Source organism: Oncorhynchus clarkii, chromosome 12 (assembly GCF_045791955.1).
Source record: "Oncorhynchus clarkii lewisi isolate Uvic-CL-2024 chromosome 12, UVic_Ocla_1.0, whole genome shotgun sequence".
NCBI lineage: Eukaryota > Metazoa > Chordata > Actinopteri > Salmoniformes > Salmonidae > Oncorhynchus > Oncorhynchus clarkii.
The window spans coordinates 45368199-45440287 of record NC_092158.1 but is presented as its reverse complement, the minus strand read 5'-3'; the positions used below and the strand labels follow the sequence as shown (position 1 = coordinate 45440287).

Genomic DNA, 72089 nt, shown 5'->3' with positions numbered 1-72089 from the left:
ACTGTTTTGTCTCACCGGGGGTGATGGTTGGATTCGCGTTTATCGTCGACGCAATGAGCGTTACACCGAGGTCTGTACTCTGGAGTGGGATCAATTTGGTGGTGGAGGGTCCGTCATGGTCTGGGGCGGTGTATCACAGCATCATCGGACTGAGCTTATTGTCATTGTAGGCAATCTCAACGTTATGCATTATAGGGAAGACATCCTCCTCCCTCATGTGGTACCCTTCCTGCACGCTCATCCTGACATGACCCTCCAACATGACAATGCCACCAGCCGTACTACTCATTCTGTGCGTGATTTCCTGCAAGACAGGAATGTCAGTGTTCTGCCATGGCCAGTGAAGAGCCCGGATCTCAATCCCATTTGAGCACGTCTGGGACCTGTTGGATCGGAGAGTGAGAGCTGTTATGTTTGATTTTGTCCCCGCCCCTTTGTTCAGGGCAACATTCTTCCATTTCTGTTAGTCATATGTCTGTGGAACTTGTTCAGTTTGTCTCAGTTGTTGAATCTTATGTTCCAACCAGTATTTACACGTTAAGTTTGCTGACAAACACAGTGAGAGGACTTTTCTTTTTTTTGCTGAGTTTAAATGTAAAATGTTTTCCTTTTGTCACAAATTCAGAGATATATTTATGTGATCCTAAATAAACAACTTGTTCTACATCTTTGATTATTCTGTGTAATCTAAATACACCAGGAATATTCCGGGGAAATTATTTATGACCTGAAATCAATGAACATGTGACTTTGATACACGGATTATGAGTATTGCTGTTTCTGAAGAACAGCCAGTGTAAATTTATGTTCATGCCAAAGTTAGTTTGTCAGGCATTTGCTAAAAAATATATATATTTTACGTTTTTTTGTTGCTGTGAGTGTGTTGAATAAAAACTATAAAATCATCAGTTTTTGTCACCTATCGATTGAGTATCATCATAGAGCAAGTTGGCCCTATGATAGACAAAGGTATAAATGTCATTCAATTCAAATGTTTGAAAATAAGCCTATAATGAGGGGTTTATGTAAAACGATTGGTATATAATGTGAGAAGTAACCTGCCATTGCATAATGTACGCAAGGTAGGCCTACCCAATTAGCAAAATTATTCGAACGCTTGCTCAAACACATGTTTCTATAATATTTATTTTTCTCTTCCCAGAATCTGTCCCAATTTCTGTCTGTGTTGGTTTAACAACCTACAATCTTTCGGTCACTTTTTACTGTGCGCTTTTTTTCGGTGCGCTTCCGCAAGAAAGAGTTGAAACTAGAACCCGAAGACTGTTTTAGGTTTGCTACATAGAATGTTGTCGAATCCACAATTACATTCTCGCTTCAACCCACACAGTGTTTCAAGCTCCCATTTGCTTGGGAACCAGTCAGACCAGACATGGCAGCCGACAGGGTCGGACGGATGCGAGCAGAGGAAGTCCACTCATCAGATTTGGAAACGTCTCGAGAACACGGAGTCAAACTACAGAAGAGACAAGCTCGAGTGACTGTGAAATACAACAGAAAAGAGCTACAGAGACGACTAGACGTGGAGAAATGGATCGATGACTGCTTGGATGAGCTGTACTTGAGCAAAGTGAGTGCCGTCATAGCCTATGGATCATAATAATGGTCACCACACAAAGTGTCTTGTAAGTGCTCAGGCAATAGGTTTCAGACTGTTAAGAGATTTTGGGTATCATGGCAAGTTAACTTTCTAATCAGGCAATATATTATCTGAAAGTTTCCCATCCTTTAAGAATGAGAACTTTGCTCTTTCACCTTTGCCAAAATCAATAGAATTTGATTAAAAAAATAGTTCACTTTATGTTTAAAAACAAGGCTTTGAGTTGGATATTCATATAAAAAGGGCTGGGTTGTGCTCTGTATAGACACACTGTACATAACACATGGATCTCAACATTACATTTGTACTTTTCGCAGCACTGAGGGTATTACAGGGCTTTATAACCCATGTCTAACATGCAGACAAATGAACACTCCTCTGAGACACAAACAATATAGAATAACTACTGTAGTACATTCAAACACAATAACTGGTACTTGAAATTACAGAGGCATTTCTAAACCAGCTGTTCTGCGTCGTCCTTAACAGGACTAAGCAGACTTGCACATTGTTGTGGGCGTTGTATATGAGATGTATATACAAGGCGTATACAATATGTATGTTATGAGAGGGCACAGTGTCCATAAAAGGACCGGAGAAGATGCAAGGTGCACTGTGGACTAAGGCTCTGTCCAAAATGGCACCATATTTCCTATAGTTCACTACTTTTGACCAGGGATCTATGGGTAGTGCACTAGGGAATAATGTGCCATGTCAGATGTAGCCTAAGTCTTGAGCCACCACTGTAGCAGCCGCCTCCTGACAGAGACACATGTATACATGGTGGCTGGGGGATGCTAACTCGCTGCCTTACATGGCCACTTGGAAAAAAGGGAAAGGAACAGAAATGGAACTTCATGTCTCATTCCCTCCCTTACAGAGAGGGAATGAGGGATGAAGGATGAGAAACAGGAAGAGAACGTACAGAGGATGGGGTTAATACTCCTTGAGGTAGGGTAAACATACTGCAGCTGGCCATGTGACATCACTAGCCAGATGTTTTGCTCTGCTGTGATGGTTTGGGGATACAGGTGTCCTAGTGACAGGGAGCCTAGCGGTAAAGAGCGTTGGGCCAGTAACCGAAAAGTATCTGGTTCAAATTCCTAAGCCAACTAGGTGAAACATCTGTCAATGTGCCCTTGAGGAAGGCACTTAACCCTAATTGCTCCTGTAAGTCGCTCTGGGTAAAAGTGTCTGATAAATTATTAAAATGTCAAAATATAACATTCTGCTCCGTGTTCTTGTCTGCATCTGAAATGTCAGCCTATTCCTTATGTAGTGCACTACTTTTGACCAGAGGTCTATGGTCAAAGTTATGCACTATATAGGGAATAGGCTGCAATTTTGGACATAAAACTTGTAACAATACTGCACCTTGTAACCTTGTAGCAATACTGCAAGCTTCCTGCCATCCAGGAACTACAGTACCAGTCAAAAGTTTGGAATACACCTACTCATTCAAGGGTTTTGTAACGATGTGTGCTGAGAGTCGGGAAGCAAGTTCAGGGAGTGAGTTTTTTAATAAATAAACACACCATAATATCAAATAAGAACCACGAACAACGCACAGAAATTACACAGGAACAGAAACAATGACGCCTGAGGAAGAACCCAAAGGGAGTGACATATGTAGGGCAGGTAATCAAGGAGGTGATGGAGTCCAGGTGAGTCTGATGACGTGCAGGTACGTGTAATGATGGTGACAGGTGTGCGCCATAACGAGCAGCCTGGTGACCTAGAGGCCAGAGAGGGAGCACACGTGACAGGTTTTTCTTTATTTTTACTATTTTCTACATTGTAGAATAATAGTGAAGACATCAAAACTATGAAATAACACATATGGAATCATGTAGTATTAAACAAATCAAAATATATTTTATATTGTAGATTCTTCTAAGTAGCCAACTTTTGCATTGATGACAGTTTGATTTTATTTAGTTTTGTTTTTTCTTTAGTTTTAGTTTTAAATTTGTTTTTTTGTAAGTTATTTTTTCTTAACTGTATTGTTGGTTAAGGACTTGTAAGTAAGCATTTCACGGTAAGGTGCCAAATACCTGTTGTATTTGGCGCATTTGTCAAATAAACTTTGATTGAAACTTTTGATTTTAGTACACTACTAGTGTAAAGCAGGACATTCAACCCTATAGGGCCACAAGTGCACCTTGTTGGCTCATGCCTGATCTCAGCTAAGCATTAGATCAGATAAACAATAATGTCAGCAACTATCATTTTAGGATATGCCCTTAAGAGAGAATTTGTGTGGAGAGGAGGCTGATCTTCAACTGGTCTGGAACAACAGAGCTCAGTTCTGTCTGGCTAGGCCACTGATACAGTTTGGAGAGTTGGATACATGGACATTGCTACTATTACTTTTCTACTCTGATAATATACAGTATACATGTGTGTGCGTTTTTAATATACAGTTGAAGTCAGAAGTTTACATACACTTTAGCCAAATACATTAAAACTCAGATTTTCACAATTCCTGACATTTAATCCAAGTAAGAATTCCCTGTTTGAGGTCAGTTAGGATCACCACTTTATTTTAAGAATGTGAAATGTCAGAATAATAGTAGAGAGAATGATTTATTTAAGATTGTATTTCTTTCATCACATTCCCAGTGGGTCAGAAGTTTACATACACTAAATTATTTTTTGGTAGCATTGCCTTTAAATTGTTGAACTTGAGTCAAACGTTTTGGGTAGCCTTCCACAAGCTTCCAACAATAAGTTGGGTGAATTTTGGCCCATTCCTCCTGACAGAGCTGGTGTAACTGAGTCAGGTTGGTAGGCCTCCTTGCTCGCACACGCTTTTTCAGTTCTGCCCACAAATTTTTCTATAGGATTGAGGTCAGGGCTTTGTGATAGCCACTCCAATACCTTGACTTTGTTGTCCTTAAGCCATTTTGCCATAACTTTGGAAGTATGCTTGGGTCATTGTCCATTTGAAAGACCCATTTGTGACCAAGCTTAAACTTCCTGACTGATGTCTTGAGATGTTGCTTCAATATATCCACATCATTTTCCTGCCTCATGATGCCATCTATTTTGTGATGTGCACCAGTCCCTCCTTCAGCAAAGCACCCCCACAACATGATACTGCCACCCCCGTGCTTCACGGTTGGAATGGTGTTCTTCTGTCTTGCAAGCCTCCCCCTTTTTTCTCCAAACATAACGATGGTCGTTATTGCCAAACAGTTCTATTTTTGTTTCATCAGACCAGAGGACATTTCTCCAAAAAGTACAATCTTTGTCCCCATGTTCAGTTGCAAACCGTAGTCTGGCTTTGTTATGGCGGTTTTGGAGCAGTGACTTCTTCCTTGCTGACCGGCCTTTCAGGTTATGTCGATATAGGACTCGTTTTACTGTGGATATAGATACATTTGTACCTGTTTCCTCCAGCATCTTCACACGGTCCTTTGCTGTTGTTCTGGGATTGATTCGCACTTTTCGCACCAAAGTACGTTCATCTCTAGGAGAAAACGCGTCTCTTTCCTGAGCGGTATGATGGCTGCGTGGTCCCATGATGTTTATACTTGTGTACTATTGTTTGTACAGATGAACGTGGTACCTTCAGGCGTTTGTAAATTTCTTGCAAGGATGAACCAGACTTGTGGAGGTCTACAATTTTTTTTCTGAGGTCTTGGCTGATTTCTTTAGATTTTCCCATGATGTCAAGCAAAGAAACACTGACTTTGAAGGTAGGCCTTGAAATACATCCACAGGAACACCTCCAATTGACTCAAATGATGTCAATGAGCCTATCAGAAGCTTCTAAAGCCATGACATCTTTCTCTGGAATTTTCCAAGCTGTTTAAAGGCACAGCCAACTTAGTGTATGTAAACTTCTGACCCACTGGAATTGTGATACAGTGAATTATAAGTGAAATAATCTGTCTGTAAACAATGGTTGGAAAAATGACTTGTGTCATGCACAAAGTAGATGTCCTAACTGACTTGCCAAAACTATAGTTTGTTAACAATACATTTGTGGAGTGCTTGAAAAACGAGTTTTAATGACTCCAACCTAAGTGTATGTAAACTTCCGACTTGTGTTTTGCAGGAGGATGACATGCCAGATGAGGTAAACATTGATCATCTGTTAGACCTGGCTAGCAATGAAGAGCGAGTGAAAAAGTTAAAGGTAGGCCCCGCCCACCCAAAGTTGCTCTGATCATGGACTCAGACCAACCAGACTTTGACAGATAAGTTAACTGCTGGAATTTTGATACAAGGAATTTTCTCTTCTTTAAACTCTGTTCACCATCAGGAGATCCTTCAGACGTGCAGCAACAACACAGAGGTATGTTTTACCCTAATGTTTTATGATATGGAATAATCATGCATATTAAGTCATACCTTTTATTTAGTCTGTACACACACACACACACACACACACACACACACACACACACACACACACACACACACACACACACACACACACACACACACACACACACACACACACACACACACACACACACACACACACACACACACACACACTGTATAGGCCTCAGATAGGAGGCAGCAGTGTCTGACACCTCCTTCCACTGTCACTCCACATGCCTTACAATGACCGTCTGTCCTAGCCTTCTCTCTCTCCCTTCCCTATTTCTTCTCTTCTGTTTTGCTCCCTCTTCTCTGTTGTAACAAAGGACCTATTTTGACAAAGGACAGGGCCCACACTGGCCCGCTCAGGCCCAAACACGCATGCGTATTGAAACCAAACCATATGGATTTGAATGAAAAGTATTTGAATAAACATGAAAACTGAATGTAAGAAGCGAACATAGTTTCAAATAGGCTACATGTCATATTAAACAGCATGTAAACACGAAATAGGTCAGGAGCCAGACAGGGAGCCTAAGAAGGAACGAAGATGAATTATTTAGGTTATATTATTGAAATGTTTTCAAGGCTATAGCCTACAAAGAAATACATTGTGAAGCATTTGCAAGTGCGACACAATAGGCTGGTAAGGACATAAAACCCTCAGCATTTAAACAACGTTTTGTTGTATTAAATCATTACAGTCTATAAATGAGGTATATAAGCTGTGACTTAAATACAAATGAAATGAAAAATGCCTTATTAGTGCCTTAGAATTTTTTTTAAAATTAGTTTTTAGAAACAAGAGTTAGGCCAGTCTGTGGCTTCAGGCTCATGCGATGGTAACTGGAGAGCCGGCCAGTAGCGGAGAATATCCTCTCCACACTTGCAGAACCACTGGGGATGCTAACACTCCTTTGGCCACTCTTGCCAGTTTGGGCAGAGAGGCAGTGTTGTTTTTTTGTTGTTTTTCTATAGGTAGGCCTAAAAGTTTTTTAGGCAAAATATCCCAATCAAAACTGAAAGCTCCTTGAAAGTAGGGTAAGGGTTAGGGTATCAGGCCTAATGGGCCAAAATCAATTATGGCCTATTATATAGATAATAGAACAAAAATGAATTAAACGTTTAAGAGATCAGAGTTTTGTTTATAAATACTTTGCTACAATGACACACCTAGTTATCTATCCACCTCGTTCCTCTCTTTTAGCATGTAAGTTCATAGTAAGTACACAATCATGCTTTTGGGATAAGTGTCTTTTCAGATTCCACAATGATTCTTTAGCTGTGGACACTACATCACTGTACTCCCTCTCTTGCTCTTGGTCCTCCTTTTTGTAAGTCACCTTGATTTAGCACCTTGATTTAGCACATGCATTTGTAGTCTACGACAAGCAGACTACAAATACAAGCTGGGGCGGGCATGCCCTGAGTTCATGAAGTGAGTGCTAATGGAGCGAAATTGGAGCAGGCGAGAAGGCCGATGCTCCAGCCTTTGGGAATCTCGCTCCCCACCCCAGTCAAATTGGGAACGCTCCAACTTCGCTCCGCTCTCATACTCTGGCATGCACGCACACATGCTTCCACACACGCGCTTCCAAACACACACACACACACACACACACACACACACACACACACACACACACACACACACACACACACACACACACACACACACACACACACACACACACACACACACACACACACACACACACACACACACACACACACACACACACACACACACACACACACACACACACACACCAGGTGAATCCAGGTGTTCTGGAGACCAAACCTGGAGCGGCGGGGTTGAGACTTCTCTATTTTCCATCTCCCACTCTAATTCCTATCTATGTATTATCTATACTGAACAAAAATATAAATGCAACGTGCAACAATTTCATTGATTTTACTGAGTTACAGTTCATATGAGGAAATCAGTCAATTGAAATACATTTATTAGGCCCTAATCTATGGATTTCACATGACCTGGAATACAGATATCAGGAATACAGCATCTGGGCAAAAATACAGTCACAGTATTTCTGTCCAATCTGCCATCAATAAAATGCAATTGTGCTCATTGTCCGTAGCTTATGCCTGCCCATACCATAACACCAACGCCACCATGGGGCACTCTGTTCACAACGTTGACATCAGAAAACCACTTGCCCACACAACGCCATACACGTGATCTGCAGTTGTGAGGCCAGTTGGACATACTGCCAAATTCTCTAAAACAATGTTGGAGGTGGCTTATGGCAGAAAAATTAACATGGCTATTTCTGGCAACAGCTCTGGTGGACATTCCTGCAGTCAGCATGCCAATTGCGCACTTCATTAAAACTTGAGACATCTGTGGCATTTTAGAGTGGCCTTTTATTGTCCCCCAGCACAAGGTGCACCTGTGTAATGATCATGCTGTTTAATCAGCTGCTTGATATGCCACACCTGTCAGGTGGATGGATTATCTTGGCAAAGGAGAAATGCTCACTAACAGGGATGTAAACAAATTTGTGCACAATATTTGAGAGAAATAAGATTTTTGTGCATATGGATAATTTCTGGGATCTTTTATTTAATTTCATGAAAATGGGACGAACACTTTACAAGTTGCATTTGTATTTTTGTTCAGTGTATCAGAACTCAGGATAATACCCAGATGCAGACAGCTGGAGTCACAGATGTTTATTGACCCAAACAGGGGGCAGGCAAAAGACAGGTCAAAGGCAGGCAGAGGTCCGTAATCCAGGGCAGACTCAATAAGGTACAGAATAGCAAGCAGACTCGGGTTTTATGACAGGCAGAGGTTTGTAAACGGGTCAGAGTCAGGCAGGTACAGAACGGCATGAAGGCTCGGGATCAGGGCAGGCAGAATGGTCAGAACCGGGGAAACTAGGAAACAGAACTTGAGAAAGCAGGGAGATGGGAAACACGCTGGTAAGACCTGACAAGACGAACTGGCAACAGACAAACAGAGAACACGTACTGGGGATAATGAGGAAGATGGGCAACACCTGGAGGGAGGTGGAGACAAGCACAAAGACAGGTGAAACAGATCAAGGTGTGACACAGTGTATGTATCTAATGTGAAAGGTAAAAATACAAAACATTATTTATTACAGGAGGTTGGTGGCACCTTGATTGGGCAGGACTGGCTTGTGGTAATGGCTGGAGTGGAATAGGTGGAATGGTATCAAATACATCAAACACGTGTTTGATGCCATTCCATTAGCTCCTTTCCCAACATTATTATGAACCGTCCTCCCCTCAGCAGCCTCCACTGGTAGATACAGTACCAGTCAAAAGTTTGGACACACCTACTGATTCATTGTAGAATAATAGTGATGACATCAAAACTTTGAAATAACACATATGGAATCATGTAGTAACCAAGAAAGTGTTAAACAAATCAAAATATATTTTATATTCTTCAAAGTAGCCACCATTTGCCTTGATGACAGCTTTGCACACTCTTGGCATTCTTTCAACCAGCTTTATGAGGTAATCACCTGGAATGCATTTCAATTAACAGGTGTGCCTTGTTAAAAGTTAATTTGGGGAATTTCTTTCCTTCTTAATGCGTTTGAGCCAATCAGTTGTGTTGTGTCAAGGTAGGGGTGGTATACAGAAGATAGCCCTATTTGGTAAAAGTCCATATTATGGCAAGAACAGCTCAAATAAGCAAAGAGAAACAACAGTCCATCATTACTTTAAGACATGAAGGTCAGCCAACTTTAAAAGTTTCTCTTACTTCTACCCCTTCCTTTTTCGAAAATTCTGTTAAAAATCGCGCAACTTTTCAGCGTCCTGCTACTCATGCCAGGAATATAGTATATGCATATGATTAGTATGTGTGGATAGAAAACACTCTGAAGTTTATAAAACTGGTTAAATCACGGCTGTGACTATAACAGATCGTGTGTTTCATTGAAAAACGCAAGAAAAACTGCTCTCTGAAAGCTAAAAATAATTTCCATAAGTCACTTCCACCAGTTGTTAAAAGAGAACAGAATTTAATGGCGATCTGCCTGCAATTCATACAAATTCCGCACGATGGCGCCATTGTCCTAATTTTCAATTGAATTAATTGTTGGAAAATCCTTCTATCTGACCTCCATTTTCCCAGTCTTCACCCGGATGCAGTTGAGGGAGATATCAGATGCCATTGTTTTTGAAGTGAAGACCTATTGAAGAGACATCGCCCTGTAATCGTTTTGATAGATTATAAACGTTTACTAATACCTAAAGTTGGATTACAAAAGGATTTCGAAGTGTTTTGTGAAAGTTTATCGTCGACTTTTTTAATTTTAAAAAATTACGCAGCGTTTAAAAACGATGATTTTTTCTGAATGACACAGCTTCCATACAAAGCTATTTTGGGTATATATGGACCGATTTAAACGAAAAAAAGACCCAATAGTGATGTTTATGGGGCATATAGGAGTGCCAAGAAAGAAGCTCGTCAAAGGTAATGAATGTTTTATATTTTATTTCTGCGTTTTGGGTAGCGCCGGCTACCGCAAAATCTGTTGTTTACGTGTCGTGCTGGCATTTTGGGGGGTGCATGCTATCAGATAATAGCTTCTGATGCTTTCGCCGAAAAGCATTTTAAAAATCTGACTTGCTGGCTAGGTTCACAACGAGTGTAGCTTTAATTCAATACCCTGCTTGTGAATTTTGATCAAAGATTGAGTTGTAACGAGTACATTTAGCATTTAGCGTAGCGCATTTGCATTTCCAGGGGCATACTTGAGACGTCTGCGTCTCAAGTATGGTCAAGAAGTTAAGTGCAGTCACAAAAACCATCAAGTGCTGTGATGAAACTGGAACTCATGAGGAGCGCCACAGAAAAGGAAGACCCAGAGTTACCTCTGCTTTAGTTAATTCTAAGTTCATTAGAGTTAACTGCATCTCAGATTGCAGCGCAAATAAATGCTTCACAGAGTTCAAGTAACAGGCACATCTCAGGAACTTTTCAGCGGAGACTGTGAATTAGGCCTTTGTGGTCAAATTGCTGCAAAGAAACCACTACTAAAGGACACCAATAATAAGAAGAGACTTGCTTGTGCCAAGAAACACTTGCAATGGACATTACCACGGGGGAAATCTGTCCTTTTGTCCGGTGAGTCAAAATTTGAGAATTTTGGTTCCAACCGCTGTGTCTTTCTGAGATGCAGCGTAGGTTAACTTGTTATGGCTGCAATCCCCCTATCGGGATAAGTGTCATCAACAACCGCTGAATAGCATAGCGCTACATACAATAAATATTATTATAAATATTTATATTCATGAAATCACAAATGCAATATAGGAAAACACAGTTTAGCCTTTTGTTAATCCACCTGTCGTGTCAGATTTCGAAATTATGCTTTACAGCGAAAGCAGTCCAAGCGTTTGTGTAACTTTATCGATCGCACGATAAAACATTAAGTACACTTAGCATCAGGTAGCTCGGTCACGAAAATCAGAAAAGCAATCAAATTAATCGTTTACCTTTGATGATCTTCGGATGTTTTCACTCACGAGACTCCCAGTTACACAACAAATGTTCCTTTTGTTCCATAAAGATGATTTTTATATCCAAAATACCTCCATTTGTTTGTCACGTTAAGTTTCAGAAATCCACAGGAAAGAGCGGTCACGACAACGCAGACAAAAATTCCAAATAGTTTCCATAATGTCCACAAAAACATGTCAAACGTTTTTTATAATCAATCCTCAGGTTGTTTTTAAAATATATAATCGATAATATATCAACCGCAAATGTCTTTCACAGTAGGAAAGGGGAAAACAATGGCTGTCTAAATTTTGTTGCGCAAGCAAAACTCATGTGACCACTTGACGCGATGTTATCGTTCTGGCTCATTTTTCAAAATAAAAGCCTGAAACTATGTCTGAAGACTGTTGACACCTTGAGGAAGCAATAGGAAAATGAATCTGGTTGATATCCCTTTAAATCCAGCAAAGGGAGGCTATGGAACATGGAGCTTTCAAAATAAAAGCCACTTCCTGTTTTGATTTTCCTCAGGGTTTCGCCTGCAATATCAGTTCTGTTATACTCACAGACAATATTTTGACAGTTTTGGAAACTTTAGAGTGTTTTCTATCCAATACTAATAATAATATGCATATATTAGCAACTGAGACTGAGGAGCTGGCCGTTTACAATGGGCACCTTTTCATCCAAGCTACTCAATACTGCCCCTGCAGCCATATGAAGTTAACGGATGATCTCTGCATGTGTAGTTCTCACCGAGAAGCATGGAGGAGGAGGTGTAATGGTGTGGGGGTGCTTTGCTGGTGACACTATCTGTGATTAATTTAGAATTCAAGGCACACTTAACCAGCATGGCTAACACAGCATTCTGCAGCGATACGCCATCTCATCTGGTTTGCGCTTAGTGGGACAATCAATTGTTTTTAAACAGGACAATGACCCAAAACATATCTCCAGGCTGTGTAAGGGCTATCTGACCAAAATGGAGGGTGATGGTGGTGCATCAAATGACCTGGCCTCCACAATCACCCGACTTCAACCCAATTGATATGGTTTGGGATGAGTTAGACAGCAGAGTGAAGGAAAAGCTCCCAACAAGTGCACAGCATATGGAAAAGCATTTCTCATAAAGCTGGTTGAGAGAATGTCATGAGTGTATAAAGCTGTCATCAAGGCAAAAGGTGGCTACTATGAAGAATCTAAAATATATTTGGATTTGTTTAACACTTTTTTGGTTACAACACGATTCCATATGGATTCTTTCATAGTATGATGTCTTCCCTATTATTCTACAATGTAGAAAATCGTAAAAATAAAGAAAAACCCTTGCATGAGTAGGTGTGTCCAAACTTTTGACTAGTACTGTACATAATGCTACTATATGTCCCTCCATGCCAGGCCTTCATTGGAGAGCTGTTGGTCAAGCTGGAGGGCCTTCACAAGCAGGAGGAGCTGGCTACCGAGGGCATCGAACACCCCTCCCACTACAACCACGCCCAGCACCACCATCAGCCCTACCACTTTAACAGACCCCACTGGCCCCGAACCCACACCCACCAGACCCCCTGAGCTCACCAAACCCCTGACATATGACCTCTGACTGGGATCGTTAAACTCTGAAAATGTTCCCAAAATTCCCACGTTTTACATAAATTCTGGTTGGAGAATTTCTGGAATCAGGAGGGAATAAGCAGGTACCAAGTATTCCCGGGAATCCTACACTTGGGATTTCTAGAAAACCTGGGAATTTTGGGAATGTTTCTGTAAATTTGTTTCCCTGTCAAGCCATTTCATCCCAGTCATCTTGGCAGTGATGGCCCCCAGCCAGTTTGCCCTCTTGTTTGTACTGTCAACTTTATTTTTGAGTGAATTTAAATGAATTAAATGAATTCATCATATTAAAATGGAGGTAAATAAAACATATGTCAATCACTATAGGGCCTGTATTGTCGTTGTTGTTGTCATTCAAAAAGACGCTGTAGATAGGCTGCTTCGACAAGGTTTTAAAAGAACAGCATGTCTAGCCTGGTCCCAGGTCCTGAATTCAGTAGCATTGCTGATCTTGGATATCGTTTTGCCATTTAGATCATAATGAAGAAGATTAAATAGAGAGAGGGATTTAATCCTAGATCAACACTCTTTCTCTGGGACGCTTTATGAATATGGGCCTGGAGATCTGTATGTGCTTTAGGCAACTCCTCTTTCTATGGTTGTCATGCTTTACATGCACTGTTCTAGGCAGTTTATCTTTGGCTCTAGTTCAAATAGAGGCGACAGAGTTACTACTCTGGGCTCTTGCATGTGACGTAGCCTACAGTACGTCCTTCTTTTGTACAGGTTTGTCTGCATGACAGGCCAGGGCTGGGTCAGGCATGTCATCTTTTAGAAGGGGGTTCCTATGGAGACAGATAGCCGCCAAAAGGTTGAACGTACTTATTGTCAGGGTCGTAAGAAAAGTCATGTGTGAAACATTAAACGTAAACATGACATTTTTTTATCTTTGAACAGATAATCACCATGTTACGATTACGGACTAACATTTTAGGCTTGAGCAAATCTTGTGTTGCAGTTCTGACGTACTTTAACCTTTCAGAGTTTTATCAGTTTAATCTCACCAACAAAAAAAGAACGTACGCGAAACGGTCTGTGAGGAATGTTACTCAACAAGCATAACACAGTATTTAAAAAAGACGGAAGTCAGGGAAACCGGGAAGAGGTATCCTGCACGTATTCAAGTTAAAAGTCTCCATTCTCTATTACTCCTCAGTTGAGTTTACTTCACATTTAGGTCGCTAATGCAATGGATTTGTTTGCCAGCGCAGGTCTAGATAGCACTAACTGTATTATGCCTACAACAGTGAAGTTTCAGTCTGTTAGGTGTATCTCTACAGCATGGGCATATCTTTGAGTGACGTGGACATCCCCATGCATGCGCTTAATCAAAATATGACTAATTCAATATTGCACCATCCATTCTCTGGGCTCTGTCTGCAATCATAACCAGTAGTATATACCAGGAATAATGAAACATAGAATAATATTTGGTAAATCTATGAATTATGTATGACCACTGGAGTCTTTGACAGTCAAAATCTTTTACAGAATATCAATAATAATAATATATTATAATATAGAAAATCGAGTCAAAACGTATTCTGTGGGAAACATAATTAAATTATATGAATCGAGTCATGAACATATGAACTTAATGTAGGGAGAGGTTAATCGTAGGCTAAGTCTGGCATGAGCTTATTCCCACACTTTAATAATGAATAATAATTATGTTGCAGTGGTCTTGGGTAGTCTCCGTATAGGCTATTCCCACCATCGCGACACTGCTGCCCAGTTGAAGAGCTTGTGATCTCCATGCAGCACCATGCGCCTTTGGAAAAGCACCCCTCAGCCTCAGAAGATGCTCTTCTGGAGGCATGCATCCATGGAGTCATTATACCTAATGTAACCTAATGAAGCACACTTTTTTCCAGTATTTGGGAGCATGGACTGTAGGCCTTATATTAGGTATTTTTGACTGTTGTGTTTGTGAATTCCACTCTGTATGTAGGCTTGTTATAGTAATTTGTGTTGCACAATCCCATCACACAGAGGCTAAATTAATTTCAATTAATGAGACAAAACTAAATATTTAAGTGTTGGCTATAACCTGTCCTGAGCGAAATAGCCAATGGGTCCCAAATGGTCAAGAATATCTATAGCCTATTCTTATTGCCAGTACTGTTTTCCCTATCAGCCACTGCACATGCTTCTTCAACTATTTTGTTTAACATTTATTTAGAGACTATATTTACAGGCCTGTGAGTTAGGGTCTCTTTTTAACTGGAGCCTTATAATAGAAACAGTTATAAAACACAAATAGAGTTCTAAAATTATTCCACAAGGCACCAGTAGCTAAAATGATTGCAATGCCTACAAGTTGAAGGCCTATTTCGTTTTGGATAGACCTAAATTAAACATTGAATTATTAAATTTTAGATCATTTTGAATACACATGAATTTCAATAAACAAATGGATAAGACTGTCCTACCCTGCACTGTTGGAGATGGAAACACAAACATTTCGCTACACCTGCAATAACATCTGGGCGGCAGGTGGCCTAGTGCTTAGACAATTGGGCCAGGAACCGAAAGGTCCCTAGTTCAAATCCCTGAGCTGACAAGGTAAAAATCTGTTGTTCTGCCCCTGAACAAGGCAGTTAACCCACTGTTCATAGGCTGTCATTGTAAATAAGAATTTGATCTTGACTGACTTGCCTAGTAAAGAAAAATGTGTGTGTGACCAATAAGATTTGAACTCAGACAAACAACTGAATGGATGACATACTGAATGAAGGATTAATTAAATTTTCAAATATGTTGGAATGACAAGTTGCACACATCAAGCATGCGCTGCACTTTATTTGGCAAATAGGCCTACATTAGGGTATATAACTCTATGACTGCATGCCCCCAGAAGGACATCTTCTGAGGCTGAGGGGTGCTTTTCTAAAGACGCATGGTGCTGCATGGAGATCACAAGCTCTTCAACTGGGCAGCAGTGTCATGATGGAGGGAATAGCCTATACGGAGACTTCCTAAGACCACTGCAACAGAGTTATTGTAAATTGTGGGAATAAGCTTATGCCAGACTTAGCCTACATTTAACCTTTTTATTTTAAACCTTTATTTAACTGGGCAAGTCAGTTAAGAACAAATTGTTATTTACAATGACGGCCTACCCCGGCCAAACCCTGACCCGGTCGACACTGGGCCAATTGTGCGCTGACCTATGGGACTCCCAATCACGGCCGGTTGTGATACAGCCTGGAATCTAACCAGGGTCTGTAGTTACACCTCTAGCAGTGAAATGCAGTGCCTTAGACCCCTGCGCCACTCAGGAGACCTCTCCCGTGTTCTTTTCAAGTCCATATGTTCATGACCCGATTCATGCAAATCATGTCAAATTGTTTAAAATTCATATTAACCCCTCCTCAGTGGTGGAAAAAGTACCCAATTAACATACTTGAGTAAAAGTAAATATACCTTAATAGAAAATGACTGATGTAAAAGTGAGTCACCCAGTAAAATACTACTTGAGTAAAAGTCAAAAGTATTTGGTTTAAAATATACTTAAGTATCAAAAGTAAAAGTATAAATAATTTTAAAAAATCATTATATTAAGCAAACCATATTGCACCATTTTCTTGTTTTTTATTTACAGCTAGCAAGGGGCATGCTCCAACACTCAGAAATCAAACGTAGCATGTGTTTTCCAGTCCACCAGATCAGAGGCAGTAGGGATGACCAGGTATGTTCCCTTGATAAGTGTGTGAATTAGACAATTTCCCTGTCCTGCTAAACATTCAAAATGTAACGAGTACTTTTGAGTATCAGGGAAAATGTATGGAGTAATGCATAGATTCATACATAATTCATAGATTCACCAAACATCTATTATTATTATTCAATGTTTCATTATTCCTGGTATGTACTACTGACAGAGCCCAGAGAATGGGATGTGTAATATTGAATTAGTCATATGAATTAGTCATATGCTCAACCTTTTGGCAGGTATCTGGCTCCATAGACCAACTCCATATTAATGCCCGTGATTTTGAAATGAGATCTTCGAAGAGCTGGTGTCCACATACTTTTGTTAATGTAGTGTATCAATATCCTGAACTAACAGACGTCACCTTCCTCAAGACATCCCCCTTGTGTTGGATATAAGCAATTATCCAGATGGTCCACAATTCCACCACTAGTGGGTGCAGGAGGACAAAATTGATCACTGGAGGTGCAAGAGTTTGACGCTTACTGCTGTTCAAGTTGCCATGGAATCAACCTAATAGTCTTGTCATGCTAAATTGTAAGTACAAACTAAAGTTAACTTATTTCCACTGTAAAGGTTTCTAAGCAAAGCAACCATCTTTGAATATTAACTAAATGTTAGTTCCAGATGTCTGATTCATGACATACTGTGGGCCTCAAACTACTTTTGATTGGTCATGTAAGATATCAAACACACCAGCCCTTAATCTGTTCACATGCTCTCTTCAAGGTCTCTATTACAAACAGTAAAAAAAAAAAAAATCTGTATCGGTGCTTCTACACCAACATTGCTTGCTGTTTGGGGTTTTAGGCTGGGTTTCTGTACAGCACTTTGAGATATCAGCTGATGTACGAAGGGCTATATAGATAAATTTGATTTGATTTGATTTGATTTGTATTGTATGTTAGACTGACCTCATGTCAGAGTAGTGAAGGCGATTGTTGAAAAACTTCACATAAGAAATTAGCTTTGAAGCCCTTGGAAATATTCTCTGTTACTCAGGTCAACTCAGAATGTAGAAGCACAACACGGACTTATCAACTGACCCTCAGACAGAGATGAATCTACACACACACACACACACACACACACACACACACACACACACACACACACACACACACACACACACACACACACACACACACACACACACACACACACACACACACACACACACACACACACACACACACACACACACGTGCACACACACAAAGAAACGTGCTGAATTAAAAAAGAAGGAGCCATTGTAGAAGAATGTGCTGCCAGTAGTCATGCAATTAGTATAATTTGCAAACTCCCAGAACATGCATGGGAGTGTGTGAGTGTATGTGTGTGTGTGTGTGTGTGGGGGAAATTTCCTCAGGAAAACGCATCATCTACAGCTACAATACAGGCAGAGTCAGGAAGCCGGGTGAGCACAGTGCTCTGCTGAGCCACAGAGGAGATACACACACAATCTCTCACACACACAAACACACTCTGCCACACATACATACAACACACATCGGGATGACATTCCACTGAGACACTGTGCATTAACTACACAAGGTAAGAGGAATCCAGATATATCTCATGTTATGAAAAAGCGGGACGTACGCTGTACTTCTGATTTCTGAACATCTTGCCGTCCTTTCTCAAATTCTCTAAACGGCTATACAATCATCATATGTTCAGGTTAGCTTTGTTGTACCATAGTGTGATGGTCTGTGCGCATGTTCTGATTTTCTCTGGAAAAAAAAATGTATATGACATATTTCAAGACTGGGCTGATAATTAAATTATTTCCATATACATTTCATGTTTCCATCTCCCAAGACTTTAAGAACTACTTTATATTTTACTTACCATGTTACGTAAAATGTATGCAAGCTTTGGATAAATGCATCTGCTAAACGCCATTTATACTTCGAGTGTACAAAATATTAAGAATACCTTCCCAATATTGAGTTGCAACCTCAGAACAACCTCAGTTCGTTGGGGCACGGACTCTACAAGGCATTGAAAGCGTTCAACAGGGATGCTGGCCCATGTTGACTCCAATGCTTCGCACAGTTGTGTCAAGTAGGCTGGATGTCCTTTGGTGGTGGACCATTCTTGATACACACCGGAAATTGTTGAGTGTGAAAAACCCAGGATTGTTGCAGTTCTTGACACAAACCGGTGTGCCTGGCACCTACTACCATATCCTGTTCAAAGGCACTTCAATATTGTGTCTCATGGCTTAACCATCCATCTTTAACCTTTAATCTGTGGATTAAACAAGTGGATTTAACAAGTGACATCAGTAAGGGATCGTAGCTTTCACCTGGATTCACCTGGTCAGTTTGTGTCATGGAAAGATTAGGTGTTCATAATGTTTTGTACACAGTGTATATTTTCATTATTATGTTAATTTTTGGACAAAACCTCTGTGTCTCACATTACCTATACCTGTAGTGTTGGTTATATAACATGGTTATATAGTAGGCTGCAGTACTAAATGTAATTACATGCAGTGTCAGCAGGCTAGTGTCCCAGGCAACCAGGCACTAAAACCATTTGACCCCATCAATTCTTTCACTCTGAACTTAGGGAGGAATTTTAAGTGATTAAATCATAGACATAGTTGGATGTTAAACCAAGTTGTTAAAATAGTTAAGTGTTTTAGTAAAATAAAATAATGTAGCCAGCTACAGACAGACACTACTTATATTTCCTGTTATTTTCTAAACTATTAGGGAGCAGAATGTCCAGTGTTTGTTTAGAAACTAACCTCCTGCTCCCAGTGTTGCTGTTCAATGTGTCTGCACCAGCTGAACATTGGCCTCAACACAATCCAACATTCATACACTGTACATATTTTTGGGATTCTGAACTGAGATGTTAATCAGTGGTTTAACACATGGATTCACAGTGTTCCTCTGAAACACACTAATAGTTAAGGAAACAACCACTGTTAAGATTTGAGCTGAGCATTGTAAAATTAAATTTGAAAATAACATTTTGGAATCCGACAAATAAAAATGTGCAAATAGTATAATCCAAACTCACTTATTGTTCAAATAAGCTGAAATATTTCACAGCATTTGTTCCTAATGTTCACAAACTGTAGTTTTAACTCATTCAAAATGGGATCAATCCCAATTATCTCTAAACTGTGAGCAAAAATCCATATTACAACTTATGTGTTGTGATAATTGCGTTGCTTACTCTATAACCTGTTCGTTCATATGCCTTGACACCGTGATATATAGGCCTAAGGCAGAGACAATGAGAGGACACAGTGGCAGAATATGTTCAACCACACATTTGTTTCATTACGAAACCGGAGAGCAACATCTGTCCGGTGAAGTCCACAAAACATATTGCATGTAACAGTTACATGACCTACAGCATGGTCAAGCAAGGTAATGTTTCTGACATTTTCATATTACTAAACAACTATTAATTTAGAACCGCAGAGTTACCGCAAGTCGTAAAGTAAAGAGGAGCTGCGTCCGCTCTTCCAGCTCCATTTCAACTTCAACATCATCTAATCACCTATGCTTAGTCTAATACAGTGACAACTAAAGATACCAAAAACAACTCAAATATATATATATGGGGGATACAACCAACCCAGCTCTGCAGATTTTGCTGCAAAGAGACCAAATCATTAGATCATTTGTTTTGGTACTGTCCATTCAGTATTGAGCTTGTTTTTGGTCGCAGGTTCAGGAATGGCTGAAGAATTGCAACATTTACCTGGAGCTAACTCTCTAAATAGCACTGCTGGAAGATTTGAAAAGTCATTGTCAATCGATCAATAATATAATAATACTCTTAGCAAAAATCTTCCCTTTACAATTTGTACAGTCTGCCGGGGCGGCAGGGTAGCCTAGTGGTTAGAGCGTTGGACTAGTAATTGGAACGTTGCAAGTTCAAACCCCCGAGCTGACAAGGTCGTTCTCCCCCTGAACAGGCAGTTAACCCACTGTTCCTAGGCCATCATTGAAAATAAGAATTTGTTCTTAACTTAAAAAATATGATACATAATGAAAAACATACATATTGCCAAAATGTATATATATATATGCTGGAAGTGGAAGCCTAAGTGGTGTTGTCCAGTTAGGGGAAATTAATAAAGGAAAATATATAAAACTATACATATATAAATATATATACAACTTATATATTCGTATAAATATAATTGTAGATATTTTCCTTTGATAATCCCTTACTGATCTTTAACCCTACAGTGGCAAGAAAAAGTTTGTGAACCCTTTGGAATTATCTGGATTCCCCCCCCCCCCCCCCAATTAGATCTGATCTTCCTCTAAGTCACAACAACAGACAAACAGACAGACAAACAACAGACAAACACAGTCTGCTTAAACCAATAACACACAAATTTCAATAGGTTGGAAAAAGTATGTTAACCTCTAGGCTAATGACTCCTCCAAAAGCTAATTGGAGTCAGGAGTCAGCTAACCTGGAGTACAATCATTGAGACAAGATTGGAGATGTTGGTTAGAGCTGCCCTGCCCTATAAAAAACACTTACAACGTTTGAATTGTTGACTTGCATAAAGCTGGAAAGGGTTACAAAAGTATACCTAAAAGCCGTGATGTACATCAGGCCACGTAAGACAAATTGTCTATAAATGGAGAAAGTTCAGCACGGTTGCTCCTCTCCCTAGGAGTGGCCGTCCTGCAAAGATGACTGCAAGAGCACAGCGCAGATTCTCAATGAGGTTAAGAAGAATCTTAGAGAGTCAGCTAAAGACTTATAGAAATCTCTCTAACATGCTAACATCTCTGTTGACGAGTCTACGATACGTAAAACACTAAATGAGAATGGTATTCATGGGAGGACCCCACGGAAGAAGCCACTGCTGTCCAATAAAACATTGCTGCACGTCTGAAGTTCACGAAAGAGCATCTGGATGTTTCAGATGGTCAAATATTCTGTGGACAGATTAAACTAAAGTTGAGTTGTTTTGAAGGAACACACAACACTATGTGTGGAGAAAAAAGGCACAGCACACCAACATCAAAACCTCATCCCAACTGTAAAGTATGGTGAAGGGAGCATCATGGTTTGGAGCTGCTTTGTTGCCTCATGGCCTGGACAGCTTGCTATCATCGACGGAAAAATAAATTCACAAGTTTATCAAGACATTTTGCAGGAGAATGTAAGTATATTTGTCTGCTAATTGAAGCTCAACAGAAGTTGGGTGATGCAACATGACAACGACCCAAAACACAGAAGTAAATCTTCAACAGAATGGCTTCAACAGAAGAAAATACGTCTTCCGAAGTGTCTCAGTCAGAGTCCTGACCTCAACCCGATTGAGATGCTGTGGCATGACCTCAAGAGAGGGGTTCACACCAGACATCCCAAGAATATTGCAGAACTGAAACAGTTTTGTAAAGGGGAATAGTCCAAAATTCCTCCTGACCTTGGTGCAGGTCTGATCCGCAACTACAGAAAATGTTTGGTAGAGGTTATTGTTGCCAAAGGAGGGTCAACCTGTTATTAAATCCAAAGGCTCACATACTTTTTCCAACCTAAGTTACTAGCTATTTAGTCTGCTCAGGCACCAGCCGTTTTTTTTAGCTTGGATAATACCTGCCAGGCTCGGACTGTCTTTCTCCACTACAACGCCAGTTTCCTGTCGTAAAACCTGGACCATTGATCATCACAGCTAGCTAGCTGCCACTGAGTGAATCAGCCCCATTCATTCATCGCCATTTTACCTGCTGTTGTTGTCTTAGCTAATTAGCTGTTGTCTTACCCGTTGTTGACTTAGCTAGCTCTCCCAATCAACACCTGTGATTGCTTTATGCCTCGCTTTATGTCTCTCTCAAATGTCAATATGCCTTGTATACTGTTGTTTAGGATAATTATCATTGTTTTAGTTTATTGCGGAGCCCTTAGTCCCACTGTACATGCTTCCTTTGTCCCACCTCCCACACATGCGGTGACCTCATCCAGTATAATCAGCATGTCCAGAGATGCAACCTCTCTTATGATCAATCAGTGCCTGGGCTTACCTCCACTGTACCCGCACCCCACCATACCCCTGTCTGCACATTATGCCCTGAATCTATTCTACCATGCCCAGAAATCTGCTCCTCTTATTCTCTGTCCCCAATGCACTAGATGACCAGTTTTGCTAGCCTTTAGCCGTACCCTCATCCTACTCCTCCTCTGTTCCTCGGGTGATGTGGAGGCTAACCCAGGCCCTGCGTGTCCCCAGGCACTCTCATTTTTTGACTTCTGTAATCGAAAAAGCCTTGGTTTCATGCATGTTAACATCAGAAGCCTCCTCCCTAAGTTTGTTTTACTCACTGCTTTAGCACACTCCGCCAGCCCTGATGTCCTTGCCGTGTCTGAATCCTGGCTTAGGAAGGTCACAACATTTCTGAGATTTCCATACCCAACTACAACATTTTCCATCAAGATAGAACTGCCAAAGGGGGAGGAGTTAGCTTGCAAAGTTCTGTCATACTTTCCAGGTGTATGCCCAAACAGTTCAAGCTTCTAATTTTAAAAAGGAATCTCTACGGAAATAAGTCTCTCACCGTTGCTGCCTGTTAAAGACCCCCCTCAGCTCCCAGCTGTGCCCTGGACACCATATGTGAATTGATTGCCCCCCATCTATCTTCAGAGTTTGTTCTGTTAGGTGACCTAAACTGGGATATGCTTAACACCCCAGCAGTCCTACAATCTAAGCTAGATGCCCTCAATCTCACACAAATTATCAAGGAAACCACCAGGTACAACCCTAAATCTGTAAACATGGGCACCCTCATAGATATTATCCTGACAAACTGACCCTCCAAATACACCTCTGCTGTTTTCAATCAGGATCTCAGAGATCACTGCCTCATTGCCTGCCTCTGCTATGGGTCCACGGTTAAACGACCACCCCTCATCCCTGTCAAAAGCTCCCTAAAACACTTCTGCGAGCAGGCCTTTCTAATCGACCTGGCCCAGGTATCCTGGAAGGATATTGACCTCATTCCGTCAGTCGAGGATGCCTGGTCGTTCTTTAAAAGTAATTTCAACACCATTTTAAATAAGCATGCCCCTTTCAAAAAATTAAGAACTAAGAACAGATATAGCCCTTGGTTCACTCCAGACCTGACTGCCCTTGACCAGCACAAAAACATCCTGTGGCGGTCTGCAATATCATCGAATAGTCCCCGCGATATGCAACTGTTCAGGGAAGTCAGGAACCAATACACACAGTCAGTCAGGAAAGCTAAGGCTAGCTTTTTCAAACAGAAATTTGCATCCTGTTGCTCTAACTCCAAAAAGTTTTGGGACACTGTAAAGTCCATGGAGAACAAGAGCACCTCCTCCCAGCTGCCAACCGCACTGAGGCTAGGCGACACGGTCACCACCGATAAATCCATGATAATCGAAAATTTCAATAAGCATTTCTCTACGGCTGGCCATGCTTTCCTCCTGGCTACCCCAACCCCAGCCAACAGCTCCGCACCCCTCACAGCTATTTGTTCGAGCCTCCCCATCTTCTCCTTCACCCAAATCCAGATCCCAGATGTTCTGAAAGAGCTGCAAGACCTGGACTCGTACAAATCAGTTGGGCAAGACAATCTGGACCCTCTCTTTCTAAAATTATCTGCCGCCATTGTTGCAACCCCTATTACCAGTCTGTTCAACCTGTCTTTCGTTTTGTCCGAGATCCCTAAAGATTGGAAAGCTGCCGTGGTCATCCCCCTCTTCAAAGTGGGTGACACTCTAGACCCAAACTGTTACAGACCTATATCCATCCTGCCCTGCCTTTCTAAAGTCTTTGAAAGCTAAGTTAATAAACAGATCACTGGCCAGTTCGAATCCCACCGTACCTTCTCCGCTGTGCAAGCCCGTTTCCGAGCTGGTCATGGGTGCACCTCAGCCACTCTCAAGGTACTAAACGATATCATAACTACCATCGATAAAAGACAGTACTGTGCAGCCGTCTTCATCAACCTGGCAAAGGCTTTCGACTCTATCAATCACTGTATTCTTATTGGCAGCCTCAATAGATTTGATTTGAATAGCCTTGGTTTCTCAAATAACTGCCTCGCCTGGTTCACCAACTACTTCACAGACAGAGTTCAGTGTGTAAAATCGGAGGGCCTGTTGTCCGGACCTCTGGCAGTCTCTATGTGGGTGCCACAGGGTTCAATTCTCGGGCCGACTCTTTTCTCTGTATATATCAACGATGTCGCTCTTGCTGCGGGTGATTCCCTGATCCACCTATACGCAGACAACACCATTCTGTATACATCTGGCCCTTCTTTGGACACTGTGTTAACTAACCTCCAACTGCTCTTAAACGCTAGCAAAACCAAATGCATGCTTTTCAACCATTCGCTGCCCTCATCTGCCCGCCCGACTAGCATCACTACTCTGGACGGTTCTGACCTAGAATACGTGGACAACTACAAATACCTAGGTGTCTGGCTAGACTGTAAACTCTCCTTCCAGACTCATATCAAACATCTCCAATCCAAAATCAAATTTAGAATTGGCTTTCTATTTCGCAACAAAGCCTCCTTCACTCACGCCGCCAAACATATCCTAGTAAAACTGATTATCCTACGGATCCTCTACTTCGGCGACGTCATCTACAAAATAGCTTCCAATACTCTACTCAGCAAATTGGATGTAGTCTATCACAGTGCCATCCGTTTTGTTACCAAAGAGCCTTATACCACCCACCACTGCGAACTGTATGCTGTAGTCGGCTGGCCCTCGCTACATTTTCGTCCCCAGACCCACTGGCTCCAGGTCATCTATAAGTCTATGCTAGGTAAAGCTCTGCTTTATCTCAGCTCACTGGTCACGATAACAACACCCAGCCATAGCACGCGCTCCAGCAGGTATATCTCACTGGTCATCCCCAAAGCCAACATCTCCTTTGGCCGCCTTTCCTTCCAGTTCCCTGCTGCCAGTGACTGGAACGAATTGCAAAAATCACTGAAGCTGGAGACTTACATTTCCCTCACTATCTTTAAACATCAGCTATCTGAGCAGCTAACCGATCGCTGCAGCTGTACATAAAAAAAAAACTTTTTTTTGCCAGAGGACCGGACAACAGGCCCTCCGATTTTACACACGGAACTCTGTCTTCGAAGTAGTTGGTGAACCAGTGTTAATCTGCTAAATTGTAATTACTTTGCTACTAAGGCCTATTTATTGCCTTACCTCCTCATGCCATTTACACACACTGTATATAAACTTTCTTTTTTTATATTTTGTTATTGACTGTACGCTTGTTTATTCCATGTGTAACTCTGTGTTGTTGTTTGTCGCACTGCTTTGCTTTATCTTGGCCAGGACACAGTTGTAAATGAGGACTTGTTCTCAACTAGCTTAACTGTTTAAATTAAGGTGAAATATTATTTTTTAAATAACCTGCACTGTGAATGTTTACACGGTGTGTTCAATAAAGACATGAACAATTATAATTATTTGTGTGTTATTAGTTTAAGCAGACTGTGTTTGTCTATTGTTGTGACTCAGATGAAGATCAGATCAAATATTATGAGCAATTTATGCAGAAATCCAGGTAATTCTAAAGGGTTCACAAACTTTTTCTTGCCAGTGTGTATATACACTACCATGCAAAAGTTTGGGGTCACTTAGAAATGTCCTTGTTTTTGAAAAAAAAGCAATTTTTTTGTCCATTAAAATAACATAAAATTGATCAAAAATACAGTGTAGACATTGTTAATGTTGTAAATTACTATTGTAGGTGGAAATGACTGATTTTTAATGGAATATCTACATAGGCGTACTGAGGCCCATTATCAGCAACCACCACTCCTGTGTTCCAATGGCACGTTGTGTTAGCTAATCCAAGTTTATCATTTTAAAAGGCTAATTGATCATTAGAAAACCCTTTTGCAATTATGTTAGCACAGCTGAAAACTGTTGGTCTGATTAAAGAAGCAATAAAACTGGCCTTCTTTAGACTAGTTGAGTATCTGGAGCGTCAGCATTTGTGGGTTCGATTACAGGCTCAAAATGGCCAGAAACAAAGATGTTTCTTCTGAAAGGTCTATTCTTGTTCTGAGAAATGAAGGCTATTCCATGCAAGAAATTGCCAAGGAACTGGAGATCTCGTACAATGCTGTGTACTACTCCCATCACAGAACAGCACAAACTGGCTCTAACCAGAATAGAAAGATGAGTGGGAGGCCCCGGTGCACATCTGCGCAAGAAGACAAGTACATTAGAGTGTCTAGTTTGAGAAACAGATGCCTCACAACTCCTCAACTGGCAGCTTCATTAAATAGTACCCGCAAAACACCAGTGTCAACGTCAACAGTGAAGAGGCTCCTCCGGGATGCTGGCGTTCTAGACAGAGTTCTTCTGTCCAGTGTATGTGTTTTTTTCCCATCTTAATCTTTTATTTTTATTGGCCAGTCTGAGATATGACTTTTTCTTTGCGACTCTGCCTAGAAGGCCAGCATCCCGGAGTTGCCTCTTCCATGTTGACGTTAAGACTGGTGTTGGCCTGGTACCTGTTCAACTTTTTGGTGGCTGGATTTTACAGTCATAAAGTCCATTAAAATTCTCTCAAGGGCATATCCTAAAATGATAGTTGGTGACATTATTGTTTAACAGATCTAATGCTTAGCTGAGATCCGGAATGGGCCAACATGGGCACTTGTGGCCCTATAGGGTTGAATGTCCTGCTTTACACTAGTAGTCTACTGAAACCAAATCAAAGTGTATTTGTCAAATGCGCCGAATACAAAAGGTGTGGACCTTACCGTGAAATGCTTACGTACAAGCCCTTAACCAACAATACAGTTTTAAGAAAATAGAATTGACAAAAAAGATATCTACTAAAACTAAAGTAAAAAAAATAAAATAGATAGTCATCAATGCAAAGGGTGGCTACTTTGAAGAATCTAAAATCTAAAATATATTTTGATTTGTTTAACACTTTTTTGATTACTACATGATCCCATATGTGTTATTTCATAGTTTTGATGTCTTCACTATTATTCTACAATGTAGAAAATAGTAAAAATAAAGAAAAACCCTTGAATGAGTCGGTGTGTCTAAACTTTTGACTGGTACTGTATATATTTACAAAGAAAATATATGGGGGATTGGAAATGATGGAGACAATTACATTGATAGAAGACTAAATCTTTCTGGAATTTAAAGCTGATCTACACCCCAATTTTTTTTTATAAAATAAATGTTGGTGGAGGGCAGGTGAGTTCAAACAGTAAACACTGATTATGAGAATTATACAGTACATTCGGAAAGTATTCAGACCCCTTCCATTCTTCCCCATTTTGTTACTTTACAGTCTAAAATGGATTAAATACATTTTTAACTCATTTATTTACACACAATAATCAATAATGCCAAAGCAAAAACGGTTGTTTAGACAATTTTGCAAATACCTTATTTACAGAAGTAACCAGACCCTTTGCTATGAGACTCTAAAATGAGCAGAGGTGCGTCATGTTTCCATTGATCACCCTTGAGATGTTTCTACAACTTGATTGCAGTCCACCTATGGTAAATTATATTGATTGGATGTGATTTGGAAAGGCGCACACTTGCCTATATTAAGTCCCATAGTTGACAGTGCATGTCAGAGCAAAAACCGAGCCTTGAGGTCGAAGGAATTCTCCGTAGAGCCTCGAGACAAGATTGTGTCGAGGCACACATCTGGGGAAGGGTACCAAAGAATGTGTGCAATGTTGAAGGTCTACAAGACCACATAGGCCGCCATCAATCTGAAATGGAAGAAGTTTGGAATCACCAAGACTCTTCTTAGAGCTGGCTGCCCAGCCAAAGTGAGCAATCGGGGGAGAAGGGCCTTGGTCAGGGAGGTGACACTGACAGAGCTCCAAAGTTCCTCTGTGGAGATGGGATAACCTTCCAGAAGGACAACCATCTATGCAGCACTCGACTAATCAGGCCATTATGGTAGAGTGGCCAGATGGAAGCCACTCCTCAGTAAAAGGCACTTGACAGCCCGCTTGGAGTTTGCCAAAAGGCACCATGAGAAACAAGATTCTCTGGTCTGATGAAACCAATATTGAACTCTTTGGCCTCAATGCAAAGCGTAAAATCTGGAACAAACCTTGCACCATCCCTATGATGAAGCATGGTGGTGGCAAGATCATGCTGTGGGGATGTTTTTCAGAGGCAGGGACTGGGAGACTAGTCAGGATTGAGGGAAAGATGAATGGAGCAAAGTACAGAGATATCCTTCATGAAATCCGGCTCCAGAGCGATCAGGACCTCAGACTGGGGGCGAAGATTTACCTTCGAACAGGCCAATGACACTAAGCAAACAGCCAAGACAATGCAGGAGTGGCTTCAGGACAAGTCTCTGAATGTCCTTGAGTGGCCCAGCCAGAGCCCGGACATGAACCTGATCAAACATCTCTGGAGAGACCTGAAACTAGCTGTGCGGCGACGCTCCCCATCTAACCTGACAGAGCTTGAGAGGATCTGCAGAGAAGAATGGGAGAAAGTCCCCAAATACGGGTGTGCCATGCTTGTGGCGTCATACCCAAGACTCAAGGTTGTAATCGCTACCAAAGGTTCTTCAACAAAGTACTGAGTAAATGGTCTGAATACTTATGTAAATGTGATATTTCTGTTTTTTATTTTCAGTACTTTCGCAAACATTTCTAAAAACCTGTTTTTGCTCTGTCATTATGGGATATTGTGTATAGATTGATGAGAATAAAGCTGTAACGTAACAAGATCTGGAAAAAGTCAAGGGGTCTGAATACTTTCCCAATGCTCTGTATGTAACTTTGAACCACTTCTCTCTGAAGACGTACAGGAACCTAAAACAATTTAAGATCTTAGAGCATTAGGTCCTACATAATGTACATGGGATAATCAGGTGGTTGTAAATGTACTGTACAGGTGAAAGTCATTATGTACTGTATGGATTATCTACAGGTAACTGCCAAAATAATGGAAACACTTGAGAAATGTATGGAAACAAAGTATATTGAATTAAGCAATTAACATCCCCTCATGCTTCGGGTCAAGTATATGACCCGCATGAGTAATCACTGAATGGTTTGTTGAGCATGAAAACAATGGAAACACTACGCCGTGGCCATCTTATCACCAGATCTCAACCCAATTGAATGCTCGTGGGAGATTCTGGAGCGATGCCTGAGACAGCGCTTTCCACCAACATTAACAAAACACCAAATTATAACATTTCTTGTGGAAGATTGGTGTCACATCACTCCAATAGAGTTCCAGACAAGGTGCATTGAAGCTATTCTGACTTGTGGTGGTCCAAATCAAATCAAATGTATTTATATAGCCCTTCTTACATCAGCCGATATCTCAAAGTGCTGTACAGAAACCCAGCCTAAAACCCCAAATAGCAAGCAATGCAGGTGTAGAAGCACGGTGGCTAGGAAAAACTCCCTAGAAAGGCCAAAACCTAGGAAGAAACCTAGAGAGGAACCAGGCTATGAGGGTTGGCCAGTCCTCTTCTGGCCGTGCCGGATGGAGATTTTAACAGAACATGGCCAAGATGTTCAACTGTTCATAATTGACAGCATGGTCAAATAATAATAATCACAGTAGTTGTCGAGGGTGTAGCAATTCAGCACCTCAGGAGTAAATGTCAGTTGGCTTTTCATAGCCGATTATTAAGAGTATCTCTACCACTCCTACTGTCTCTAGAGAGTTGAAAACAGCAGGTCTGGGACAGGTAGCACGTCCAGTGAACAGGTCAGGGTTCCATAGCCGCAGGCAGAACAGTTGAAACTGGAGCAGCAGCACGGCCAGGTGGACTGGGGACAGCAAGGAGTCATAGGTAGTCCTGAGGCACGGTCCTAGGGCTCTGGTCCTCCGAGAGAAAGAAAGAGAGAAAGAGAGAATTAGTGAGAGCATACTTAATTCACACAGGACACCGGATAAGACAGGAGAAGTACTCCAGATATAACAGACTGACCCTAGCACCCCGTCACATAACCTACTGCAGCATAAATACTGGAGGCTGAGACAGGAGGGGTCGGGAGACACTGTGGCCCCATCCGATGATACCCCCGGACAGGGCCAAACAGGCCACCCACTTTGCCAAAGCACAGCCCCACACCACTGTCCAATGACCTATCAAGACACTCTATGTTGGTGTTTCCTTTATTCTGGCACTTACCTGTACATTACTATAGCAAGTTGTCCTGTCATTACTTAAAAGAGCTGTTGGCTAATCATCTGTGTTGGTATTTTAGCTCTGAGTTAAGTCCATAATGAATAGTATAATTACAACAGTTCCTATGCTATTACAATATTCTGTAGATCCTCGAGTACAACATTACTCTACCATTCATTCTGGTTTTAGCTTTCATTATCTGTTCAACCTTCTCCAGCACACTCCTGCTGAGCTCTTGTTATTGGTAGCCTAACTAGCTTGTTCAAATGATCTGTGATCTCATTCTCTCTTCTAACTAACTTGCCTTGTGTCTTTGCAGTATTTGATTCTTGAGCACAGCATTTTAATGCCAATCCTTAAGAACCTCCCGGGGAGGATCAAGAGTAACCATGGGAATGGTGAGCTCATCCTGCCCAGGTTAAACTTGGACCTGAACCCCTTCGAGGAGGTGGACCTTGAGGAGGAGAGGAACGAGGGTGAGCCCCCCAATTTGGGGGTATGCGGGGGAAAAATCTTCCAGAGCAGGTCGTCACATGATGGGGAAGAGGAGGAGAATGAGGTGAACGCGGAGAGGCATGGCCCTGAGGCCCCTAAAGGAGGAGGAGGGAGGCCCCTGAGGGGAACCCTTGAGCGGCTGCGCGGCTCTTCGCCCCTGAAGACCCTGGGGAAGCTGGGGAAGGGGCTGCGTATGTCGGGGTGCAGCGTATGGGGGACATTCCCGTCCCAGCGATGCCCCACAGACCCCCACTCACCCCAGCCTGAACAAGAGAAGAGGAAGGGCCTCCGCAGGAGCTCAGAGGAGATCATGACCCTGCTCCGGTAACGGGGAGGGAGGGTTGCTGATCTAGGATCAGTTACGCCTTTTAGATCACAATGAAGATTGCATGGACAGGGAGGACCTGATCCTAGATCAGCATTCCCACTCTGAGATGCTTTATAAATACGGGCTCAGAGACACAGATTAACATACATGTAATGTCTATATATAATATGACTCAGTAACTATTTTCATTCGAAATGTCTCGACCAAAGAGCTTTCGTTGTGGTCCATTAATTACTGATTTGCTTGCCTATCCAAACTGATTTTCCTGTTACCAGGTAGGACTGAGACCCCCTATCAAGCTGTAACAAAATGACGGAAATGCTCACAGCATATAGCATAATCATTTCCTATTTGGTTATGTAATATAAAAATGTTCCATGAGTTACTATGTTTATGAACAGAACTGCTTTGTTTGCTAATACTATGTTGTGTACCTAAGCACTATTTATAAACAGTTTTCACTTTGACCACAATCACCTCTCAAGCATTTAAATACCTGCTTATTTATAGCATATGAAGCCTAGTCTAGATGTGGTGGTCACACGTTAACATTGAACTCTACAGTATTTGGTAATAATTATGTATCCCATTCCATTTCTATTTTAGATGGTACCTTTATTTCCACACAATATTTCAGACTCTGTAAATCCACACATAGCCATTCTTGCCTTTCAAAGTCATACTGTGGCATAATATAGTTCCGACCCTCTCCTAATGGTTCTCTTCTGCTTGTAGATTTGCTGGGCGGAGGAAGCAGACGCAACGCAGAGAGAGCCTGCCCTGTGGTAACCTGAGCGCCGACAGCGAGGCTGAGTCCTGCCGCCGGCCCTCCTTCCTCAGGATGGTCAGCCTTGGCAAGCTGAAGAGGGAGTCCCTGTCGGACCACAACTCCCAGGAGGCTGAGGAGGAGCTGGAGGAGGAGCCACTAGTGGTCGAACCCAGGGAACCTCTCTCAGGTATACATGGCGCTCCAAAACAAACCAATCAGGAGGGGAGATATGGTATGTTTCCTGCAGGGCCAACCAATCACAGATCACCTAATCGAAACATCTGAATCATGGAAGGGTCAGTGCAGGTTACTTCTGTCTGTGGCATGAGCACCTTAGACCTCCTACAGTCAGTGTTTGTAAGTTTCAGTGTTTACTTTACGAGTCAGGAACTTCCTGGTCAGGTCCTGCAGTATTTCCTCCTCCAATCCCATGCTGGTTTCTGATGAGCTGTGTGCGGTCCCCGGACCCCCTGAGTCATCAGGTTCAATCAGCACCAGACTATGAAAGCCGGAAATGACTGACTTCCTCCCACTGCAGATTCCTTTAGATAGAACTTCATCCAGAGCTACTGTTCGGCAGAGCTCAATAGGGACTAAAACAGACAAGGGACAATCAAAGGACAGTGTAGTACATTGCGTGTTCACAACAATCCAAAAAGCCAGGTCAAGAGATTTATATTTTTTCTGGATCCCCATTACTCTTCCTGGGGTACAGCAAAATTAAGGCAGTTATACAATTTTAAAAACATTACAATACATTCACAGATTTCACAACACACTGTGTGCCCTCAGGCCCCCACTCCACGACATATCTACAATACAATATCCATGTGTACATGTACAGTGCCTTGCGAAAGTATTCGCCCCCCTTGAACTTTGCGACCTTTTGCCACATTTCAGGCTTCAAACATAAAGATATAAAACTGTATTTTTTAGTGAAGAATCAACAACAAGTGGGACACAATCATGAAGTGGAACGACATTTATTGGATATTTAAAACTTTCTTAACAAATCAAAAACTGAAAGATTGGGCGTGCAAAATTATTCTAGCAAATTATTGATTTCATGAACCTTATTTCTTAAGCTACATATGTTAACGTGGTCTATTTTGAGCACTTTTCTTTTGGGATGCTTACTTGTTTTTGTTGCTTTACTGGGAAGCTTGGAAGAAGTAGATATGCTCATGTTATTTATGTTAGTGCAGGGTGAGCAGTGGACTTCCTGCTAGGGCACACCACCTCAGTGCTAACAGTATAAATCTGGTTCATGGGCACATGCTTACTGCACACAATAGCTGTAGGATCAGCAGAGGCATTCAGGGAAGTTAGAGGGACATAAATTAGGTTACTTACATTGTGTCTACCAACACCCCGGTATAATGTACATTTGCTGGGCTTGGATCATTTATATACTCAATATCACACATATCAGCACCCTTCAATATGTCAATGTTGATATTTCACACAGAATATAGCCTGATGAAAACCTGTACTTTTTCTCTTCACTTACGCCACCCATTCCTAACCATACATTAATACTCTGTACAAACCAATAGACTAAACAGTATGGCATTGATTCCTAACTCTCTCCTTCCCTCAGTACTGGAGATCCTACAGCTGGTCAACCAGAGGGACCTCCTCCTGGCAGACACACACATCCAGGAGCTGGAGCGTGAGTGCGAGCTGATGGCCCTCCTGCCCCACCCCCTCACACCCTCATTCACGCCTCCCGGAGTGAACCCTCTCCGGTCCTTCGATGACCCCTCCAGCCCCAATGTGTCAAGAGACGCCAGCCTTCGCAAGGCCAAGGATGTGGAGTTGCTGTACGAGGCCCTGCAGAAGGAGATGTGGGACGTGGTGAGGGAGTCACTCCGACAGCCAACGGCCGGGCCCAACCTGGGGCTGGTGGTGCTGGTCATCCAGCAGGAGGAGCAGGCCGACACCGCCCAGGCACAGAAAGAGGAGACCCAGCCCCTGAGGGAGGGCCTCCAGCCCCATCCTAGCCAGCGGCCCCGTCAGCTCAAGCTGAAATGGCGGCAGGCAGTGGGGGAGGCGTCTGACTGGAGCCTGCCCCAGCAGGTGAGAACTCCGGCAGGGCAGCTAGCCTCGTACCTGGAGAGGCTGAGGGGACGCATGGTGGACGACCTGGACGCGGCGCGGAGGAACGTTGTGTCGGTCTACCCGGAGGAGTTCCAGGCCTTCCAGGTGTACGTGCAGAGCTACCACCGGGCAGTGGCCCGACGCCTGGACATCATCACCAGCTCCCAGCTGCAGATCACTGATGTCTACTCCCTGCTGGACTGGTTCTATAACATCTACAACAGGTCAGTGTCAGAACTCATAACATAACAACATTAAGAAAATCTATGACATGTACAACAGGTTAGACGTATACGCTTTTAGAAAACAAGGTACTACCTAGAACCATAAAAGGTTATTCAATTGTCCATATAGGAAAACCCTCTGAAAATAACTGTTTTTGGTTTTTTGTATAACCTTTTTCACAAAAAAGGGTTCTCCTATGGGAAAAAACAAAGAAACCTTTTTATTTTATGAGAGTTAGTAAGTTCATGTACGTGTATATGAACATATAGATCTTTACAGGTATTCAAACTGTGACACTTGAATGAATAGTGACAGACAGTAGCACTTCCTCCCTTTTCCGAAATGGTCTTTTTAAGGGATGTCCTGGGCACCGTTGGCATGAAAACCCCCATTAACTACTCCCCACTGGAACCCCTACTGCACCAAGATACAGTGGACCGACTGGAACAGGACTGCCTGAACACAGTCAGGGTAAAATCACACTTCCTTTAATACTGAACACTGTCAGGTGAAAACTTGCCCACTGACAGAGGTAATGTTTCTGCCACTAATCTAATGGTAGTGGAACTGCCCATGCTTGGATAGACAATGGACTTCATGGTTGTGTGGGTTCTGTTGTTTATCTCAGGAGAAGGTGACCACAGAGCTCACTCAGGTTCTGGACGAGGAGGAGAGGCGGTGGGCCCAAATGCTGCACATAGAGGAGTACCAATCCAATCTGGCCCGCTCCATCATCCAGGTCTGTCACACTGTCACTCAGAGACACTACCGTACAGTATATATGTAGGTCACTATTACCATGGCAGTCTGTTGACATTGTGGCAAAGAACTCTAAGACGTTTGTAAATCTTTTATGCATATTCAGGAATGACCTATTTTGGCTGGTTGGATTTTGAAGTTCCTACCCTTATTAGTGTGTATGTGTGTGGCTGTAACAGAGACTGACGGTGGACCTAGACAGATCCACAGCTGTAAGCTCGTTTCTGGGGGCCAGGGTGGCCCGCTGCAGTCTTAATGGGCTGTCTGACTTCCTGTACAGGTGAGGAGAAGATGTAATTATAGAGATATACAATGAGTATATTCAATCAATAACCTGTATGTAAATCAGCATATATGGATTTCATTTCACGATTTTACTGTGTGTCCAGTTTCCAGAGGAAAGTGGAGATGTTCCATGAGACCCAGGCTGAGTTTGGGGACCGGGGTGATGGATACATCTCCAGGACTATCGCTCTGGTCAACTGTTGTCCTCCTCTAAGGTGGATACCCAGACAGAGAAGTCATCTCTTGTGGCAACTGTGTTGACTGATGCTCCATTCAAATGCTCATCGAAAACGTATATTTTCAAGTTGGTGAAGTCGTAAATGCGACAAGAGAGCATTAAAGTGCATAGACCAATGCGTTAGCTAGATAATCCAGCCCGATAGATAAGCTTGCTAACATTGCGAATAATAAGTTAACTATCTTGCTAAAGTTAACAACATGATCAAACTAGGTTATCCACATGATTAAGGTTGTAAATGGTTCAAATGGTTTTTCCATGTCAGACATATGATAATTCCGAGACCAACAGTGTTTCCATTCCAATTTTTGTGTAGGTCCTTTGTACAGCGCTGCAGGCAGTGTGACCCACAGGGCAGTGAGGAGTCCACACAGAGAGCTAACTCCTCCCTCAATAGGATCATTAACCAATCAGTGAGGGTTCTGACGGAAAAACTATTTGAGCACATCAGGGTGAGCCAATGTGTTTCTTTGTTAGGGCGGTAAAACTTCCTCAATACACAACTCATCAATTCCACACTTATTCATGACTGATCAAATACAAACAAACATGCTCTAACGTTAGCACAAATGTTTTGATATAGGAGAAGCTGTTCATCAACTTCATGTGAATGAAAGCTGTGTATTTCTATTCCAGCCTTTCTGTGACAAGCTGGTGAAGAGAAAGTGGCTAAACAACACTGAGGCATTTGAGACCATCGAAGCAAGCATCAAGCAACACTTTAAGAAGTTCAGAAGAATGGACTGCCCACCTTATCAGGTATCCACCAATGACCACATACCTGACACGATAACATGTTGCGTGAAATACATAAAATAATAAATATTTCTATCCCAATATTTTTTGTTTATCAACATTTATATTGCAATTGACTGACTGAATGATTGACTGGTTGATTATTTGATTGACAGATACTGGTGGGGGAGGTACACAGGCGGATCCTGGTGGAGTATGTGCGTGCGATCATGCGAGGACGGGTCATCTGCACATCATCGAAGATGAGAAAGAGGATGGCGTTCCGACTTCAGGACGAGGCCAAACAGCTCAAAGGACTCTTCAAAGACCTGGTCAGTCATCCCTCTGATTTATGGTCATAATGACCACAAATGTACACTTAATATAACTACTGTTCCCAAAGGGAGGGAACAAGGTACAACATACTATGGGGAGTCAACAACCAATCCTATTCACCTGAAAACTGAACTCCTACCCAACGGGCCAATGGATGCCAAGCCCACCCTTGGAAGCCCTGCCTTTCTGGCTATAATACCAGGGCTCGCATTCATTTCCTCAATTTGGTGCCTCTCTTCATCGAGCCCAAATCCCCTGACGGCACAGGGCGATAATATGTTATACTTTGTTCCCTCCTTCAGCGAACAATAGTTATATTCATAACTTTATGTTCCCATTCAGTCAGTCACTTGGTATAACATACACTATACAGTGGCTTGCGAAAGTATTCACCCCCTTGGCATTTTTCCTATATTATTGCTTTACAACCTGGAATTAAAATAGATTTTTGGGGGGATTTTATCATTTGATTTACACAACATGCCTACCACTTTGTCTCTTGGGGTATGTCTCTATAAGCTTGGCACATTTGGGGGGATTTTATCATTTGATTTACACAACATGCCTACCACTTTGTCTCTTGGGGTATGTCTCTATAAGCTTGGCACATCTCTGGAAGACTGAAACAGATTTCCCTCAAAAATGTCCCTGTATTTGGCACCATCCATCATTCCTTCAATTCTGACCAGTCTCCCAGTCCCTGACAATGAAAAACATCCCCACAGCATGATGCTGCCTCCACCATGCTTCACTGTGGGGATGGTGTTCTCGGGGTGATGAGACAAAATGTGTTGGGGTTTCTCCAGACATAGCGTTTTCCTTGATGGCCAAAAAAGCTACATTTTAGTCTCATCTGACCAGAGTACCTTCTTCCATATTTTTGGAGACTCTCCTGCATGCCTTTTGGCGAACACCAAACGTGTTTGCTTATTTTTCTCTTTAAGCCATTGCTTTTTTTTCTGGCCACTCTTCCCTAAAGCCCAGCTCTGTGGAGTGTACGGCTTAAAGTGGTCCTATGGACAGATACTCCAATCTCCACTGCGGAGCTTTGCAGCTCCTTCAGGGTTATATTTTGTCTCTTTCTTGCCTCTCTGATTAATGCCCTCCTTGCCTGGTCCGTGAGTTCTGGTGGGCGGCCCTCTCTTGGCAGGTTTGTTGCACACAGCCATGCAATCTCCATAGACAAATAATGACAGTAGAATGTTACTGAAGAGCTCATTGACTTTGAATGTGGAATCGTCATAGGATGCCACCTTTCCATCAAGTCAGTTCATCAAATTTCTGCACTGCTAGAGCTGCCCTAGTCAACTGTAAGTGCTGTTATTGTGAAGTGGAAATGTCTAAGAGTAGCAACGACTCAAGCCGTCTCAGAGGGTACCAAATTAGGATGCCCAGGGCAGCTCAAGCACAGAAAGGTTCCACCACCTCTAAAAGGGGGTATAGAAGCCACCGTTTTCCCTAATACTTACCTGAGAAGTCTGAACTGTCAGAGCCTCATGAGGCCTGAACTGTCAGAGCCCCATATAGGGAACCAGAACCTGCTGCAACTTGGCTAGGCACACTGACATGCTGCCACTGCAGCCAAAGTCCATAGACCCCATGGTTCCAAAAACAATATTTACCTTGCGATCTTGAAATGTCAGAACTAATACAAGGAACCGAAAGTCCAAAATATCAGACCACCTGTTGTGACTTGGTATAGCATCGACCAGAGTTGATGAACCACGGCAGCCCGAGGCTCCATCCCACTGGAAACTTGCTGTAACCTGGAAAAATGCGCAACCTGCACGCTGCCTAACACCCACTCCTGGTCCCAGCCATAAGAACACTGTGAGCCACACCAGCAGCAGTTACATCCAAGCGATAAAACCTTGTCATGCCCCTGAACAATGCACGCACACCGCTAGGCAATCCTTGTCCTTTGTTGTCATATGCCAGGGAGAAAGTGCCCTACCCCGAGCTGGATTAGCAAAAAATACAAAAAGCTGGTCACAAACACAGATATCCTTGGTCCTATTCATATACAGCATGTGCGTAAAGCGTGCACCAGACACAGGGCATACAACCTCGGTTGTTCATTGGAAGCAAACAGAGGAGGTGAGAAAGGGAACTGCTCGAAAATCCGGAAGGGTGTACTGATAGCAGGTAGAGATCCCCAACCATCACATAGAGCAGGATCCAAGGCCACTGATACTCCAAAGAATCAGTTCCCAATGGAGCATCCAGATCCATCATCGACAAGAACAGACTAGAATACGTGTTCTCTCGCGATGCATAAGAACTACTCCAGCCCTGCACACCGGTCCCATTCTGGGCAACCATCGAGGGGTGCAGTCTCCACTCCGTAGAGATAGGACCACCCCCTGGAAAGCAGGTCCAAACCTACGTTGAGAGATCCGGGAAGATACTTCACCCTAAGCAACAGGAAATGTGTACTGCTCCATACGAGCAGATAACGGGACAGGTTTATGAGAGAGAGAGAGACCACATCCCCTCCTGCCTGTTGATGTATGCCACCACCGTCCTGTTGTCAGACCTTACGAACACATACTGGCCCTTCAACATCGGAAGGAAGCTGCTCAGCCATAGAAAACAGTCAGTAGCTCTAGGTAATTGATTGAGTGCCCTTTGCTCTGTTTACCAAATCCCTCTTCTTGATTAGCCCACACACAGAGCTCCCCATCCCAGTAAGGATGCATATGTCATGATCACCCTGCGGGACAGTACCCAGTCCATGAGAACCCCCTGCAACAATAGTCCCTCCAAGGAATTAACACCCTTAGGCATGACTGGGATACCATGAGCAGCTGATGGCAGTGGCAACATTTTTATTTATCCATTATTTTACCAGGTAAGTTGACTGAGAACACATTCTCATTTACAGCAATAACATGGGGAATAGTTACAGGGGAGAGGAGGGGGGATGAATGAGCCGATTGTAAACTGGGGATTATTAGGTGACGGTGATGGTTTGAGAGCCAGATTGGGAATTTAGCCAGGACACTGGGGTTAATACCCCTACTTTTACAATAAGTGCCATCAGATCTTTAATGACCTCAGAGAGTCAGGACACCCATTTAATGTCCCATCCGAAAGACAGCATCCTACACAGGACAGTGTCCCTAATCACTGCCTTGGGGTATTGGGATATTTTTTAGACCAGAGGAATGAGTGCCTCCTACTGGCCCTCCAACACCACTTCCAGCAGCATCTGGTCTCCCATCCAGGGACTGACCAAGACCAACCCTGCTTAGCTTCAGAAGCAAGCCAGCAGTGGTATGCAGGGTGGTATGCTGCTGGCATACTGATATGGAGATACATCCAGACACGTAGCAGTCACCCAGCACTAAAACAAAAGCATCAATAGAAGTCCCAGAGGCACTACAGAGGCGAACTGCAGAGCCCCTGTCACCGTCCTCATCACCCATGGTGAAACTGCATGCCCCCCACAGGACTGGAGTATGCTGCCAGTCTTCCATACCTTATCTCTTGAAAAGGTCAAGCACCGCCCTGAGGACTGGGATAATTTGTTTTTTTATCGTGCTTGTTTTCATATCCACCACTCTTGACAACCGTGTGTCTGAATGTGGGGAAGGAACTTGTTTTTTGTTATGCTACACCTGGACAATAACACAGTCTTGATACCCCTCACCAAGGATCCTTGGGTAGAAACAACGTGCTTTTGTATTACCTCTGTTCTGATACCAGGCCCACACCGGGTTCAGGGACTTCGGCAACCAGTAACTTGGCCCCATTGACCGAGCCACTTAAAGGCACTGTTGCCAAAGCAAATTCTTGGGGAGGAGAGCACCGCTAAGCCACCACCATTGCCCCCATACTTTCCCCCACAGCCAGGATAGTACAGCAGGACAGACGCAGCACAAAATCAACCATAGCACGGATTTCGTCGTGAAGCTCTGAAACCGGCTTCCCCGTCTCCACGGTCTTATTTAGCTTCTGCAGCAAATCGATATGATACATCTGCAGCACTGGACCACATTCAATGAAAGGGCCGCCACACCCTCAGCCTGACACATTTTGTCCAACTGATCCGCAGAGAACCGGCACTGTGTATTTGGAATCACAATGCTAGAATAAGCCCCCTTGTTAGCCTCTGGAGCAAAGTAACCTGTCAGCTTTCCATCCATCGGCAGTGTGCAAATGAACCCCGCCTCCTCCGTACCCTCTACATTATTGAGCTCACCATAACCTGGTAGCACCAGCCTGGTTGAATGAGGGGAATCCCAGGTCATCAGCGAAATCTTTAAACATGGGTAAGCGCTGCATGGACAGGAGGTAAATAACTTCACCCAAACCTGGAGGAACTCCGCTGTGGATGAGAAGATGGCCAATCCACCCCAGGTGATCTGCCAGCCTATGACACAGCTCCATCAAAGGTGCATTAACCAGCAATGGTTCACACTCCTCCACCGAATCCAAAACCGGGGCTTTAGGCTCCCTGTACAGATGCCATCCGATTCACACTCTGAAAACCGTCCAGAGCCAACCAGGGATAGTATATCATTCCTGGAATCCAGACTCTGAACACTGCCAGAGAAACCGGAATGAGCCTCACTCTCACTCCTTACTCTAACTCTAACCACGGCTGCTGCTCTCTCCCAGCAAGCCTCCTGAGTGTGGTTCCACTCCAGGCAAACAGGACAGCACTTACTTTTCATTGTGAAACTCCATGCATGAGGTTGCAGGTTCAAATTTGTCTGGTTAGCCTTTTTGAACTCTTACCACTGGTCCTCTTACCCAAGCAAGGAAGCATTAGCTACACAAGCAGAGCAGAAAGTGCTTAGCTTTCAGCAAACAGAAAAAAACTCAAAGTACGCTCCCCCCACTAACAGACACCTTGGAGCTGAATCTCGAGCCCCAGCATCCATTGGCCCGTTTCATTTTCATTTTTCTTCAGGTGAATAGGATTGGTCGTTGGTTGACTTGCCGTAGAATATTATACCAAGTGACCGACTGAAAGGGAACAACTATCTGAATGAAATAAGACGATTGAGCTTAACACTCGCAACAATTATTTGGTAAACCCTAAGCGTGCATTTATAACAGACCTCTAATAAAATACGATACACGTGTCAATTTAGTTTGAAATTGATTAAGTGAATGAGGTGCTGAGAGAACATAGGGCTGACATGCTGAGGGAACATAGGGCTCAGAAAAGATAGGGCTGAAGGAGCATAGGGCTCAGATAAGGCTGAGGGAACATAGGGCAGACCCTGTCAGTCTTTCCACTGAGAAACTGACTTCCCTATACTCTTCATTGACCTTGTTCTGAAAAATCACTTTGAAGCAGATTTAAAAAAATAAAATAAAAAAGTTTTTTAAAAGACGAAACAAAAGGACTTCGGCTTTGGAATGCAGAGGCCTGTCTGTTACGAATGGTCCCGTGACCCTGGGGGTTGCCAGGTCAGGCGTAACTCAGACAGTGTTGATACGGGGTAGAAGGCTGAAGAATGGCCGCTGTCAGCAAGATGGAGATGAATTAGTGCAGGCCTACGTTAGTGTTAGCCAGGGAGTGGGAGATTGTGAGGAACTGGTTCTGCCAGCATGGCATTTGCCCCTCTCCATGAGCCAGTTGAAACAAATGTCTGTCACCTCGGGCTGACAACAGGAAGTCTCTGTGTTTTGAGGAACTTCCTGTTCCTGTCAGCTGGACGACTTTGATGTGTTTCTAGGTAGCCTAGATTGCCTTTCGCTTGAGAAGCAGAACGAGACATCTGTGGAAACTGGGGGTTGAATACATTTTTAATCACTGTCTAAAAGGAAAGAGGATATTTTTAGTGGATGGAGAGCTTAAGCTGTGTTAGCACACTGTACCCTGTTGTCTTTCTTTCTGAGAAAGTATGTCTGAAAAACATATAGCTTTCAAAAAAATAGGATTTATAAAGGGTTCTTTGGCTGTCCCTGTAGGAGACACATTTATTGGTTCCAGGGAGAACCCTTTCAACAAAGAACCTTTAACAATAGAACCATTTTCCCCATACAGTCCCTGACAGTTATTTTGATACTCTTGCCACTTTAGAGCATATTTACAAAAGGGTGCGAGAAGCTCCAGACTTTTTTTCCATTTAAGTCAATTGTTATGATGCTTGTGAATATCAGTTGGATGAAAGCTTCGCTACAGTTCAGTGAGACAATCACCACACCGACCGACTCCAGATAGTGATGTGCGTATCCCATCGGTAGACGGCCTTAGATACAGAACAGCAGTGTTCCTCTGATTTATTTGTCTAATTAATGATCCAATATTAGTTGAAGTTGTGCTTCAATAAAGAGATAGAGCTGGTTTGTTAACTGAAGGGTATTTAAAAGGCTTGAATGTACAAGAAATCAGAGCCATAGCTTGACAAGCAAGAGCAAAGTCTTCCTTCTGTGGTTATAAAAAAAGTGTCTACTGAACAGATCTGTTACAACTTGACTTAAACCAGGAAGTCAGTAGAGCATGATCTGTTTCTCTCATTCAAGTAGTGTGACATAAACAAGACACATGGCCATAATCAAACACAAATCTGTGTCTCAGCACACACACACAAACTACACACACACACACACACAAACTACACACACACACACACACACACACACACACACACACACACACACACACACACACACACTGAATGGGCTGAGGCAGAAGCCCTGTGTCTTAGTGCAGCCTTATCATATTTTATGTATTACTTGTATTCCAGTCAAAGTCAAGTCCTTGGTCCCGCATGCCAGCGTTATCACTCTGTGGATCAAGATGGCGCCGGAGGGGAGGGCTGCTGTCTTATCGGTTCTTAAACAACCATGCTATTTCGTTTGTTTTTTAGCAACGTTCGTAACTTGTTTTGTACATAATGTTGCTGCTACCGTCTCTTACGACCGAAAGAGCTTCTGGATATCAGAACTGGGATTACTCACCTCAAATTGGACGAGGAGTTCTTCTTCAATGAGTCGGACGCGAGGGATATACTACAGACTACAGACACCCAAACAGGCCCAGATCCCTGTGATTCGCTGGAAGAGGAAACATAGGTGTCGCGGGAAGATTTGAGAATGCCTTGTGAGGATCAGGCGACGAGTGGCTAATCTGTCCTTGCCTTCCGTTCTGCTACTTCCGGCACCGACAGAGATGGCCGCCTCGCTTCGCGTTCCTAGGAAACTATGCAGTATTTTGTTTTTTTACGTGTTATTTCTTACATTGGTGCCCCAGGTAATCTTAGGTTTCATTACCGGTACATACAGTCGGGAGGAACTACTGAATATAATGTCAACGTCAACTCACCATCATTATGACCAGGAATATGACTTTCCCGAAGCGGATCCTGTGTTCTGCCTTCCACCCAGGACAATGGATCGGATCCCATCCGGCGACCCAAAACAACGACGCCGTAAAAAGGGCAAACTAAGCAGTCTTCTGGTCAGGCCCCGGAGACAGGCACATCGCGCACCACCCCCTGAAATCCAAGCAAGGGTAGCATTCCAGAGAGACATCAGAGACTGTAACGTTCTTTGCTTCACGGAAACATGGCTCACTCGAGAGACTCTACCGGAATCGGTGCAGCCAGCAGGTTTCTTCACACATCGCGCCGACAGAAACATGCATCTTTCTGGTAGGAAGTGGGGTGGGGGGGTATGCCTTATGATTAACGAGATGTGGTGTGATCATAACAACATACAGGAACTCAAGTCCTTCTGTTCACCTGACTTACAATTCCTCACAATCAAATGTCGACCGCATTATCTACCAAGGGAATTCTCTTTGATTATAATCACAGCCGTATATATTCCCCCCCAAGCAGACACATCGATGGCCCTGAATGAAACTGGAAACTGGAAACCACATATCCTGAGGCTGCATTCATTGTAAACTGGGGATTTTAACAAGGCTAATCTGAAAACAAGACTCCCTAAATTCTATCAGCATATCGATTGCGCAACCAGGGCTGGTAAAACCCTGGATCATTGTTATTCTAACTTCCGCGATGCATATAAGGCCCTCTACCGCCCTCCTTTCGGAAAATTTGACCACGACTCCATTTTGTTGCTTCCAGCCTACAGACAGAGGCTAAAAAAAGAAGCCAATCTGATTCAAGACTGCTTCGATCACATGGATTGGGATATGTTCCGCATTGTGTCCAACAACAACATTGACTAATACGCTGATTCGGTGAGCGAGTTCATTAGAAAGTGCATCGACGATGTTATACCCACAGCAACGATTAAAACATTCCCAAACCAGAAACCGTGGATTGATGGCAGCTTTCGCTCGAAACTGAAAGCACGAACCACTGCTTTTAACCAGGGCAAGGTGACCAGAAACATGACCGAATACAAACAGTGTAGCTATTCCCTCCGCAAGGCAATCAAACAAGCTAAGTGTCAGTATAGAGACAAAGTAGAGTCACAATTCAACGGCTCAGACACAAGAGTTATGTGGCAGGGTCTACAGTCAATCACGGATTACAAAAAGAAAACCAGCCCCGTCGCGGACCAGGATGTCTTGCTCCCAGACAGACTAAATAACTTTTTTGCTCGCTTTGAGGACAATACAGTGCCACTGACACGGCACGCTACCAAAACCTGCGGACTCTCCTTCACTGCAGCCGACGTGAGTAAAACATTTAAACGTGTTAACCCTCGCAAGGCTGTAGGCCCAGACGGCATCCCCAGCCGCGTCCTCAGAGCATGCGCAGACCAGCTGGCTGGTGTGTTTACGGACATATTCAATCAATCCTTATCCCAGTCTGCTGTTCCCACATGCTTCAAGAAGGCCACCATTGTTAATGTTCCCAGGAAAGCTAAGGTAACTGAGTTAAACGACTACCGCCCCATAGCACTCACTTCCGTCATCATGAAGTGCTTTGAGAGACTAGTCAAGGACCATATCACCTCCACCCTACCTGACACCCTAGACCCACTCCAATTTGCTTACCGCCCCAATAGGTCCACAGACGACGCAATCGTAACCACACTGCACACTGCCCTAACTCATCTGGACAAGAGGAATACCTATGTGAGAATGTTGTTCATCGACTACAGCTCAACATTTAACACCATAGGACCCTCCAAACTCGTCATCAAGCTCGAGACCCTGGGTCTCGAACCCGCCCTATGCAACTGGGTACTGGACTTCCTGACGGGCCGCCCCCAGGTGGTGAGGTTAGGTAACAACATCTCCACCCTGCTGATCCTCAACACTGGGGAGCCACTAGGTTGCGTTCTGAGACCCTCTCCTGTACTCCCTGTTCACCCACGACTGCGTGGCCATGCACGCCTCCAACTCAATCATCAAGTTTGCGGACAACACTACAGTGGTAGGCTTGATTACCAACAATGACGAGACGGCCTACAGGGAGGAGGTAAGGGCCCTCAGAGTGTGGTGTCAGGAAAATAACCTCACACTCAACGTCAACAAAACAAAGGAGAAGATTGTGGACTTCAGGAAACAGCAGACGGAGCACCCCCCTATCCACATCGACGGGACAGTAGTGGAGAGGGTAGTAAGTTTTAAGTTCCTCTGCGTATACATCACAGACAAACTGAATTGGTCCACCCACACAGACAGCGTTGTGAAGAAGGCGCAGTAGCGCCTCTTCAACCTCAGGAGGCTGAAGAAATTCGGCTTGTCACCAAAAGCACTCACAAACTTCTACAGATGCTCAATCAAGAGCATTCTGTCGGGCTGTATCACCGCCTGGTACGGCAACTGCTCCGCCCACAACCGTAAGGCTCTCCAGTGGGTAGTGAGGTCTGCACAACACATCACCGGGGGCAAACTCCCTGCCCTCCAGGACACCTACACCACCCGATGTCACAGGAAGGCCATACAGATCATCAAAGACAACAACCACCTGAGCCACTGCCTGTTCACCCCGCTATCATCCAGAAGACGAGGTCAGTACAGATGCATCAAAGCAGGGACCAACAGACTGAACAGCAGGACAGAACAGCAGTCTCTGGTAAGACACGGGGCGGGGGTCCATGCATATTTGTAAACAATAGCTGGTGCACGATATCTAAGGAAGTCTCAAGGTTTTGCCTGCCTGAGGTAGAGTAGCTCATGATAAGCTGCAGACCACACTATCTACCTAGAGAGTTTTCATCTGTATTTTTCATAGCTGTCTACATACCACCACAGACCAAGGCTGGCACTAAAACCACACTTAATGAGCTGTATTCCGCCATAAGCAAACAGGAAAACGTTCATCCAGAGGTGGCGCTCCTATTGGCCGGGGACATTAATGCAGGGAAACTTAAATCAGTTTTACCTATTTTCTATCTGCTTGTTAAATGTATAACCAGAGGGAAAACATTCTGGACCACCTTTACTCCACACACAGAGATGCCTACCGAGCTCTCCCTCTGCCTCCATTTGGCAAATCTGACCATAACTCTATCCTCCTGATTCCTGCTTACAAGCTTAAAATTAAAGCAGGAAGCACTAGTGACACGGTCTATATAAAAGTGATCAGATGAAGCAGATGCTAAACTACAAGAATGTTTTGCTAGCACAGACTAGAATATGTTCCGGGATTCTTCCGATGGCATTGAAGAGTATACCACATCAGTTACTGGCTTTATCAATAAGTGCATCAAGGACAACATCCCCACAGTAACTGTACGTACATACACCAACCAGAAGCCATGGATTACAGGCAACATTCGCACTGAGTTAAAGGGTAGAGGTACCGCTTTCAAGGAGCGGGACTCTAACCCGGAAGCTTATAAGAAATCCCGCTATGCCCTCCTATGAGCCATCAAACAGGCAAAGCTTCAATACAGGACTAAGATCGAATCGTACTACACCGGCGCTGACGCTCGTCTTATATGGCAGGGCTTGCAAACTATTACAGACTACAAAGAGAAGCACAGCCAAGAGCTGCCCAGTGACACAAGCCTACCAGACGAGCTAAATAACTTCTATGCTCACTTTGAGGCAAGTAACACTGAAACATGCATGAGAGCATCAGCTGTTCTGGACGTCTGTGTGATCACGCTCTCCTCATCCAATGTGAGTAAGACCTTTCAACAGGTCAACATTTACAAGGCCGCTGGGCCAGATTACCAGGATGTGTACTCTGAGCACACGCTGGCCAACTGGCATGTGTCTTCACTGACATTTTCAACCTCTCCCTGTCTGAGTCTGTAATACCAACATGTTTCAAGCAGACCACCATAGTCCCTGGGCCTAAGAACACTAAGGTAACCTGCCTAAATGACTACTGACCCGTAGCACTCACGTCTCTAGCAATGAAATGCTTTGAAAGGCTGGTAATGGCTCAGATCAACACTATCATCCCAGAAACCCTAGACCCACTCCAATATGCATACCACACCAACAGATCAAAAGATTATGCAATCTCTATTGCACTCCACACTGCCCTTTCCCACCTGCACAAAAGGAACACCTATGTGAGAATGCTATTCATTGACAACAGCTCAGAGTTCAACACCATAGTGCCTTCAAAGCTCATCACTAAGCTAAGGACCCTGGGACGAAACACCTCCTTCAACTGGATCCTGGATTTCCTGACAGTAACAACACATTCTCCACGCTGATCCTCAACACAGGGGCCCCTCAGGGGTGCGTGCTCAGTCCCCTCCTGTACTCCCTGTTCACTCATGACTGCACGGCCAGGCAAGACTCCAACAACATCATTAAGTTTGCTGATGACACAACAGTGGTAGGCCTGATCACAAACAATAATGAGACAGCCAAATAGGGAGGAGGTCAGAGACCTGACTGTGTGGTGCAAGGACAACAACCTCTCCCTCAACGTGATCAAGACAAAGGAGATGATTGAGGACCACAGGAAAATGAGGTCCGAACACGCCCCCATTCTCATCAACGGGGCTGTAGTGGAGCAGGTTGGGAGCTTCAAGTTCCTTGGCGTCCACTTCACCACAAAACCTATTCCCCCTCGGGAGACTGAAAATATTTGGCCTCAGACATTTTAAATAAATACATTAGGCCCTAAACTGTCGATTTCACACGACAGGGCAGGGGCGCAGCAATCACCCACTAAAGAGCCAGGCCCAGCCAATCAGAATAAATTTTTCCCCAGGAAAAGGCTTTATTACAGACAGAAATACACATCAGTTTCATCAGCTGTCTGGGTGGCTGGTCTCAGACAATCCCGCAGGTGTAGAAGCCAGATGTGGTAGAGAATTGAATTTCTCAACAGCTCTGGTGGACATTCCTACAGTCAGCGTTTACACTGAGCACATGTGACAGACGTGAGAGTCTGAAAACGCCGTGGAGAACGTTCTGCTGCCTGCAACATCCTCCAGCATGACCGGTTTGGCGGTGGGTCAGTCATGGTGTGAGGTGGCATTTCTTTGGGGGTCCGCATAGCCCTCCATGTGCTCGCCAGAGGTAGCCTGACTGCCATTAGGTACCGAGATGAGATCCTCAGACCCCTTGTGAGACATTGTAGGGAGGTCATACAGGCACATGGAGGCCACACACACTACTGAGCCTCATTTTGACTTGTTTTAAGGACATTACATCAAAGTTGGATCAGCCTGTAGTGTGGTTTTCCACTTTCATTTTGAGTGTGACTCCAAATCCAGACCTCCATGGGTTGATAAATTTGATTTCCATTGATCATTTTTGTGTGATTTTGTTGTCAGCACATTCAACTATGTAAAGAAAAAAGTATTTAATAAGAATATTTCATTCATTCAGATCTAGGATGTGTTATTTTAGTGTTCCCTTTATTTTTTTGAGCATTGTATAAAATATGTAGTACCTTTGACGAGCTTCTTTTGTTGGCACTCCAATATGTCCCATAAACATCACAATTGGTCCTTTTGTTCGATTAATTCCGTCCATATATATCCAAAATGTCAATTTATAAAGCGCGTTTGATCCAGAAAAAACAGCTTACAAAAACGCAACGTCACTACAAAATATTTCAAAAGTTGCCTATAAACTTTGCCAAAATATTTCAAACTACTTTCGTAATACAACGTTAGGTATTGTTAAGCGTTAATAATGGATCAAAATGTAGACGGGGCAATCTGTATTCAATACAGGAAAGAAAACAAACCAGCGCTGCTTTTCACGTCTTGCGCAACTCACAAAAGTGTCCCCAGTTCCGAGTTGGCCTACTTCTTCATTGCACAAAGGAATAACCTCAATCAAATTCCAAAGACTGGCGACATCCAGTGGAAGTGGTAGGAACTGAAAATAGGTTCCTATGAAATATCCCATGGCAAAGACAATACAGGGAACAGAGAAGGGGGAAAATATTCTGAACAGTTAGTCCTCTGAGTTTTGCCTGCTACATAAGTTCTGTTATACTCACAGACATGATTCAAACAGTTTTAGAAACTTCAGAGTGTTTTCTATCCAAATATATGAATAATATGCATAAGTTATATTCGTGGCATGAGTAGCAGGAAGTTGAAATTGGGCACGCTATTTATCCAAAAGTGAAAATTCTTCCCCCTAGCTTTAAGAGGACTCTTTAGGTTCACCCATTTGGAATATTATATTGTTTTTGTGCATCTCTGAGAGATGTTTGATCGATTCCCTGGGTTTCGCGACTTTTACATCGCGAAACCATCTATCATACATGTCAGATTTCAATACTGGCCGATGTTATAACTCTGGAGGATGTCTTCTCGCGAACTATCCATTGATCATATTTTTGCGATATTCCTACTTTGAGAAATGTGTAATTTAAAGGAGGGTCTAGCCCAATTTTCCTATGTGTCTACCTCTTTAGTCCAGGGTGCATTGCATGGTGCCGTTGCCAGCGATATTATAGAAAGGAGAAAGGAATACAATGAATGACGGAACGTATAACGCCCCACCCAGCAGACTATTGACCAATCGTGTTCACGTTATCATGTAATCACACTCCAAACTGCCCTTTCCCACCTGGACAAAATTAACACTTATGTGAGAATGCTCTTCATTGACGACAGCTCAGTGTTCAACACCATAGTGTCCATTAAGCTAATCATTAAGCTAAAGACCCTTGGACTAAACACCTCCCTCTGCAATTGGATCCTGGACTTTCTGACGGGTCACCCCCAGTTGGTAAGAGTAGGCAACAACACATCTGCCACACTGATCCTCAACACCGGGGCCCCTCAGGGGTGCGTTCTTAGTCCCCTACTGTAATCCCTGTTCCCCCACAACTGCATGGCCAAGCACGACTCCAACACCATCATTAGGATTGCTGACGACACAACACTGATCACCGACAACAAGGATACAGACTATAGGGAGGAGGTCAGAGACCTGGCAGTGTAGTGCCAGGTCAACAACCTCTCCCTCAATGTGAGCAAGACAAAGGAGCTGATCGTGGACTATAGGAAAAGGAGGGCCAAACAGGCCCCCATTAACATCGAAGGGGGCTGTAGTGGAGCGGGTCGAGAGTTTAAAGTTCCTTGGTGTGCACATCACCAACTAACTATCATGGTCCAAACACACCAAGGCAGTCGTGAAGAGGGCATGGTTACACCTTTTCCCCATCAGGAGACTGAAAAGATTTGTCATGGGTCCCTAGATCCTCAAAAGGTTCTAAAGCTACGCCATCTAGAGCATCCTGACCGGTTGCATCACCGCCTGGTATGGCAACTGCTCGGCATCCTACATGTACAAACTACCTCAACTAATCTGTACCCCAGGCACATTGACTCGTTACCGGTATCCCCGGTATATAGCCTTTTTATTGTTATGTCATTTTATTGTGTTACCTTTTATTTTTTACTTTAGTTTATTTAGTAAATATTTTCTTAACTCTATTTCTTGAACTGCATTGTTGGTTAAGGGCTTGTAAGTAAGTATTTCACGATAAGGGATACACGGCGCATGTGACAAATACAATTTGATTTGATTTGTTGTGTGACGAGGTTGCTAAGCTAATCGTCATGCAATCCCTTCTCAAAGTATGTGTTTAAAAGTATGTTGAGAAACATGGCTATTTTCCTCAAGTATGTAGTGTCACGATTCCAAAGCTATATGATCCTACGGATAGCAAGTTAATTATCTTGCCATATCAGAAAATATTTGTAATGTTTACTTCTTGTTGATTAAGTTTGTGCTAATGTTGAGTTTTTGAGCTAGCGCCCAAAAGACTCCCATTCAGTCCTTGTCTCTGAATCGCCCATAATGCACTGCATGGACCATTGACGTGCCATGGGCAACATTTTCTATCTTATCAAAAGTTTATCTGCCGTTGCGAATGTTACACGGGACCCAAATTGGCTGCGCGTGTGCGCCATCGTGCATAAATGTATTTTGTCCCCACATACCAAATGCGATCACGACACGCATGTTAAAATATCAAAACAAACTCTGAACCAATTATATTACTTTGTGGAAAGGTCGAAAAGGATTAAACATTTATGGCAATTTAGCTAGTTAGCTTGCACTTGCTAGCTAATTTGTCCTATTTAGCTAGCTTGCTGTTGCTAACCTGAAATACACATGGTCCTCTACTGCAACAATTAATCCACACATAAAACGGTCAACCGAATCGTTTTTAGTCATCTCTCTTCCTTCCAGGCTTTTTCTTCTCCTAACTTTATATTGCGATTGGCAACTTTCATAAATTAGGTGCATTACCGCCACTGACCTTGTTCGTCTTTCAGTCACCCATGTGGGTATAACCGATGAGGAGATGGCACGTGGGTATCTGCTTCTATAAACCAATGAGGAGATAGGAGAGGCAGGACTTGCAGCGTGATCTGCATCAGATATAGAACTGATTTCTATTTTAGCCCGTGGCAACGCAGATGCTCGTTGGCGCGTGCGAGCAGTGTGGGTGCAATAATTTAATAATTTTAATAACATAGATTTCAAATTTGATTTTGCAACGCTCGCGCATGCGACGCGAGCGGTGTGGTCAGCCTGTTAGACTCCACTATGAGGCACAATCATCTGCAGGTTGAACATAGAAGAGTGGCCAGAAAAAAGCCACTGCTTAAAGAAAAAAATAAGCAATCCCGTTTGGTGTTCGCCAAAGATTGTAGAGTCCTAAATTGATAGTGCAGTTTGTTTAGGCGATTTTACAGCTAACTAGCTACATTTTATGTTACATGCTATTATTGTCTTTGGTATTATTGTGTGTAGCTACATTTGCTAACGTTAGCTAGCTACCTAGCTAGCTAGCCAGTCAGCCCATAGATAGAGAATTGATTAGTGGATTTTGTAGTCGACTTGAGCTGCAACAGATTTCCACAATGATTTTCCATGTTGCTCCCAATCTTATTTTAACGCCAAAATGAAACATTTGTTCACAAAAATCATTATTGTCACATATTAGTGATATTTAACACTACATTAAAAGGAATGAGTGGTTTTGGTGGATTCTTTGTCCAACAATCATGGATTGAGACAATGGTTTTTCAATCTGTTGATGGCTGATGGACAAACGAGATGATTGACCTTTGTACTTACAGTACGCAACTCATCCAGAACAATGAAATTAGCTAAACCTTTTAAGGACAAAAACGGACAATGATGAATGCATATGCGTTTTCAAATGCTTTTATATGTCTCTGGGTGGTCATTCGTGTTACACATTTTTATGATGACTTATCTTATATCTCTTCTCTCAGGAGTCAGGATCCTCTTGGCTGGACAGTGTCCTCGCTCATCTAGCTGACATCATTCTACTAGAGGACACTCCGTCCATCCAGATGGAAGTTGCTGTTCTGGTGAAGGAGTTTCCAGACATACGGTAAAGGTTTCAATCATTTGGGGAATGCAGTATAGAGCACTGTTTAGAAACGTTGTACAGTGAACTAATTTGCTAAGTGTCATTCATTGGTCCCCATTTCCTATATACGCAATGCCACAGTACACAGAACCTACATTCCACAGTGCAGTTTCATAAGTGCTGTTTTTGGCATGTGGACAAAGGTAGCACAATTTAAGTCCACATATACACTGACTGTATAAAACATTAGGAACACCTTCCTACTATTGAATTGCACCACCTTTTCCCCTCGGAACAGATTCAATTTGTTGGGGCATGGACTCTACAAGGTGTTGAAAGCGTTCCACAGGGATGCTGGCCCATGTTGACTCCAGTGCTTCCCACAGTTGTCAAGTTGGCTGGATGTCCTTTGGTTAAAATCAAATCAAATCAAAATCAAATCAAATGTATTTATATAGCCCTTCGTACATCAGCTGATATCTCAAAGTGCTGTACAGAAACCCAGCCTAAAACCCCAAACAGCAAGCAATGCAGGTGTAGAAGCACGGTGGCTAGGAAAAACTCCCTAGAAAGGCCAAAACCTAGGAAGAAACCTTTAGAGGAACCAGGCTATGTGGGGTGGCCAGTCCTCTTCTGGCTGTGCCGGGTGGAGATTATAACAGACCATGGCCAAGATGTTCAAATGTTCATAAATGACCAGCATGGTCAAATAATAATAATCACAGGCAGAACAGTTGAAACTGGAGCAGCAGCACGGCCAGGTGGACTGGGGAAAGCAAGGAGTCATCATGTCAGGTAGTCCTGAGGCATGGTCCTAGGACTCAGGTCCTCCGAGAGAGAGAAAGAAAGAGAGAAAGAGAGAATTAGAGAGAGCATACTTAAATTCACACAGGACACCGGATAGGACAGGAGGAGTACTCCAGATATAACAGACTGACCCTAGCCCCCCGACACATAAACTAATGCAGCATAAATACTGGAGGCTGAGACAGGAGGGGTCAGGAGACACTGTGGCCCCATCCGATGACACCTCCGGACAGGGCCAAACAGGAAGGATATAACCCCACCCACTTTGCCAAAGCACAGCCCCCACACCACTAGAGGGATACATTTAACCACCAACTTACCATCCTGAGACAAGGCCGAGTATAGCCCACAAAGATCTCCGCCACGGCACAACCCAAGGGGGGGGGGGGGGGGGGCGCCAACCCAGACAGGGGACGGTATGAAGGGACGGTATGAAAGAGCCCTAGTAAGCCAGTGACTCAGCCCCTGTAATACGGTAAGGGCAGAGAATCCCAGTGGAAAGAGGGGAACTGGCCAGGCAGAGACAGCAAGTGCGGTTCGTTGCTCCAGAGACTTTCCGTTCACCTTCGTGGACCATTCTTAATACACACGGGAAACTGTTGAGCGTGAAAAACGCAGCAGCGTCATAGTTGTTGACACACTCAAACCGATGCACCTGCCATACTACCATAACCCGTTCAAAGGTACTTAAATCTTTTCTCTTGCCAATTCACCCTCTGAATGGCACACAATCTATGTTTCAATTGTCTCAAGGCTTTAAAATTATTCTTTACCCTGTCACCTCCCATTTATCTACACTGATTGAAGTGAATTTAACAAGTGACATCAATAAGGGATCACAGCTTTCACCTGGTCAGTCTATGTCATGGAAAGAGCAGTTATTCCTAAAGTTTTGTGCACTCATTGTAGACTTTCTATTGACACAATGGGTCAACACAAGGAAAAGAAGTACGGAAACATACTTATATTAACCCTGCTATTCTTGGAGAGGACCGAGGGGCTGTTTTGAGTGGTAGAGGCTGGTTAGCCCCATAAGGTACTGTCCCTGGCCCCTCGTTGTTTGTGTGTTTCATGGGGTCAGCCACTGGACTGCTAGCTGGCAGCGTACCCAATATGTGACGCATGACCCGTGGCCCGGCAGACAGGAAGCTGCTGCGGAGTATTTCCTTTTCCTGCCACCCCACGGGAGACAGTCTGGTGCCACTCTCTGGAATCAAAGGATGGAGCTAAAGCAGGTTGATACGATGTTAACTCATTCAGGCACAAGGAGTGCCTTTTGTTTTCTCGCCGTTGGTATTTTCAGAGATCAAAGTCTGCAGTCCACCACTGGGACTCCCCCATATGTCCCCCCCCCCCCCAACCACTGTTTAACACCTTTGTTTACAGGCTCAGTCAGTTTCACCCCACCCTTGATTGCTTTGTGAACAAACCCTTCCTCTTGTTCATATTGAAACAATCAGCAAATCAAATCAAACTTAAGTTAAAGTCAATTTAAAATCGCAACACACTTTAAATTAAATTTACTTGGAAAGTCTGGTAGATGTACCGGGTGAAGAAATGTAAAACAATTCAGGTTTTGTCACATCTTTGTTGAATCATGTCTAATTGACGTGAAATACACATCATTTTTTATCAATAGATAAACTGAACATAATAAGTTATGGCCCTTTGCTCTGCATAATTGAATCATGAATCAGCATCAAAACCACTGGAACGCACTAACTCCAGTCTCTATCTCCCTCCCTTTCCTCCCCTTCTCTCCCTCCATCATCCCTGCAGGAAGAAGCACGTCTCCACCCTGCTGAACGTGCGAGGCATGATGCGTCAGGCGGAGCGTGAGGAGATCCTGAACATAGTCCGAGACTTCGAGAGCAGTGGCAGCTCTGCCCTGCTATGCCGGGATCACGCCCTCTTCTCAGACATCCCTGTCACCTCCGAGGTGCACTGCATCAACCTGGGCCTCATCCGCGTCGCCATGACCCTCGCCAACTGGTTCTCAGAGGCCCGGCCTCGACGACACCGCAAGAAAAACCCCAGGAACAGAACCACGCTGCCACTGGAACGCCTGACCGAGGAGAAGGATATGGATGATGATTGACTTCAAGGAAAATTATATGGAGCACATTGGTAGAACAGAGGCTCACCCGTAACACTCATAATTCTGTATCAATGTGTTCATTTGTATGACTAACTAATACTGATGGTGCGTAATGTAATTGTTTTGCTTTCTGCTGTAAATAACATAGGTAGAGGTTTGTTGTTGACAACAATTTGACGAGCACTCAATCCTAATATCTGTCATATGTGCTGCGACTACTGTGCTGCGACTACTACTGTGGGGCCGAATACTGTGAAACATACGACTAAAAAGAAATTCAAGTCTCCAAAGAAACGTGAAACTATCAAATGCCGTTTTTAATTCATCTGTAAATTGACTTATCACTCATTTACAGACATTTCAAAGGAATGTGATCAAAAATGACTTGACCTCAGGTACAGCACATACAAGCTCATCTACTGCACCTCGAGCTCAGACATTTCTTCATGTTTGGAATGAGAACCAGTACACAGTTGCATTGCTTGGATTGATTTTAAGGCATACTTGAAACACAGATTTCGTATCATCTATGAATGTATCACTTCAATGGTTTTGTAAACCTTATTGGGTAACACTTTACATTAAGGCAGTGTTTCTTAATGATGGTCCTGGGGACACAAAAGGGTGTACATTTTTGTTCTTGCGCTAGCACTTGATTCGACTAATCAACTCATCATCAAGCTTTTCGATGTGAGTCAGGTGTGTTGGTGTTGGGGCAAAAACAGACATGTTCACCCCTTTGGGTCCCCAGGACCAGGATGGAGAAATACTGTATTAAGGAATACTTTTATACATAAATAAGTAGTTAATAAACTGTTAATTATTCATTTAACGATAACTTAGAGCTAACTAATGTGTTATAACTGTTTAACTTTTATAACTAACAAAGGGGGTACCTAGTCAACACACCTGAATGGATTCCACCGAATTGTGTCTTCCACATTTAACCCAACCTTTCTGTATCAGAGAACTCTGAATTTAAGAATAATTTTAAGTACACCTTAATGTAAAGTTTTACCTGTTAAGGTAAAGTGTTACCAAAACTATTCAAACTGTTGTCATCATATTCCAACTAATTATTGTCCAGTTGAATGCTTTGTAGATTCCAATGCAATGTATGACCTATGGATATATATGTTGTTCAATATCTCTTTATTCTATGGGTAATTTAACCTAATCCTAACCTTGTCTTGGATACTGCACAGCTTTTCTCTGCTCTTTCTCTAACTTTGTATTGTTGTTTGATACACATATGTATGGAAATATATATATATATATGACATGGTTTGTAAATGTTTTGAACACTCAACTGTGAATGAATATGATCTATTATGTTGCCAAAGAGTAAATAAACCCCCATTGATTGGGTGGATTGAACTAACTTCTCATTTGATAGGGGCATATATTTTGCCATATATAGAGGTACATACTGTATATTTGGTCACGTTTGGGAGCAAACTAATCTTTAAAATACAAAATGTAATGTGCTGAGAAGCATATGTTTGATGACAGAAAGGTGGTTTCCTGCCCAAGGGAGGAATGCTGAACATCTTGAAAACAGCAGTGGTGAACAACACAAACCAAAGGGCAGTCTGACAAACTGATATAGTGTATGAGGAAGGGTATACACCGACTGTACAAAACATTAAGGACGCATGCTCTTTCCATGACAGACTGACCAGGTGAATCCAGTTGAGAGCTGTGGTCCCTTATTGATGTCACTTGTTAAATCCACTTCAATTGGTGTAGCTGAAGGGGAGGAGACAGGTTAAAGAAGGATTTTTAAGCCTTGAGACAATTGAGACATGGATTGTGTATGTGTGCCATTCAGAGGGTGTATTGGCAAGACAAAATATTTAAGTGCCTAGTAGGTGCCAGGCGCATAAGCTTGTGTCAAGAACTGCAACGCTACTGGGTTTTTCACACTAAACAGTTTCCTGTGTGTATCAAGAATACTCCACCATGTGTTATGGCAGCTACTGTATGTCCATTTGGGTTCCACTGTGGCTCCAATATGGTGCTTGATTGCAAAGGGAAACTGAAGGGTCGTACCTCCAGACTCGTCCGAGGGGATGTTTTGTGGTAAACAAAGGCTACGTGTTGTCTACCGCCGAGGTGGCAAACGGATGCTTTTATTGGAGCCAAGTTTACGCCACACACTAGGAGGGAACTTCCTTTTTGCTGGTCGGACTGTGGGTTCAGCCACGCTGGATCTTTTTCATGCTTTATAAACACTCATGGGCTGTTCAAAACAAGTCAGACAACCTCAGTATGGGTTATGTGCTGTGTATTCTTTTCACACACTCCCTAAATTGGCCTGCATCTCTAAAAGCCTATGTCACTATATGTCTATGTGTAGCTTTCTTACCCTTTTCCATGGGAAAATTACAACACATGGCAGAAAATTCTATACTCAGAGCAGATGGTTCACATTGACCACTTGAACATCCTTGTTTTTCAATGGTGACCAATAGCACACAGTGTCCCATTTACCTACTGTGAGTATTCATGACTCACCTGCACCAGCCCGCCTGGTCCTGGAGGGTTGCAGCAGACCAACCAGGGTAAGTAAAAAAAGCCTTGCACGAGTCTGAACGGTGCATACAGTAGAAGCAGGAGTCTGTTTCTGGACAGGATGCTAGTCTATCACAGGGCCCTACCCCCAATCTACACTACATGGTCAAAAGTATGTGGACACCTGCTAATCGAACATCTCGTTCCATAATCATGGGCATTAATATGGAGTTTGTCCATCCTTTGCTGCTATAACAGCCTCCACCGTTCTGAGAAAGGCTTTCCACTAGATGTTGGACCATTGCTGTGGGGACTTGCTTCCATTCAGCCACAAGAGCATTAGTGAGGTCGGGCACTGATGTTGGGCAATTAGGCCTGGCTCGCAGTCGGCGTTCCAATTCATCCCAAAGATGTTAGATGGGATTGAGGTCAGGGCTCTGTGCAGGCCAGTCAAGTTCTTCCACACAAAACCATTTCTGTATGGACCTCGCTTTATGCATGGGGGCATTGTTGTTCTGAAACAGGAAAGGGCCTTCCCCAAACTGTTGACGCAAAGCTGGAAGCACAGAATCGTCTAGAATGTCATTGTATGCTGTAGCGATAAGATTTCCCTTCACTGGAACTAAGGGGATAGTCCAAACCATGAATAACAGCCTCAGACCATTATTCCTCCTCCACCAAACTTTACAGTTAGCACTATGCATTGGGACAGGTAGCGTTCTTCTGGCATCCACCAAACCCAGATTTGTCCGTCGGACTGCCAGATGGTGAAGCGTGATTCATCACTCAAGAGTATGCGTTTCCACTGCTTCAGGGTCCAATGGCAGTGAGCTTTACACCACTCTAGCCAATGCTTGGCATTGCGCATGGTGATCGCAGGCTTGTGTACGACTGCTTGGCCATGGGAAGCCATTTCATGAAACTCCCGACGAACAGTTATTGTGCTGAAGTTGCTTCCAGAGGCAGTTTGGAACTTGGTAGTGAGGGCTGCAACCAAGGATAGACGATTTCTATGCGCCATGCGCTTCAGCACTCTGCGGTTCTCTTCTGTAAGCTTGTGTGGCCTACCACTTTGCGGCTGAGACGTTGTCGCTCCTATACGTTTCAATTTCACAATAACAGCGCTTTCAGTTGACTGGGGCAGCTCTAGCAGGGCAGAAATTTGACGAACTGACCTGTTAGAAAGGTGGCATCCTATGATGGTGCCACGTTGAAAGTCACTGAGCTCTTCAGTAAGGCATTTCTACTGACAATGTTTCTATATGGAGATTGCATGGCTGCATGCTCATATTTATACACCTGTCAGCAACGGATGTGGCTGAAATAGCCAAAATCCACTCATTTGAAGGGGTGTCCTCATACTTTTCTATATACAGTACCTTTGGAATTATTCAGACCGATGACATTTTCCACATTTTGTTACATTACAGCCTTATTCTAAAATGGATTTAAAAAATACAAAAAAAATCTTCAGCAATCTAAACACAATACCCCATAATGACAAAGCTAAAACAGGTTGAGACATTTTTGCAATTGTATTAAAAATAAAAAACAGAAATAGCTTATTTACATAATATTCAGACCCTTTGCTGTGAGACTTGAAATTGAGTTGCATCCTGTTTCCATTGAACATCCTTGAGATGTTTCTACAACTTGATTGGAGTCCACCTGTGGTAAATTCAATTTATTGGAGATGATTTGGAAAGACACACACCTGTCTATATAAGGTCCCACAGTTGACAGTGCATGTCAGAGCATAAACCAAGCTATGAGGTTGAAGCAACTGTCTTTAGAGCTCAGAGACAGGATTGCGCCGAGGCACAGATCTGGGGAAGGGTAGCAAAAAATGTCTGCATCATGGAAGGTCACCAAGAACACATTGGCCTCCATCATACTTAAATGGAAGAAGTTTGGAACCACCAAATCAAATCAAATGTTATTTGTCACATGTGCCGAATACAGGTGTAGATCTTACCGTGAAATGCTTACTTAAAGCCCTTTACCAACAATGCAGTTCAAGAAATAGAGTTAAGAAAATATTTACTAAATGAACTAAAGTTAAGAAAATAATAATAATAATAATATTTACATAACAATAACGAGGCTATATACAGGGTGATTAACTTGTTATGGCAGCAATCCCGTTAATGGGATAATTGTCATCAACAACCACTGAATTGCTACATTCAATGAATATTACTAAAAATATTTATATTCATGAAATCACAAGTGCAATATAGGAAAACACAGCTTAGCCTTTTGTTAATCCACCTGTCGTGTCAGATTTGGAAAATGTGCTTTACAGCTAAAGCAATCCAAGCGTTTGTGTAAGTTTATCAATCACTCAACAAAACATTAAGTACACTTAGCATCAAGTAGCTGGTCACGAAAATCAGAAATGCAATCAAATTAATCGTTTACCTTAGATGATCTTCGGATGTTTTCACTAACGAGACTCCCAATTACACAACAAATGTTCCTTTTGTTCCATAAAGATTATTTTTATATCCAAAATACCTCAGTTTGTTTGGCGTGTTATGTTCAGAAATCCACGGGAAGACTCCCGGGTGGCGCAGTGGTTAATAAGGTCGCCGTACTGCAGCGCCAGCTGTGCCACTAGAGACTGGGTTCGCGCCCAGGCTCTGTCATAACCGGCCGCAACCGGGAGGTCTGTGGGGAGACGCACAATTGGCCTAGCGTCGTTAGGGAGGGTTTGGCTGGTAAGGATATCCTTGTCTCATCATGCACCAGCGACTCCTGTGGCGGGCCGGGCGACTCCTGTGGGGGGATAGTAGCTACTAACAATTGGATACCTCGAAAAAGGGGTAATTAAAAATTTAAAAAATCCAGAGGAAAGAGCAGTCACGACAACGCAGACAAATTCCAAATAGTTTCCGTAATGTCCACAGAAACATGTCAAATGTTTTTATAATCAATCCTCAGGTTGTTTTTAAAATATATAATCGATAATATATCAACCGCAAATGTCTTTATCAGTAGGAGAGGGAAAAGCAATGGCAACTCTGTTGCACGAGCAAAATTCATGCGACCACTTGACGCGATGTTATCGTTCTGGATCGATTTTCAAAATAAAAGCCTGAAACTATGTCTGAAGACTGTTGACACCTTGAGCAAGCGATAGGAAAAGGAATCTGGTTGATATCCCTTTAAGTAGAGCAAAGGGAGGCTATGGAACATGGAGTTTTCAAAATAGTAGCCACTTCCTGTTTTGATTTTCCTCAGGGTTTCATCTGCAATATCAGCTCTGTTATACTCACAGACAATATTTTGACAGTTTTGGAAACTTTAGAGTGTTTTCTATCTAAAATACTAATAATAATATGCATATATAAGCAACTGAGACTGAGGAGCTGGTCGTTTACAATGGGCACCTTTTCATCCAAGCTACTCAATACTGCCCCTGCAGCCATAAGAAGTTAATTGTTCAGCAGTCTTATGACTTGGGGTAGAAGCTGTTAAACTTCTTATGGCTAGGGGTTCCGCTAGCTTTCATACATTCACAAGTGCAATACACCAAATTAAGCTTAACTTCTTGTTAATCTACCCATTGTGTCCGATTTCAAAAAGGCTTTACAGCGAAAGCACAACATGTTAGGTCAGAGCCTAGTCACAAAAACACGTACATCCATTTTCCAGCCAAAGAGAGGAGTCACAAAAAGCAGAAATAGAGATCAAATTAATCACTAACCTTTGACGATCTTCATCAGATGGCACTCAAAGGATTTCATGTTAACCAATACATGTATGTTTGTTCGATAAAGTTCATATTTATATCCAAAAATCTCAGTTTACATTGGCGCGTTATTGTTCAGTAATGTTGTGCCTCGAAAACATCCGGTGAATTTGCAGAGAGCCCCATCAATTTACAGAAATAGTCATCATAAACTTTAATATAAGATACAAGTGTTGTGCACAGAATTAGAGATATACTTCTCCTTAATGCAACCGCTGTGTCAGATTTAAAAAAAACTTTACCGAAAATGCAAACCATGCAATAATCTGAGTACAGTGCTCAGACAACAAAACAAGTCATACAGATATCCGCCATGTTGTGGAGTCAACAGAAGTCAGAAATAGCGTTATAAATATTCACTTACCTTTGATGATCTTCATCAGAATGCACTCCCAGGAATCCCAGTTCCACAATAAATTTGATTATTGTTTGATTTGTTCGATAAAGTCCATAATTTATGTACAAATACCTCCTTTTATTAGCACGTTCAGTTCACAAATCAAAACACACGACACGCGGGCAAGTCCAGGCGAAAGTTCAGAAGAAAAGTCATATTACAGTTCGTAGAAACATGTCAAAAGAAGTATGCTGAAAATGCTGCCCCTTATCCCAAACAGGTTTTAAGAAGCCTTTTGGTCCTAAACTTGGCGCTCCGGTACCTCTTGCCGTGCAGTAGCAGAGAGAACAGTCTATGACTTGGGTGACTGGAGTCTTTGACAATTTTTTGGGCCTTCCTCTAACACCGCCTAGTATATAGGTCATGGATGACAGGAATCTTGGCCCCGGTGATGTACTGGGCCGTACGTACTACCCTCTGTAGCACCTTATGTCAGATGCCAAGCAGTTGCCATACCAGGCAGTGATGCAGCCAGTCAGGATGCTCTCGATGGTGCAGTTGTTTAACTTTTTGAGGATCTGGGGACCCATGCCAAATCCTTTCAGTCTCCTGGGGGGAAAGGTGTTGTTGTGCACTATTCACAAATGTTTTAGTGTGTTTGGACCATGATCATTCATTGGTTATGTGGACACCAAGGAACTTGAAACTCTCAACCCGCTCAAAAACTCTTCCTATGGCTGGCTGCCCGACCAAACTGGGGGAGAAGGGCCTTGGTCAAGGAGGTGACCAAGAACTCGATAATCACTCTGACAGAGCTCTAGAGTTCCTTTGTGCAGATGGGAGATCTTCCAGAAGGACAGCCATCTCTGCAGCACTCCACCAATCATGCCTTTATGGTAGAGTGGCCAGACGGAAGCCACTCCTCAGTAAAAGGCACTTGACAGCCTCCTTGGAGTTTGACTAAAGGCACCTAAAGATTCTCAGACCATGAGAAACAAGTTCCTCTGGTCTGATGAAACCAAGATTGAACTCGTTGGCCTGAATGCCAAGCACCACAGCTGGAGGAAACCTGGCACCATCCCTACAGTGAAGCATGTTGGTGTCAGCATCATGCTGTGGGGGTGTTTATCAGCAGCAGGGACTGGGAGACTAGTCAGAATCAAGGGAAAGATGAATGGAGCAAAGTACAGAGAGATCCTTGATGAAAACCTGTTCCAGAGAGCTCAGGACCTCAGACTGGGTTGAAAGTTCATCTTCCAACAGGACAACGACACTAAGCACACAATCAAGACAACGCAGGAGTGGCTTCGGGACAAGTCCCTGAGTGTTCTTGAGTGGCCCAGCCAAAGGCCGGACTTGAACCTGATAAAACATCTCTGGAAAGACCTGAAAATAGCTGTGCAGCAACGCTCCCCATCCATCCTGACAAAGCTTGAGAGGATCTGCAGAGAAGATTGGGAGAAACTCCCCAAATACAGCTGTGCCAAGCTCGTAGAGTCATACCCAAGAAGACTTGATGCTGTAATCGCTGGCAAAAGTGCTTCAACAAAGTACTGAGTAAAGGGTCTGAATACTTATCTAAATGTGATATTTCAGTTATTTGTGTTTAATTAATTAGCAAAAATGTCTAAAAACCTGTTTTTGCTTTGTCACTATTGATGAAGAAAGAAATACATTTTAGAATAAAACTGTAACGTAACAAAATGTGGAAGGGGGTCTGAATCAAGGGGTCTGAATACTTTCCGAAGGCACTGTATAGTGTACAGTGGCTTGCGAAAGTATTCACCCACCTTGGCATTTTTCCTATTTTGTTGCCTTAAAGCCTGGAATTAAAATAGATTTTTGGTGGTTTGTATCATTTGATTTACACAACATGCCTACCACTTTGAAGATACAAATATTTTTGTTTTACTGTGAAACAAACAAGAAATAAGACAAAATAACAGAAAACTTGAGCGTGCATAACTATCCACCTCCCCAAAGTCAATACTTTGTAGAGCCACCTTTTGCAGCAATTACAGCTGCAAGTCTCATGGGGTATGTCTCTATAAGCTTGGCACATCTAGCTACTGGGATTTTTGCCCGTTCTTCAAGGCAAAACTGCTCCAGCTCCTTCGAGTTGGATGGGGTCTGCTGGTGTACAGCATTCTTTAAGTCATACCACAGATTCTCAATTGGATTGAGGTCTGGGTTTTGACTAGGCCATTCCAAGACATTTAAATGTTTCCCCTTAAACCACTCGAGTGTTGCTTTTGCAGTATTCTTAGGGTCATTGTCCTGCTGGAAGGGGAACCTCCGTCCTAGTCTCAAAACTCTGGGAGACTGAAACAGGTTTCCCTCCAGAATTTCCCTGTATTTAGAGCTATCCATCATTCCTTCAATTCTGATCAGTCTCCCAGTCCCTGTCAATGAAAAACATCCCCACAGCATGATGCTGCCACCAACATGCTTCACTGTGGGGATGGTAATCTTGGGGTGATGTGAGGAGTTGAGTTTTCTCCAGACATAGTGTTTTCATTGATGGCCAAAAAGCTCAATTTCAGTCTCATCTGACCAGAGTACCTTCTTCCAATATGTTTGGGGAGTCTCCCACATGACCTTTGGTCGAACACCAAACGTGATTGCCAATTTTTTTCTTTAAGCAATTGCTTTTTTCTGGCCACTCTTCCCTAAAGCCCAGCTCTGTGGAGTGTGCAGCTTAAAGTGGTCCTATAGACAGATACCCCAATCTTTGCTGTGGAGCTTCACAGCTCCCTCCTCCTTATCTTTGGTGTCTTTGTTGTCTCTCTGATTAATGCCCTCCTTGTCTGGTCTGTGAGTTGTGGTGGGCAGCACTATCTTGGCAGGTTTGTTGTGGTGCCATATTCTTTCCATTTTTTAATAATGGATTTATTGGTGCTCCGTGGGATGTTCAACGTTTCTGATATTTTTTAACTCTGATCTGTACTTCTCCAGCACTTTGTCCCTGACCTGTTTGGAGAGCTCCTTGGTCTTCATGGTGTCGTTTGCTTGACGGTGCCCCTTGCTTAGTGTGTTGCAGACTCTGGGGCCTTTCAAAACAGGAGTATATATACTGAGATCATGTGACACTTAGATTGCACACAGGTGGACTTTATTTAACTAATTATGTGACTTCTGAAGGCAATTGGTTGCACCATATCTTATTTAGGAGCTTCATGGCAAAGGGGTGAATACATATGTACGCATCACTTTTCTTTTTTTTATTTTTTGGAATTTTTTGAAACAAGTCATTTTTTTCATTTCAGTATTTTGTGTATGTCCATTACATTAAATACAAATAAAAATCTATTTAAATTACAGGTTGTAATGCAACAAAATAGGAAAAACGCCAAGGGGGATGAATACTTTTGTAAGGCACTGTTTCTCCTCTGCCAAGTGGAGATGCATCATTGGTATGACGGTGATTGGATTCCCAACCTTCCAATCTCAGGGTGTATACTAACCACAAGGCCACTGAACTGCCAGGGTAGATTTGCAAAATTCTGTTAACTTCCCCAAAGTCCTGTCTGGAAGTTTCCTGGAATCAAGAGGGAATAAGCAGGAATCCTCCAACATGTCATTCTGAAAAAGGTTGGGATTTTGGGAAAGGTACTCAAATTTTGCAACCCTATGGGTAAACAATAGAGTTAGGAAGTCTTCAGTTGTCAGACAACCAAAGTTGACAGCATGGTCGACTGTCCCTGGTACCAGGCTGCTCTGTCATCTGAAACAAAGAGGAAAGGTTAGTCTACAGACTTCATTCCCCATGGTTAGAATACCAGACATGAAAGTTTCCGTCCATAGCATTCTTATCTCCCCTGTCAGCTCACTTTGTCTGTCATATCTCTCCTCGCTCTTCCTCTGACTGGGGTTGTCATCAATCCTTTCCTAATCCTCCCTCTTCTCTTTTCCTCTCTCTCTCCCCCTTTAACAGTTTCGAGGTACTCTCTATGTTTGTGTATCAGGTTTGCTACATACTGTAGTCTCCCCAGGCCAGTGATGCGATAGGAAGACGATTCTGAGATGAGTCGGCCATAACGTGGAATATATCTGTAATACAGGCCTAAACAAGTTGGGAGAAATACTTGGTAGAAAAACTTAAATTGTACTACGATATAATTTTTGCCTAACTTTCACAGTTTCTTCCTGCCAATGGTTATTGCATCTTGCCTCCTGTCACTATGCTAAGTAAACACTATGGTTGACATTTCCTCTTGTAAACGCACAAACAAAGTGCGCAAAGTAACCTAAACATTTGAAACAGACAGGACTCAGAAAATAATAAAAACAAGTTACTAATACTTAGCTTGCACTTGCAGCATCACTGCGAGGGTAAGTTTAGATCAAGAAATGTCCTCATATATTGACCTAAGAGAAATAATAGGTGCGACTTTCGCTCACAATTAAACTATTTTAAGCTTTGATCAAAGCTTAAACTTAGCCAGTCAATATAAAAATTGATTGCAGTGGTGGAGATTTTCATACTTGAGTAAGTGTAAAGATACCTCAAAAGAAAATGACTCAAGTAAAACTGAAAGTCACCCAGTAAAATACTACTTGAGTAAAAGTCTAAAAGTATTTGGTTTTAAATGTACTTAAGTATCAAAAGTAAAAGTATAAATCATTTTTCATTCCTTATATTAAGCAAACCAGATGTTCTTGTTTTTTAAATTTACTGATAGCCAGGGACACAGTTGTGCTCATACATAATTTACAAACAAAGCATGTGTGTTTAGTGAGTCTGCCAGATCAGAGGTGTAACAGTATAACTTTAGTCCGTCCCTCTCCTCGCCCCAAGCTGGGCTTGAACCAGGAACCCTCTGCACACATCAACAGTCACCCTCGAAGCATCGTTACCCATTGCTCAAACAAAGGCTACGGCCCTTGCAGAGCAAGGGGAACCACTACTTCAAGGTCTCAGAGCAAGTGACGTCACCAATTGAAATGCTATTAGTGCGCACCACCGCTAACTAGCTAGCCATTTCACATTGGTTACACTCACCTCCTTTTTGACCTCCTCCTTTTCCGCAGCAACCAGTGATCCGGGTCAACAGCATCAACGTAACAGAATAGCTTCCGTCCCTCTCCTCGCCCCAACCTGGGCTTGAACCAGGGACCCTCTGCACACATCAACCAGTCACTCAAGAAGCATCGTTACCCATCGCTCCACAAAAGCCGTGGCTACCAGTGATCTGGGTCAACAGCATCAATGTAACAGTATAACTTTAGACCGTCCCCTCGCCCGAACCAGGGACCCTCTGCACACAGACAACAGTCACCCACGAAGCATCGTTACCCATCGCTCCACAAAAGCCACGGCCCTGGCAGAGCAAGGGGAACCACTACTTCAAGGTCTCAGAGCAAGTGACATCACCGATTGAAACGCTATTAGTGCGCACCACCGCTCACTAGCTAGCCATTTCACATCGGTTACAGAGGCAGTAGGGATGACTAGGGATGTTCTCTTGATAAGTGCGTGAATTAGACAATTTTCCTGCCCTGCTAAGCTTTCCAAATGTAATGACTACTTTTTGGTGTCAGGGAAAATATAAGGAGTAAAAAGTACATTATTTCTATAGGAATGTAGCGAAGTGAAAGTAAAAGTTGTCAAAAATATAAATAAAGTAAAGTACAGGTACCACAAAAAAATCTAACTTAAGTAGTACTTTCAAGTATTTTTACTTAAGTACTTTACACCACCGGTTGATTGGAGCTAACCCTTTAGCTGTAGCCATGTTAGCTCCAATGCTAACCCTGTTGAAACATCCAAAGTGTACAGAACACTGTGAGACTAGGCTATTTGACCTAGAAAAGCACAATGTTTTGTCCATTTAGGCAAGTCTTGTAAAGGACAGGAAGTAAGTCAATTTAAGTTTGGCATTGCTTTGAATGTTGAATCTTGGCTGGCTGACTCAAATTTATATGCATATCTAACGGCATCATCAGAAATCCTTTCATATACCTAGAACACTACGGACACGGATGCCACCGGTGTGTATTCCAGGCAAGGACCAACCTTTTTGGCAGAGGCAGGCAGGTAGGGGCAGGAACCAAATGAGCTCATGTGCATGGAGGTTCCCACTGATCAGGTCCTTTAATGGCGCAACAGCAACAGAACATCACAATGAAGTCCCTGGGAAGAACCACCCAGCTTCCTCCTAATTAATACTGGCCAGCACTGGAAAACACATCTGACTTAATCACCAACAATCCACTGTTTGTTTTCGGAACAAAGCCTCAACCGCCTCCCCCTCTCTTTTTCCGCTCAATGAATACAAATTTTCATGGTTTGGTTCCTACATTTTTGTTGTTGTTGTTTGCTCTGGATTTTCCTGACTGTGTTGAGGAGGGAGGGAGAGAAGGGGTCGGCCCAGTCTGGAGCACAGCAACCATCTATTCCCTTTGATTATAAATACAAGCTTCTGGCCTGAGTGTGCCTCACGGTTGAGTTGTGTCCACCCACGTGGGCACATACTGGTTGAATCAACATTGTTTCAACATTATTTGTCAAAGTATTGTGATGTGGAATCAACTTGGAAAATACATTGGATTTGAAAAAAGTAATCAACCAGTACTATTTTCAACCAGCATTGTCAACATTGAAATTAGGGTAAAACATCCCCGTAAATACATTGACTTAACCTGACTAACTGGTTGTTACATCAATCTAATGTAAACATAATCATCAGAACTATGCATAAGTTGAAATTGCATCAAAAATTCCACATAGAAACGTAAAAAATATTTTTCATCCTGTTCACGACATTGCTTACAACGCTGGTTGAATTGAGAAGGAAAACAGTACTGGTTGATTATGTTTTTCAAATCCAATGTATTTTTCACGTTGAATCCACATCACATTACGTTGAAACAATGTTGATTCAACCAGTGTGTGCCCAGTGGGCACTCTTTCTCTCCTAGTGGGTGATGACCCAGCAGGGCAGGGTTGTGGCATCGACTGCCTATAGCTTGCTTAACAACGTTCCTATAAACAACACATCACAATGCAGCCCGCCATAACACGCCAGCCGACAGAGGAAGACTCAATAGAACCCCATGTCCTCTTCCACTACTGTATACGTCTGCTCTGCGTCTGTCAGGATGGCTACCCACTTGAATCAAAACAATAGGGCACTTCGTCAAACCCGATGGGATATCCTGATTTATGTTATCACAGTGTATCCATCAGGTTACTCTTTATTTAGCACTGTAGGAGACATATGGTTCCGTAACCTGTGAACTGAGAATAAGACTCAGTGTGCATCCCAAATGGCTCCCTATTCCCTATACAGTGCACCACTTTTGACCAGGACCTCTGGGCTCCCTGGTCAAAAGTAGTGCACTATAAGTGGAATAGGGTGCCATTTGGGATGCAGAGGCCTCCGTATTTTTCATTGGATTCCTGGCTGGTGGATCACCCACCCTGTTTGTGTCAGTATCCATGTCCACCTTAAATTATTACCCTTGTCCAGAACATGAGAAGCAGATGTAAACTTTTTTTTTTTTCAAAGGCATCGTAAAATAACCTTGATAAAATCTAATCTGACTTAGACGTCTTCCACAAGTGTTCGCTCTAAGACGAAATCATGTAAGCCACAAAGTCAAATTTAAGGTTCCATGCTTGTGTTTTTAAGATGTGTCATGTCATGCACAAAAATACATATTCATTGTGAAAACGGATCAAACTCAATATGAGAACGTACAGAAGGATAAGGAGAACTATAAACAACCCTATCAAAAATAAGCTCAGGGTTTAATAATAAGTTATTCATTCATTCATTTCTTTACTTCGTTAATTGTGTTTACATTTTTTCTACACAAGATTAATTCTGGCTTGAGGGCAATTCATAATTCTGACAAAGTGAGAGAGATCGCCCATATTTCAAAAATAATAATACAATGCCACGAAACACAAGACTGAATTGGCCAAAGTATGTCCCTATAAATATTTTGTTGGGCCTGAGTTGCATGATGTCACTGACACTGTAAACATCCAAAGTGGCTGGGATATTTGTTTTCCTTTGAGTAAACTGTTTGGACATTTGAATAATAGTGAGAAAAACACAGAGGGATGCCTTATTCATCCTGCGTGCGTATGCAGCTTTCTTTATTTATGCGACCACATCCCCTGTCCTTAGAGATCTGGTTGCGATACAGGAGCACTGTCTACACTCATCACACACAGGACAGATCACCTCACCTCGTATTCATAATGCAAACAGGAGCTCGAATTTATAGAAATACAATCTATTGCACAATGATATTATTTATATGCCCAAAATACTCTGTTGGGGTCCATCACAGTCTATATATTTTGTTGTTGTGTTTAACTCTGAATATTTCCTATATTTTATTGACCAGACATGGCAGTGACAGGAGAGGTAGGAGAGATACACTCCACTATGTATTCATTTGGACAATGAAGCTAAAACGTTTAATTTGGCTCTATACACCAATATTTTGGATTTGAGATCAAATGTTTTATATGAGGTTACAATACAGAATGCCACCTTTTATTTGAGGGTATTGTCATTCATATCTGTTATACCGTTTAGAAATGAATGCACTTTATGTATCATGAATAATGATGAGTAAGAAAGTTTAACTATTCCTTTAGGTCATCAGACTGTCCAAACCTTAACACTGTAAATGTCATCCCTTTTCCATGTCTCTTTTGAGAAAAAGATTGT

General features: G+C 42.9%; 2 protein-coding genes across 2 annotated transcripts; both read left to right on the top strand.

Annotated features, from left to right (window-relative positions):
• Positions 1 to 1315: 1315 nt before the first annotated feature.
• Positions 1316 to 13381, top strand: LOC139422052 (protein phosphatase 1 regulatory subunit 14A-like). Its single transcript, XM_071173192.1, has 4 exons — positions 1316 to 1588; positions 5682 to 5762; positions 5889 to 5921; positions 12858 to 13381. Exons 1-4 carry the CDS (start codon positions 1391 to 1393, stop codon positions 13026 to 13028), a joined length of 483 nt encoding a protein of 160 aa, XP_071029293.1. The 5' UTR covers positions 1316 to 1390; the 3' UTR covers positions 13029 to 13381.
• A 4837-nt stretch (positions 13382 to 18218) lies between these two features.
• LOC139423236 (tumor necrosis factor alpha-induced protein 2-like) lies at positions 18219 to 58126 on the top strand. Its single transcript, XM_071175033.1, has 13 exons — positions 18219 to 18339; positions 31257 to 31756; positions 32496 to 32716; positions 34130 to 34853; positions 35211 to 35325; positions 35483 to 35593; positions 35793 to 35893; positions 36003 to 36113; positions 36453 to 36588; positions 36773 to 36895; positions 37048 to 37203; positions 53789 to 53910; positions 56476 to 58126. The coding sequence occupies exons 2-13, from the start codon at positions 31284 to 31286 to the stop codon at positions 56792 to 56794; spliced, it is 2712 nt and encodes a 903-aa protein (XP_071031134.1). The 5' UTR covers positions 18219 to 18339; positions 31257 to 31283; the 3' UTR covers positions 56795 to 58126.
• Positions 58127 to 72089: the final 13963 nt, after the last annotated feature.

Bases quoted from the DNA above. Each gene is read 5' to 3' on its own strand.
- LOC139422052 (XM_071173192.1), top strand. From the start codon at position 1,391: ATGGCAGCCGACAGGGTCGGACGGATGCGAGCAGAGGAAGTCCACTCA. The intron at 1,589-5,681 runs GTGAGTGCCGTC...TGTGTTTTGCAG, and splicing joins ATGAGCTGTACTTGAGCAAA to GAGGATGACATGCCAGATGA. The intron at 5,922-12,857 runs GTATGTTTTACC...CCTCCATGCCAG, and splicing joins CGTGCAGCAACAACACAGAG to GCCTTCATTGGAGAGCTGTT.
- LOC139423236 (XM_071175033.1), top strand. From the start codon at position 31,284: ATGCCAATCCTTAAGAACCTCCCGGGGAGGATCAAGAGTAACCATGGG. The intron at 35,326-35,482 runs GTAAAATCACAC...TGTTTATCTCAG, and splicing joins ACTGCCTGAACACAGTCAGG to GAGAAGGTGACCACAGAGCT. The intron at 36,114-36,452 runs GTGGATACCCAG...ATTTTTGTGTAG, and splicing joins AACTGTTGTCCTCCTCTAAG to GTCCTTTGTACAGCGCTGCA.